Below are 71,085 nucleotides of genomic sequence, written 5' to 3'. Positions count from 1 at the left end.
GCGTCGAATATCTTCGCCTAAGCCCTTCACGTATGGTACAGTGACACAGTTTCTGGCATCAAACTCGCTCCGTGACGCATCATCTTCCTCCACAGTACTCGCGAGTGTCATGAGTCGATCCCTGTGATTTTTTTATCAATCATTTCGGTAGGAAACGAGTTATTTATGAGGATTTCTCTTACTAAACCGATATTTGTTTCGTGGAAACGACTATCTGACAGTAGGATCGCTCGGTCTACTAAGCTGGTTATAGTATTACATTTATATTGCACTGGGTGGTTGGAGAAAAAATTGATGTAACGACCGGAGAACGTGGGTTTTCTGTACCAATTTGTAAGAAGATGACGCCCCTCCCTAATTACGACAATGTCGAGAAACGGTAGTGAATTATTGGATTCAGTTTCATACGTGAATTTTAGGCGCGGGTGGTAACTGTTAAATACGTCGAGAACTTCGTTTAATTTCGATCGGGGAAAACCCGATCGGGGAAAACCCAAAATATATTATACTAATAACACTTTGCCTCAGTTGCAGGATACCGTTGCAAGATCCAGGTCGTTTCAACAAGACACACGTTGCCATCAACGTTATGGTGAAAATGAGAGACGGTGTTCTCAAAAGGAGAGAGATGATGTTCGTTATTCACAGGAAGTTCCGATGCAAGAAAAAAGTACAGACAAAAGGTACTTTTATACTTATTTGTACAAAGATTTATAAGAAAAAGATGAGTTTCTCAAAAGGATGTATATTTGTAAATAATTACATATATAAATTACAGGCAAGAGGAGCGACTCGATCGCATGGAGGCAGAGCTGAAGTATGAAATATATATATTAAGGGGTCATGCTCTCTCTTAGTCAGGAAGCCGAAAATAGGTGATTTTTGAGAATTTTTTTTGCATAAACTATAAGACTTGTTTAAAATTGGGTTGGTCTATGTGAGAGAATATATTTTTATAAATGTAACATAATTTTTTAAATAAAAAATATTAATAATTAAAAAAGATACGGCCATCCTCCTGAAGGCCCTTTTAAAAAACTGATTTTGCGGTGACCACTGCTGCTCGGATCTGGATCATCTGAAATCAAAAAACTAAAAAGATTCTGTTAGTATATGAATATATCTTGTTCGTGAACGAAGGGGGGTTTTTTTTTAATGAAAACTTTTTTTATTGAAGAAAAACAAAAAATTAAGAGCCCGAAAAATTGCGCTTTTCCTTAAAACGGCCGCCATTTTGTCAAAAATTATTTTTTCAAAAAATCCTTTGTTCATGAACAAGATATATTCATATACTAACAGAATCTTTTTGGTTTTTTGATTTCAGATGATCCAGATCCGAGCAGCAGTGGTCACCGCAAAACCAGTTTTTTAAAAGAGCCTTCAGGAGGAGGGCCGTATCTTTTTTCATTATTAATATTTTTTATTAAAAAAATTATGTTACATTCATAAAAATATATTCTCTCACATAGACCTACCCAATTTTAAACAAGTCTTATAGTTTATGCAAAAAAAATTCTCAAAAACCACCTATTTTTCGGCTTCCTGACTAAGCATGACCCCTTAATATAAAACGTCCTTCTTTTTCAAAGTCTAACTTTGTGTAATGTTTTTGTTTTCAGACAAATGAATGATAAAAACTATTAGAAAAAATATTAAAATGCGTACAGGATCGCCATTCCGCGACAGTAAAGCCTGCTGGATTTCCGATATCAACATTACAGCAGATGGACGCATTCGAAAACATTGACCAGAACGGTTATTCCGATGCTGTAAGTTAAAAACACTTTTGCCCTCATTAACTCAAATATGTATTTATTATACATTTTAATTAATCTTAATTTTTCAGGTAAATTATTTCGAATATGTCGGTGGCTTCCATTTAAAGGAAGCCGTAAATCTATGCTTGAAGGAAAGCTTAACCGACTCACTGATGCGGTCATTCACCTGGTGGGGCCGAGAAGAAGGACAGCGACCCTTGTATAAAGCTCGTCTGATTACGGCAATATACGGTACGAATTTTTCCACTTCTACTAACAAAGATTTTTAATATTATGTTTTTGATATATCTCATACTTTTTTCTAGATGCTGTATGCAGGAACCGGCACTTTCCAAAGCCAACGCGATCTGAATTCCAGGCTTAGATGCGGGAGGCTGTTCGCTTTGCGAAGGAGAGAAATCGCAGCAAGATGCGTGGTCCACGCACACGGACAGTCGACTTTTGGAGCGACGAAAGGACAGGAGAGGAAGACACAACCCTGAAGAACAAACGTTAAACGAATAAGAATTACATCATTTGTTTCAGGTAAAAATGTCAAAGCCCGGTCGAGTACCTAAAACTGGACATTCGTGTTGTTTTTGCTTTTAAATAGTAATATTTCAACTTTTACATAAAATTTTACATAAAATATGTATACAACAATGTAATGTATACGTGTATATATTCTATGTAGAAAGTTGAAATATTCTTAATTAAAAACGAAATCAATTAGAATGTCCAGGTTTAACTACGCGTTGAGATATGAAACATTTAGAGTCACTCTACAATACATCGCAAACGCCTCGTCGCCAATCGCGAAGAATGGCAACGGCTAGTTGAAAATTATTAATTCCGGTTGCGCTTATTGACAGTTACGGTTGTTAAGAAAGTTGAACTTTTGAACTTTTTGGCAATAGCAACTGGCAATCGGCAATCAGAAATTACACATTTCAACTAGCGTGTTGCCATCCTTTGCAATCCTGACGACGGGATGTTTGCGACGTATTGCACAATGACTATAATAGTTTTTAATCTTCTATGTATAATTTACTTATACATTGTTTTTATAGTACGTTTCTCCGCAGGAGAATCTGTGAAGAACCAAGGCAAGTGGATCCTAGGAACGAGGAGAGGAAGAAGAAAAAGAAGGAGAGGAGGAGGGTAGAAGGAGTAGGAGAGAAGGGTAGAAGAAGTTGAGGGATGAAGGAGGAGTTGAGGGGAGAAGGAGGAGTTGAGGGGAGGAGGAGGAGAGAGACCAGTGTGGTGTCTGTCTGTGTCAACAGACGAAACGGCACTTTTCAGCGCCCATTTTTTAAATCGATAAGACATGGAAATTTTTCGTGTTCGCAATAAATAATCGGCCCTTTTTAGCGCCATTCCAACTATAATATGCACGTCCTTCCGATTTCTAGTTTTATATTGTAATTTCTGTGTTTATAGGTAAACCTGTGCCAAAGGGACATCTGAAGAGGAGCAGCAGTCTTTATCTTTCCATGCGAAGACGACGTCGGTGTGAGGAGAAAAGACAGCGTGTAACAGATGTGATTGTGATCTGGTGGACTGACACTACATAACAGACCCCTGTCCGGAAGAAGTTAGAGAGAGAAACATACTTTACGCGACATTACATATAACTGGTCTCCCTTACATATAGAGGCCTCAGTGAGCATTGTTGAGAAGAAAAATTCTTTAAGTTATCTTTCTAAAAAAACATCTATCAAAAAAGAACTCTTCACACACAGAACATAACGTCAAAAATGAAAAAAAAAACACATTTTTTTCTTTTATTTTTATTCAAAGTTTATCAAAAATATTAAATAAACGATGTTTATTAAAACGACTATAAAATCGTCAACTACAATGCAGATTGCAGACAGATGTTTTATGAATTTTTCCTGATTTTTTTAAATACTTTAAGGTAGGGAAAATAGCGTCGGACGTGACTGACCTACGTATGCACTAGAAAGGTACCAAAAAAAATTAAATGTTAATGAAACTATTTTATTATTTATATTTGTGCAGTGTTTATTTATACGAGTACTTGGTATATAAAAAAAATATCAAATAATATTTATATAAATAATTTATTTATAAAATTAATATATAAATAATTTATTTATGACGTGATAGAGCAATTTAGTAAACGGGATTATAGTCAACATTCAAGAACTATGGGAAACAATTATTCGTTCTTTCTTGTGCATTTTCTTTTTAAATAATATTAGCAGATATCATGTTGACATCATGTCTCTGATATCCTTAAAAATTCAGAATTATTCTGAACAAAATTATGTTATTGACTGAAAAGTCCAATCCGACAAGCTGCTGCCTCGAGTTCTTATACTATCGTTCGTCGTATTTAAATACGAGAAACGGATGCCAACGGATGCCATCTAGCGGATGATTCGACATTCACATATATAGACCTTATAGATGGACTGACAATACATAATAGACCTAACTCCTGTCCGGGAGAAGTTAGAGAGAGAAACATACTTTTCAGTACTTCTCTTTCTTAAAGTCAGGTCCGTCTCTCCTCGTGTGCAGAGCAGAGTTTGAAATAGAAATTATTCTCCGCGCGCGGACTCGCACTCGAGCTTAGTACTGCTATAACGACAGTGTGCGATTACTTCTGTATTCAAGTGTGCGACTCCGTACTCTTTTCGTCGGTGGGATTTGAAATTTCTAGTCTCTGTATTCGAATTTTCTTTTGCTGCTCGCGATAAGTGCGATCGTCAAGCTGCATTTCACGCGCGCCTTCGTCCGTTATTTCTTTCGTTTGCGAAAAAGAAAAAAAACATTGTAAATATAAACTTTGTAAATAGTCAGTTTTAATTATAGACAATTCGTTATATTAATTTACATTCTAATTCGATTTCCTTCGGACTCAAAAACTCCTTCCCCCATTTGCGCACACAATTGGAGAAAAAAACTGTCCTACACCGATTATTTAGCGAGATATTACAATTTAAAGTAACCCCTGTTTTTTTTATGATTTCAGCACGATACCGCCGGCATTTACGTATATAGTCCAGTCAAAATACGATTAGACCTAGAAAAAATTGCAACACAAGGTTTTATTACGTCATTGTGTTCAGAAAAATATACTGAACAACATATTCAAATTCCGCCATTTTCCGCTATCCCTAAGTATGTTTTTTATTAACAATTTATAAACAAATTCGTTTTTCTCCACAAATACGATGAATTTTGAAATTTTTGTAGAGATCAAAGTTGTAGAACAGACAAATATCTACAAAAATGTTCTTATGAGTTTTTCGAAATATCTCATATTATTTGAGATATTTGCAACGGAAGCTCAAAACATTATAGCGCTGCGCGCTTACGGCCAACATTAGCCAGATAAATTAGCATCTGTTTCCAGGGTGGCCACAAAGAGGCTGTTGGCTCGATTGTCACCCCATTTTTTGTTTTTTTTTTTATTGTTTTTGTTTTTAATATTTTTAAATTTTTGTTTTTAATTTTTAATTTTTTTTTAATTTTTTCGTTTTTGGTTTTTTGTTAAATAATTAATAATTTTGTGTGTGTATACATAGACACATATACTAGTATCGAGAACCAACTCAAGTTCCTTGTAGAACCTAGAGAACTAGCAGCGACCGGTAGAGACTGCCGTGTGCTTGTTAGAACTCTCCGCTCCGCTCCGCGCGTAGCCTAGTAGCTCTTGTTGCAAATATCTCAAATAATATGAGATATTTCAAAAAATTCATAAGAACATTTTTTGTAGATATTTGTCTGCTCTACAACTTTGATCTCTACAAAAATTTCGAAATTCATCGTATTTGTGGAGAAAAACAAATTTGTTTATAAATTGTTAATAAAAAACATACTTAGGGATAGCGGAAAATGGCGAAATTTGGATATGTTGTTCAGTATATTTTTCTGAACACAATGACGTAATAAAACCTTGTGTTGCAATTTTTTCTAGGTACCCCCCCTTTTTCCGTATTTTGACTGGACTAGGGCAGTCGCAAATCATAATCTGAACGAACACGTGCGTCACATTAACCGCTACAATAATATACTATCCCGGTTACGGCACAACAAAATCAACAACCAAATTTACGCATTTGAATATCATTTGCTTGTGTCATAATTCCGAAAAGCAAGCATTTCAGATCATAAGTCTGAAGTGTAAAGAACTGTGTTGTATGCTGTCGTTTTGTGAACATGTAAGTGCATTTTTATTGTTAACTTTTATTGGTTTCTTACGCTTGTTACTTTTTTCTTTGATATTGAATATTTAATATAATTTTTTATTCAGCTCTTACTCAATTTTTTGCCAGTTTTGCCAGTGACTATATAATCTTTTGGGAGAGATGCACTTGGAGACGGTACATTTGGACACGGTCATTTGCACACGATCAATCGGACACCGTTTATTTGGCCACGGTTCATTTGGACACCGTTTATTTGGACACGGTTCATTTGGACACCGTTCATTTAAACACGGTCATTTGGACACGATCAATTGGACACCGTTTATTTGGACACGGTTCATTTGGACACGGTTCATTTGGACACCGTTCATTTGGACACGATGCATTTGGACAATGTTTATTTGGACACGGTGCATTTGGACACCGTTTATTTGGACACGATCATTTGGACACAATCAATTAGACACCGTTTATTTGGATACGGTTCATTAGGACACCGTTCATTTGGACACGGTTCAATTGGACACGGTTTGTTTGAACACCGTGTGTTTGGACACGGTTTATTTGGACACGAATCATCTGGACATCGTAAAAAATACGACCTGTGCAGTTGTACACTTTAAAAAATGCGGCCTGTGCAGTTGGACACCAAATGCGCGATCTGTGTAGATGGACACGAAAATGCGCGACTTGTGCAGTTGGACACCGAAATGCGCGACCTGTTCAGATGGACACGAAAATGATAGACATGTTAATCATAAATTATGTTAATATTGTTGCATCCTTACTTGTCAATATATCCTATATAATATATCAAAGTACATGCGTGAGCGGGGGGGGGCCTCGTTCCCACTGCACCCCCCATGCACGCGCATTTCGGTGTCCAACTGCACAGGCCGCGCATTTTCGTGTCCATCTGCACAGGTCGCGCATTTCGGTGTCCAACTGCACAGGCCGCGCATTCTGGTGTCCAACTGCACAGGTCGCGCATTTCGGTGTCCAACTGCACAGGCCGTATTTTTTACGGTGTCCAGATAATCCGTGTCCAAATAAACCGTGTCCAAATAAACCGTGTCCAAATAAACCGTGTCCAAATACACGGTGTCCAAACGAACCGTGTCCAATTAAACCGTGTCCAAATGAACCGTGTCCAAATGAACCGTGTCCAAATGAACCGTGTCCAAATGAACCGTGTCCAAATGAACCGTTTCTAAATGAACGGTGTCCGAATGCCCCGTGTCCAAATGAACGGTGTCCAAATAAACCGTGTCCAAATAAACGGTGTCCAATTGATCGTGTCCAAATGACCGTGTTTAAATGAACGGTGTCCAAATGAACCGTGTCCAAATGAACGGTGTCCAAATGAACCGTTGCCAAATAAACGATGTCCGATTGATCGTGTTCAAATGACCGTGTCCAAATGTACCGTGTCCAAGTGCATCTCTCCCAAAAGATTATATAGTCACTGGCAAAACTGGCAAAGAATTGAGTAAGAGCTGAATAAAAAATTATATTAAATATTCAATATCAAAGGAAAAAGTAACAAGCGTAAAAAAACAATAAAAGTTAACAATAAAAATACACGGTAATTATTCAGTTTACACCCCTCACCTCCGATTTTGATGTACTTAGGCTTAATCGACGCGTTTTTGCTCAAAACGACCGAATCTGGCAGAAAAAAGTGTCGCTCTGCCACGCGAAGCGAGATATTAACAGTTAAAGTTGACAGGAATCAGGTTATGATTCCCGTCATACCGACGAGATGTAGCAACACTGAACATGCCCTGCGGCCACATACGCATGCTCAGTGGCCGCACGCGCATGCAAAAGTGCGCCAATTTTAAATATGATGACTATTGACTGGTCAATCGTGCGGAATAACCAAGCGTCTTGATTCAAGCAGTTAGGTATCACGCTGGGAGTTTGTTTAGTTTTATTATGCGGGGGAAGGGGTTCCGCCGCAGGCTACTTTTATGTAAAAATCACAACTTCTATAAAACAGGGCATATACTACGTGTGTGTGCCCTGCTTTAACGAAAATCACAACTTCTATAAAGCAGGCATACACACGTGTGTGTGTGCCCTGCTTTAACGAAAATCACAACTTCTATAAAGCAGGGCATACACGCACGTGTGTGTGTGCCCTGCTTTAACGAAAATCACAACTTCTATAAAGCAGGGCATACACGCACGTGTGTGTATGCCCTGCTTTATAGAAGTTGTGATTTTTACATAGAAGTAGCCTGCGGCGGTGCCCCTTCCCCCGCATAATAAAACTAAACAAACTCCCAGCGTGATACCTAACTGCTTGAATTAAGACGCTTGATTATTCCGCATGATTGACCAGTCATCATATTTAAAATTGGCGCAGTTTTGCATGCGCGTGCGGCCACTGAGCATGCGCGTGCGGCCACTGAGCATGCGTATGTGGCCGCAGGGCATGTTCAGTGTTGCGATATCTCGTCGGTATGACGGGAATCATAACCTGATTCCTGTCAACTTTAACGTTTAATATCTCGCGTCGCGAGGCAGAGCGACACTTTTTTCTGCCAGATTCTTTCGTTTCGTACAAAAACGCGTCGATTAAGCCTAAGTTCATCAAAATCGGAGGTGAGGGGTGTAAACTGAATAATTACCAAATACACTTACATGTTCACAAAACGACAGCGTACAACACACAGTTCTTTACACTTCAAACTTACGATCTGAAATGCTTGCTTTCCGGAATTATGACACGAGCAAATGATATTCAAATGCGTGAATTTGGTTGTTGATTTTGTTGTGCCGTAACCGGGATAGTATATTATTGTAGCGGTTAATGTGACGCACGTGTTCGTTCAGATTATGATTTGCGACTGTCCGCCCGATCTTACAATTTGTCGGAGTCGACATTCCGTTGCTAGTTTAGGACTCTCGAAATAGCGTTAACCTCTCGCTGTCAGTGCCTTGCGCTGGCCTTTGCATCAGCGCTTTCGGTCATCCCGGAGTTGAAATGGAATTTTTTAAGCGTACGGCGCAACTAAACAGAAATAACGCAACACCTACCTACAGCGCGACGCCTATACCACATATCATCTCGTCTTGCCAAAAATCTAATAATGGTATCATAATCAAGAGACACGGTAGTGTCTCGTGCCAAGTATACGCGGAGCGAGACCGACCGTGACTCTTTTACGCGACGCGACGGGTTGTGAGTATACGAGATGTTGAGATAAAAATATACATGGATGTATTTGGCATTTGACGCTATTAAATTTGCGTTGGAAAAATTGTTATATTTGGCAAAAATAATAGGTGGGAGTGGAGTTAAATTAAAAAATGTGACAAATTTGAAAAATCTGATTACGCCATTGTAAAGAGCACAAAAAGCCATAAACATTTCGTACAAATTTTTGTCGTTACGCCTTACATGTTCGAAGATATTCGCAAAAAACTATAAAATCCGTTATTTTCGAGGGGTTGTTTCAGCCCCTAAACGTCGAGATACGCCGCAAAAAAAAACACGTTTCTAATGTTTTTTGATGCTCAACAACATATTCAAAGCGCATCCAAATCGGGTAGGTTCCAAATCGGGTTTTTTCAACCAATAAACGTCGAGATAAGCAGCAAAAAAATACGAGTCTAATATTTTTTGATGCTCAACAACATATCCAAAGCGCATCCAAATCGGGTAGGGACACTTCCGACCGTTCCCTTGTAAGTATTATTTCAATATGGCATTTAACAGTTACAGAATCTCGTCGGATTAATTTGCTGGGACATTTATAATGTCTTCGGTCCAGCATGCGTTTGCTCACAAGTTAAGCAGACAGCATGCCGCCGATGTGAGGCGGCAAATTGCCACTTCTACTTCCTATTCTCGTGATTTATCCGAGAGCGGTAGCAGTGTATCAGAATTTTCTTCCACGGTATGCAGTCTTCTTTAGAAAACTGGCATATAAAGAGATTACCAATAATCTTGGAGTAAATTAATATTTAATTCCTTATATGCAGATATCCCTGTGCGAGGTATTAGAACCACTTGATTACGAGGAATTCTTGGGACAGCATCAGTCAGTGCTGGACCGTGATCCTTTAAAACCAATACTAGATGTTCCACCGGGAGACGTCGAATTGAGAGTCGTAAAGAGGAAGATTTGAACAGAGGAGCCAGTAGTACTGCACGAATCAATGTAAAAAAATAGTCGAAACGCTATTAATTACAATACAGTTATTTAAAACTTGCCATCCATTCTTCATTTTGATCATTTGGCTTTCAGTGATACCGTGTCGCCTTATGTGAAAAGATGCATTGAGAGTTTTACTTCAGAATGGGTCGTAATACATCGTAAATACAAAGGTAGAATCTCAACTATCGCCAGAGACAGATTGCTTCAGGATACACCTAGACAAGATTTCGAGATATCTAGTGCTGGAGATAAAATTAATTTATTTGTGATAAGCAGGAAGTGAAAGCGATTTATCTTAATTAGGTAGATCAAGAAGATGCAAATGGCTGTGTATCACCGAACGAGGAGGATGATTTGTCCAATTCCGGAGATACTCCGAGAGGATCTTGGGCAAGTCTGAATTTGCGGCATTCGCAACATGACCCTCGTCTGCCGAGTTTGGTAGATCGTGTTTGCCTCGAAACAATCGATCAGATAAACGAGCAGAAAAGATTGAAAGATCGACAGGTACAGGATTATAAAGCGGCAAGTTTGTCCGTTTTATTTTGATTAAATATTCTTAATATTTGTTATTCAATATTTTATTAAATATTAAATATTTATTAAATATTTGTTATTAAATATTGTTCCGGATTCGGCGTTGCTGATACATTCTATTCCGCGATATTTAGACAACGAGTCCGTAAGTCAACAACAGCGTGTAATCGATCACGCGTACACGCGTCTCCTACAATCGTATCACGCGCTGGTCATGCTCCCGCATACCTGCGCCGCTTCCGAACTCGAAGGTTTTGCATGCTGTGCGACGATCTGGCGAATTTAGTTCCTGTATGACGGGCCTGCGATAAAGACCGATCGGTCATGGGATTGCTCGCGCCGTATATTGTGCCGCCGTTCTCCTGCGTTAATACTAGGATGTGCGGGTGTGATTATCCAAGATTAACAATCAATTGGATACCGGCCTCCCGTGTTATTGGGAGCGAGCTGATTTTGGAGTGGAGCACGCTCTCCTTGCAGGCCGAAGAACTGTTTTCAGCTGACGCAGCGAAAATCTGCGTCATCGCGCGCAGCAAGATCTCCGTTCGCGCGTTTCAAGATCTCCGTTCTACATTCGCGCTCCTCAAGATCTCTTTATTCGCGCTGATCAACGCTCCGTTCTGTCACGCGCCGCCCTCTTTCCCATTCGTTTACGCGCTTTGTAGTTACGCTCGTGCGAGTCGAAATCCGCTGGTGCTCGGAACTATATTCCGTTAACGGGCCTTCGGTCCGTCGGGTCGATCATCTTTGTGTCGGCGTTTATTTTGTATCCTGTGTATGTGACGTAAATATAGATATTGAGATTAGCGATAATTCACTCGCGAGTGAATTGAGAGTGTCCCGTTTAACCGTCGAACCTTCTGAACCCCAGACTATCCTCATACATTCCTCAATTAAATATTTTATTAAATATTTAATAAAATATTAAATAATAAATGTTAAATATTAAATATTGTATTTATTGTTCAATATTTGACTAAATAATTAAATATTTATTTTTCAGGAAACCTTGTTCCCGCTTTACGCTCCTCCGACTTCTCCTGACGACGAGTGGCAAGAAATCAGCGTTGCCCCGGAACCTACAGAACCTTTTGCTCATAAAATTCTCGTAAAATGTCTGCAATTAAAGTTAGAACTAGAAGTGGAGCCAATATTCGCGAGTCTCGCATTATACGATGCCAGAAAAAAAAGAAAAAGGTATGATATTTCTTATCATTGAAATTACAACTTCAAGAATGCATAATGCTAATTACAAATTGTTATATTTCAGATGTCCGAAAATTTCTACGTCGATATGAATTCAGAGGGATTGAAAAGAATGCTTGGAGGACACATCGCTTATAGCGATGCAAGTACCTTAGCTAGAAGTTGCGTTTTGAGCATCAATAAACCCAGTCCCGATTTGTTTCTTGTCGTACGGCTCGAGAAAGTATTGCAGGGCGATATATCGGATTGTGCCGAACCATATTTACGCGAAGATAAAAATAAAGATAAGGTAATAAAATGTTGAAATAAAATACTGATGCATTCAAAATGGCAATTTCTCATATTATTGTCTTATTCATTTCCGTATAGGTCAGAGCTGCCGCCGCTGCTGCGTGCGAACGCCTGGGTCGTTATAGAATGCCTCTCGCGTGGACTGCAATTCATCTGTCTGGTGTAATCGGAGGCGGTGGTGATACGGATAGCACTGGCAGTGCTGGATCTTTAGACAGAAAGTCGGGCGGTCTGGAACAGTGGCGAAAGAAAGTGGAACCGCCGACGCGACGTGGTTCGCTAGAAAGACGGAGTTCGGATAAAAGACGTAGTTGGTCGCCGGACGATTTTGCCAATTGCCTCGATAGCTTTAGGTTTGTATAATGCTCCATTTTCCTATCGAAAGGCTTAACTAACATCTTGATATTCTTATAGACCCATTACTTTAACTCTTATTAAAGTTATATACTTGAATGATTTACGCGATTAAATGGAAACGCGTAAAGTATGCTTTCAGTACACATTTCCAGAAGAAACATATTTTACGAAATCACATTCAGTTGCATATCAATAATAAGCTTGATAGGCGAAACTTTTGGCTAAATTGTTCTCGTTATTTTCGAGATAAATCTTCTTTTTACGCAATGCTTTTTTCGCAATTTTCTGACTTTTCCAAATTTCTCAGTACCACAAAGAGAAGCTGGAAGCGGCCAGGCACCGGACAAACCAGACATCCATTTGAACCCCGTGTTCAACAGGCTTGGACCTCCTAGCATAGATCTCGAGGATATGGAGGCACCGTTCTCAACTCTTATCAGACAGGGACAAAATTCCTTTGGGACGGATTTCGACGGAAATCCGCTCTTCGTTGTGGTCGATCACGAACTGGCGACTCCCGAAGGGGTCGAAGAGCCCGTGGCGGTTTCCGTGAAACCCGACATCACACATTTTGACGACAATCCACTGTTGAATGTGACTAATGAAACGGAAGAGAAGATAGAAGTGGATCTGAGCAATGCGCAAACATTACGTACGTGAATTCAAACTAATAGACGTGAAAATTATTATATAAAGTTGAAATCACGTTTTGGTTCTCCCTTCTTCAGAGAATTTGGATCTTAAAAATAACGTACAGTATAGCCCACGCTTGCTTCAATTCACTTTATACTTATTATTATATTTACTCTTTTCGAAATTGGAAAGATCAATCTTAATTGGCAAGATTAATCTTCTTCGTTATAAATGGCGATACCAAACTAATTAATTTTTTTTATTTTAGCACCTCTTGGTTCGAACGAGTCCTGCCCTGTATGCGCCGACGAACTACCGTCGAACATTAATGATCTTTATTGCTCTGCCAGTACCGTTGTAAAAGCGGCGATTAGACGATTGCGAAAGGCAAGACTCCTATTAGATATACAACCGTCGCACGACGACGTCAAACGCCTGCATTCGACGATCGCATTTGTCTTAAGACCCAACTGTTCTTGCCCGCCTTTAGATAACCGTAAGTATATAATTGAGAATAATCAAGAACAACTACATATATACTATCGTTATTACATATTATATATTTACTATTATTATCTTGTTATTTGTAATTTGAATTATATTACAGCTGGAAGTCTGGCACTGTTGATGCATTTCGAGGACGGCGAGTTTGCTAAGAGTTCGCATAATCGATATGTCTTAGACGAACAGGTTTCTATATACGGATTACCACCGGTTGGTGGGGTTCCACGTGAGATAACGGACGCTCGAGCAACGTGTGCGAATCGAGATAATAGCGCATTTCTTAATCTTCCTACGGTTGACTGATCTTCAACGTTCCGCCGAGAATATACTAAATACGAATAGACATAACAGATAACAGAATACACGTCACGTATCATATTAACAAAACTTAACAATCGAGAGAAGAACTCGATCGCTTTCAGGCATATAAAAATTAAATACACACATTTAAATTTTAAAGTACAATAAGATCTATACGAGGCGATTTGAACCAAGAAATTCTTCATTATAATCTGACTCGTTAATTTTAGCACGCCTTGTATGTAGTTTGAAGAAGTAAATTTTACACAGGATATTGTAATCAATGTCGAATACACTCTGAATTTCCATCGCAAATCTCTTCTGCAGCTCCCTCCGTACAACATATCCTCACAACATCACAAACTCTACGTTAACAGTGCGATAAGAAAACACAATATGTAATAGAATAAAGTGTCATTTTTACAGCGAAAGTTATATGCGTTCAACTCTCATAATTGTGAATAGCAAATAACTAATGAATTAAATGAACTGTAAATAAAGCACAGCGATTTATGATATAATAATTGGGTAATTTAATGCATCCATAAAATGTTAGTCTCTAGTGTCATATTCCCTATTACCAATTTGAACGTGCATTATGCCTTAAAATGGGTATGTACATATAATAACGTCAATTTTTTTACTATTATTAGCTTGCATATAAGTTTTCTTAAACATTTGAGAATTAATTTTTTCAGATACGAGTTTGATTCTAGAGAGCCAAGAAGCGACACTCTTATAGAAAAAAGAAAAGATCCTTTCTAAACGAAGAAAAATTTGAATTCAATTTGAATTACTTTCACACGCGTATGAGAATGATAGAAGCAAGCAAGAAGAGTATGAAAATATTTTGAATTTCAAACGCATGTATTGTATCTTTTATTTGTTGCCTATGTTTGATCGCATTGTAATAGTTATTACAAGTTAACAATCACCCGAATCGAATTCTCGCTACATTAAATAGTGTTTCGTTATAATGTATGTACGATTATTTATTTAATACGTTTTTAATCCGTGATTATATTGTCCATTTGACATTTAACATTGATAAGATCGAATCTGCCACCAGCAAAACGATATTTTAATCGAATCTACTCTCCGTGTGTTACTACATTAAACCCCGTATTTTGCAAAAGACGAGCTATTAAATATCAAATGGATAGAGATTCGGAAGTATTATTATTTATTCACGCTGTATACAGTTAAATGCTTGAAATAAATATACATATACTATTGCTTACTATACACTATCCATCGCGCTTACAGTCAATATCGAAACACAGCCTGTCTACCAATAAAGACTTTCATGCAGACATTAAAACGAAATAATGACCTTTAATTAATTTTTATTAGAATAGAGTTGTTTTCCAAATAATAAAAATTATATCGACACTTTATCCAAATGATTCTGGAGCGATTGGATTAAAAAAAATATTTTTTAGACACTTTCTGCTAATTATACACTTAATTGATTTTAATGAATTGTGATTATTGTATGGTTTTCTCCAAACTCTAAAAAGTTTTTTCCAAATATCTCCAAATAATTTCCAAACGATTGGATAAGATAATTTTCAATAATTTTTAATTTGTTTGCAACTATACGTCGGTGGCCGCAGCAACTGTCACCGGCGACGAAGATGGCCGTGCCGCCGGGGATGCTGCGGCGATGGCGGCCGCGTATGTGGGGGACTCACGTGTTCCTGCGGATGATGTTGTTGCAGGCGGTGATGGTGCTGGTGCTGCGGATGGTGGTGCGGCGGCCGTGGTGTGCGCCCTGGGTGGTCGCGAGTCGCACGCGCGGCGTCGCTGTGCTCCCCCGGAGGACGACTGCGACGATGACGTTGTCGCGGATGACGCACGTGTAGCCCGCGCCCGCGATTGAGATGACGGCCCACCGTTCGCGCTCTGAGTGCCCGCGGCGCGACCCGGCTCCTGCACCCGGAGGACGCCGTGCTCTAGCTCGTAGTGAGCTTTAACGTTCCGAAGTGGCACAGATGTTTTGCCTACATAATTACACACTGAGCACTTATAGGTTCTTTTGATGTTTTGCGAGGTGAGCCCGGTGGCAGTACTCGCCCTGCGGTTTACAGTGGCCACTCTCGCCCACCCAGCACCGGGTACAGGGTACTTTTTCCGGAAGCGGGTAGGCGAGCGTAACCACGAGCGGCTCCTGTTGTTGATGACCGCGCGCCTCTGCCATATTAAGGTGTTAAAATATATATATGAATTAGATGGAATAAATAGGCAGAAATAAATGTGAATAAATAAATAAATAAGTAAAATGAGTTATGCACGGCGCCCCCGGAGGCGCCCGGAGAGCGCGGATGCAACGGGCCGCGTGTCCCGTCCACAGGGCCGCTCGCAGTGTATAACCTAACCCCTTTACAAGTACAACGTGGCACTTGCTCCGAAATCAAGAAACACACCGCGAAAGACACCCGTCGCACCCGCGATCACCGTACGCGCCGGGCGGCACCGCGCGAACTTGGGCGCGCGGTCCCAGGGCGAGCAGTCGCGGCACTCCACTTTCACGCTTCGCGGCACTATAAAATTTATTTCCCCGGGAATAAGGCTTCACAGTATGACTTTTTAATCGGAAATTTCCCGGGGAACACGAAAATAACACTTAGAATAACACGCGGACTTCGCTTCCCGGCCGGCACACGCGCGAACACTCACACTCGAAAATCGATCTTTCTAACCTAAAATCGTGTGCCGGCAAATGCTCTCCGAGCTTTTATCTAATGAACTTAAAATATTAAACGGACTTTTGAGCTTTAATAGATAATTGGGCCGGTCCCGGCGGTACTGCAATACCGGGTCGACCCGCGGCAGGGCCGGAGCAAGCCCCGGGACCACGCCTGGGCTCAAATATCAGTTTAATATTCTGAGTCCTCTATGAGGACTGTATCAGATATTAAGCTGATAAGAACAGATTAAATGTTGTTTATTTTAAAACAAACGAATTCCCCGGGGGCGAAGCCCCCGGGGTACAAAATACATATCAAAGGCACGGCAATTAGGCCGCACGCCGGTCTTAGATTAATATCATGGGCGGGGGACAAGAGGCCCCCCCCGCCAGTGGGCCATCGCAAAGCGCGCTGGGGGACTAATCCCAGACGCGGTCAGTATAAATATATTAAAAATATCACAGCTTTGTGGCCCCTGGGCCTATCACAGAAAAGTGGACGTCAGAAGTTAAAACTGACCCAGGGGCCCGCGTGCGGCATATCTCGAAGGATAAAAAGTATGCGCTAGCGCTTGTCTCGCGGAACACTCACACTCGGGTAAAATACAATATAGAGTACGCGGCATTAACACTCGGAACATACAGGCCCACACAAGTAAATACGAAGATTAAAAATAAAAGTATAGATAAGAAGAGAATACAAAGAAAGAAAAAAGAAAAGTTAAAAAGTACAAAAGTACGGAAATATATAAATAAGAAAGAAAGAGTAGAAGAAGAGAAAAATCGAGCTGTTTACAATAATAAATTGAGTGACCTACGTGGCCACTCAATGCATAAAATAATAAATTACGCGGCATTCATACTCGACACACAAAAAATCACAAAGGACTAGAAAAAAGAAGAACTAGCGCCGCTCCTATTCGTTGGTGGGCCAACGCCGGCGAAACGCGCGAGGCGGAGTGGCCGGTACCCCATCAGCGGAAGGACGCAAAGGAGCGGCGTACTGGCGCACGCCGGACACATGCTCCACGTAAATGTCTCTTGACCAGCGAATGGTATCCGAGACAATGAGACGGCGCATCTAGGTTGCGTACGCGCTGCCCACGCGCAGCAATCTCAACACCCCCTCATTGGTCGGATCCCACGAGCCAAGGGCGCCGACGACGAAGGCCGTCACGACCACACGGTACCCCTTGCGTTGGAGCGCCTCAGCAAGGGGAGAATACTTGGCAAGTTTTCTCTCCCTTGCGTCCTTGAACGCCTGCCAACGGTTCTCAAAGGGCACCGTCACGTCGCATATGACGACACTCTTGGAGGGCTCGTGCCTGATCACGAGATCAGGTCGTAACCCCTCAAGTTCCCCCTCGACGCCCTCGACCCGCTGGTTGACCCGTTTATCTCCTGGAAGCCGACAAGCCTTCCAGAGACGGTGCAGAACGGCGTCGTGCCTCAGCTGTATGGCGGCAGAATGGACGCCGCCATGATTCAAAACATGCGGAAGGGTCTCAGCTGCCCCACCGCAACGCCGACACCTCTTGTCCGGCTCCCCCCAACGGCGTGCACCGTTAAGAGGGAGGACATCCAACTTGGCGCGATGGATAAAGCGCCAGTCGGCGAAGCGGGTGAAGCTGCCATTACGGGCGAAGTGATTGCTCGCCCTCGCCCGCAACGACACCTCGAACACCTTCCCCTGATCAGGCTTGCTTAAAAACCGGTCTGTATAATACTCTATTACAGCTGAGCGCAAGCGATGTACCACCTGGGAGCGAGCTCCTGTTGGCATTTTCACCGTCGCGCCTCTGGCACCCCGGCATACCACCATCATCTCCTCGGTAGCCGCACACCATTCCCACCGAAGCGACAATCGCTCGGATTGTCTCCGCGCGGCATTTCGAGCCCTCGACCACAGGGAGCGCTCCCCGCCGTCACGCATCCTCCCCTCGAGCGAACCCAAGAGAAAAGACGCGAGCACCTCGTTACTCGGAGGATGACCGATACGCCTAGCTACAACCCCCCGCAGCAATGCCCACGCGAGTCCCCTGACCGCCTTGTCGCCAACCGTAAGCATACGGAAGGCGTGCGCGACGGACAGGACGTCCGCGAGGTCGGCGAGCGGAAGCAGTCCACAACCCCCCCGGCTGGGAGGGAGGTAAACTGGTTCCGCGCTTGCACGCTGCGGGAGATTGAGCCAGGCCTTAGCGGCCCTCCGGACCATTTTGTCCGCAGCTACTAGGGGACGCTTCTCCACTGCGGCCCCCCGAAGCAGAAAGTCCATCCGCGGCAACAGGTGTGTTGCAACGACTTCGACTCTCTGCCACGGGGTAAGCAGGAATCGATCTACCGCCCGAAGACCCCCGAGCAGACCATCAATGGTCTGAAATGGTGTAGCGTCTACCGAGAATCCAGTCGGCACACCAAGGTGACGATAAGACTCGCCCTCCGCCAGATGATGAACAGGCTGTCCCTGGATTTCGAACGCTGTGGGCAGGACCCTGCTGCCCACTCCTGCACCGATGTGCAGAGTGGCGCTTTTAGCAGGGTTGAACCGCAACCCCACCGAAAGCGCTGCGGCCTCTACGGCGGCGAGAAGGGATCCATGAGATATGCAGCATCCCCGGCCTGACTCAAGGGGACAGGCTGTTCCACTTCCACATCAGGGCTGGCCAGATCCTCCCCACCGCTGTATAGTCCTTCGAAATACTGCTGAACCCGCTGCTTCGGCACTTGGCAGAAATCAGCGGGCCCCTGCAGCACCTCTCGGACCGCCTTGCGTCGGTTCGCCCTGTACAGAGCCTGAATGCGGGTCGCTTCGCGCACCCAGCCACCACGCCCTTCTCCCGACTGCGAAGGAGGACCGGCCGGTGCCGGTCCTCTATTATTATCGACGCCATCTCGCCCCGGGCGATCCCCCTCGCCCCGACGGGCCCGCGCCTCACGCGACCGATGTGGACGATCGCGAGCGCCGGGCGCACCACCGCGCGCCACACCCGTTGCATCCTCCCCGAAGAATGCCGCGACCGAAGCCGCGAACTCCTCTAGGTCCGCAATCGAGGCAACGGCTTCGGCCCGCCCTACCAGCTCGTCACGGGCAGCCACGCGTTCCTCCTTGGACCGCTTTGCAGCGGCCGCAGAGGGTCGGTTGGCCACCGGACGGCTGGACAGGCGGAGCCTCCACACGCTGCGGACGTCGGCGATGCCCCCCGCGCCCGCGTTGGCTGATGTTGGCCCTCGGCGGTGTCTTCTCGCTGGCGCCGGAGCCGCCGGCTACGTGTGCCCGCGGCCGACGACCCATCACGCCCCGGACACTTACGGGAACATTCGGATGTCCGGACGTACCTTGATCTTCAGCACGCCTTCCCCTCCCGTTGCTCCTCCGGACTCGTCTCTCCGCCTCAGAGGGTCCACTCCGCTCATAATTGAAAAATCTGTAAAATTGGAAAAATTTGTAATATTTGTGCGTTCCAAGCGCACGGAACAATTTCTAATTGAATTTAAACTATTGTTGTTAAAATGAGAATTATTATTAAAATCAATATTATTCGCCGGCGTTATTTGGGGCGGGCTGTCGCCCCCAGAAGAGCCATCGCTCAGCCGGCGCCTCGCATTTCTCCCCGGGCGCACCATCCTCCACGGCGCACCAATCGGCGAGTCCCCCTCCTCTTCGGGTGGTGTTGTTGTTCCTTGCGCCGCGCCCTCCTGCCGCTGTTCCTCCCTGGGTGGTGGTGGGGTCGTCTGGGGCCGCGTCCGCTCCTCCTCGCACGGCGACGCCACCTCCTGGATCGTCGGGAGAGGGGGAGAGCGGAGCGGCGTGCTCCGTCTCCCCGTGGTGACCCCCGTCGTCATGACGGAAGACCCACACTTAGGGTGCGTTCGGGGAGCTCGCTACCGCGCTACCAACGCAAACGCTACCAAGACTGTTCGCGGAGCCAATAGCGCGATAGCTCCCCGAACAGCAAATAGCGTGCGTTGCACAGGCGCCAAAACAAAAACCGCGGTGGAACTTGCCGTTTGCCGAGCTGCATTCCACTATATTCATCTGTATACGTCCGTTAATATTTCTGGTTTCTGTAAGTATAATTGTTAAGTTTGGCATAGAAAAAATATATTATTTGGATAATTGTGAACAAAAGTCATCCAGTTAACCTTAACTACGTTTACGCGAGCGTTACTTCTGTAGTAACTTATGATAATTCCTTCGCGTAAACGAGATTTTCCTTCGCGTAAACGAGATTTTCCTTCGCATAAACGGGATTTTGTAGTAACTTACGATAATTTACTCCGCGTAAACGAGTAAATTACCGTAAGTTACTACAGAAGTAACGCTCGCGTAAACGTAGTACTTGTTGAGTAAGATCCTTTCCTGTTTGCATCTAATCTGTATACGTCCGTTAATATTTCTGGTTTCTGTAAGTATAATTGTTAAATTTGGCATAGAAAAAATATATTATCTGGATAATTGTGAACAGAAAGTCATCCAGTTAACCTTGTTGAGTAAGATCCTTTCCTGTTTGCAGCAAACTCGTTCGGGAAATATTGTTTATCAGCGTCTAATTGCGGGTTCTGTTGGTCATGGATCGTATAAAACTATGTATTTATGATGAAGATACACAAGAAACGTTTACATTATTACTTACTTCACAGGAGTTTAAAAGAGCGCAAAACGGTAAGTTCAAAGTACTGGATAAAGCAGGTCAATATTTACACTTTTATTTTAACTGTTGCAAAGTTTCGACTTATTTTTTCGTTTTATTTTCATTACAACGGACACTGAATGTTACATAATTAAGTAAGAGCATTGATAAATGTTAGAAAAAAGGGTGAATAACAGTTTACTTGAAGATTTATCTTTATAACTAACTTTTTGGCTTATTTTTATAACTATTTTATTTATTATACTTCTACGTGTGCATCTTGAACTATTTTTTACTTTGTGTAGTCTTTGTTTTGTTTGTGATGCATATCAGGGCTATTGTTTTTCTTGTGCTACATTTTTTTTCCATGTATAATACTGTTATAATCATATAATAGTCATATAATCCTATAACTAATGTTTTCATTTTAATTGTTTCTTTCATCCTTTTCTTTTCATTATTACATGTTTACATTTGTCTCTTTTTTCACTATTTGCTTAATACGTTTTAATTTTTACTTGCATTTAGATATGGCTTATAGGACAGATTTACTTAATTATGCACGGAATGAGAGGTATGGTAGTGGTGAGTTATTAATAACAAATCTATATGCTTGGCAACAATTTTTCTTATCCTGGCACATGTGACATAAATAATATTATATATGATACGTACATAGTTTATATAAAAACATAATAAAATATTATACATAATATTATAATATATTATTGTATATAATTATAATAATATTAATACATTGGTACATTTCTTGTCTTAACTTTTTAAAGTTATTTATATATTTTTTTTTAGGAACCGAAAATATACTTACCCCCTGCGTTTCAAATACGGTTTCTTCAATCGAAACATCAGGTTTGTTTAATTTGTTCTTCTTCCTAATTACTTCCTAATTAATGGTTTAATTTATTATATGATTATATTTATATTTATATATTTATATATAATTTATATATAATTTATATATAATTAATGTTTTAAAAAGCGTTTTTTTTTTAAGGAGAAATGCATTCTTTTGCATCAGTAACAACTAATGAAGAGGATGCACGCACAATGGAGGATGAAGAATCGATGGAGGGTAAGTAAATTTCAGATATTGTTTGTAATCTTTTTATACATGCATAATACATAAAATATATATTAAATATCTTTATTTGCCGAACAGGTGGTTTTACGAGATGGAGTCATGAAGCGATTTTGCTTTTATTAGAAGCATACAGACAGCGGGAACGAGCCATGTATTCGGGCAAAATCACTCACAAAAAGGCATGGGAAGAAATTGCTGAAGTATTAAACAACGAAGGATACATTGTAACAGCCAAACAATGTACGACCAGAGTAAATACTATGAAAAGAACATACAAGAATGTGAAGGATCACAACAATAAATCTGGAAATAATAAACGAACGTGGAAATATTATGATGTTAGTATACGATGTATACATGTATAAAATAGTGACACTATCTTTTTTATTTCGACGAAAGTTAATAATATTGTGCATAAACTGTTCAGGTGATGGAGAATCTTCTCGGTGAAAAGCCGTATATGACACCAATGTCAACTATTTCGTCTACTGGCGCAGAAACACACAAAGCAGCAAATACAAGCTTGTCTATTGCTTTAGAAACAGAAGCACTAGAAAATACAAGCTTCTGCAGTTCTTCTGACGATCAATCTTCCAAATTCAATGTTAGAGGGTCTCGTAAGTCAGCATACATTTGCATTATGATTGAAATTAAGAATTACTTGTAGTAATTTGATACAAAACTCGATGCTTACTACTACGGCCATTGTAGACTATGTATAATACTCTAATCCAAGTTATAGTAAAGCTAGTTCTACATTAGTTGCAAACAGTCGGTTGCGACTTGCGATAATTAATGAGCATCGCGTTACATATATAAAGCTCATCAACGCTCATTGGCAATCTCAAATCGCAACTAATTACTTGCGATTAATGTAAAACCAGCTTTAAAGACACGTCTTCTTTAGATGCACAGCTTAAAAAATATTTTTATGTATATTTGCAGGTAAACGAAAGGGTGATGCAACGATGGACCAAAAAACTATGGAAGAAAATAAGGAGAGAAGACATAAGGAAAGGCTACAATCAAATGAAAAAATAATGAACAAGTTGGATCAACTACTCGAAAGACTATCACGTTAAAATGCGACGTTACTCTGCACACGATGGTGACACAACACGATCCTGGAATCGCTGACGTCCTCTGTTAATACATAGCCTACGAAGTTGTCTCCAACGCTTTTGGGCCAAACACATTCGCTGATTAATAATTTTTTTTATCTCCAACGCTTTTGGGCCAAACACATTCGCTGATTAATAATTTTTTTTATTTTGCTACATTACTATTTATATAAAAACAAATTAGATTTATATTTTGTGTTTTGTTTTTTATGTTTGTTTACATATTTCTTGTAATTAATATTTCTTACCATATATGTAGTAGGAAATGTGTATTACAACAAATATGTTACTTTACGTATATAATACGTAAAGATAAAGCTTTATAAGAAAGTTACAATATTTAAGGAAGAGATTTTTAAAGAATATATAATAGTTATTTTGATGACTTAGAAATATGTGATACAGAAAGGAGTCTTTGGCAGATGTGTATGTAACACGTGTCGCGTTCTACGAATATTTCTATAAAATATGCTCACTGAGTTGCTTGTCTTTTATTATAAAAAATTTCTTATACTATTGCGCGTTGTTTATTATGATACATATATATTATTTTTCGCATACCATGCTTGTTTCAGGCAATACTGTATAATGGTATAATTTGCAATTGATATCTAATAAAAAAAAGAATTGTAAATAAAACGAATGATTTTTTTTACTTGTGCGTAAATGTACCGGACAGAAAGCAGATAAGTTAGATATTTTATAAATGTTATATGAAATGAAGTAATAATTATGAAAATAAAATATAGAATCAATTATAATCAGTATTCTCATTATTCTATAAATTTATTTGTGGTTCTAGTGGGTTGTAGAACAGTTGTATTAAATTAAACTTTACATGAGTGCAATAGAAAACAATAAGAAAAAGAAGCAAGATACTAAACTAGTAACAAGTGTAGTGAGGGAGCCAATTGACGTTTTAAAATTAGATGAGAAATGGAAAGGTAAGCTATGTATACTTAGCAGACTAGCTTTGTCCGAATTCTACAAAGTCATATATGTATATACATTGGTATGTACAGTTTAATATTATAAAAGTTGTATTTAAACCATTTATTTTGAAAACAGAGTAACTGAAGTTTACAAATAATATACATATATAAGTACTTATACATGTCTCATTCTTAACGTTTGGCATATACGATCTCTTTTGGCAACAGCTGCTCCAGGAAGAGGAACATTTTCATCCGCTACATTTGCTTCTTCGCCTTCGTCCACATTTATTTCAATATCTAATTCATCACTTCTCATCAGACAAATATTGTGTAATATGCAACATGCAAGAATGTGCATAGGGATTAGATCAACTCGATCCATTGCAAGTGTGGTTAAAAGACATCGGAATCTTCCTTTCAATATCCCAAATGCTCTCTCTATAGCAATTCTTGCTGAAGATTGACAAAAGTTGTAATTTCGTTGTCTTTCGGTTAGGTGACCATTGTCTCGATACGGTACAAGTAAATTTTCATGCAGCTTATATGCTTGATCGCCGACTAAATGGCTATCTTGAGGAAATTTCGTTTCATCTCCCAAGTAATGTTGAACTTCAGACTGGCGAAACACACGCTGATCATGGACAGATCCGACATGTCCAATATAGCAGTGAGTAAATTGACACTTATGGTCACAAATAGCCTACACAGTAAAAAAAAGAAATTCTAGTTTAAATTTTCGCAATTCCTTGATATCGTTAGTATGAAAGGCCACATCATGGAACAGTATTATGCCGACGTTTCGTTAACATTTAGCCATTCACATAAAAAATATATAATTACATAAAATTTGATAACAAACAATTGGAATAAAACACTAAACGTACCTGAATTTGGATGGAGTGACGACCTTTTCGATTTATGTAACAATGAGGATTCTTTTTCGGAGCTGGAATGGTAATATGGCTTCCATCGATGGCACCAATTATTTTTGGAAAACTACTCGTGTTTCGAAATCCCTCCCAAACTTCATGTACTCGTTCTCCCGTAGGCCATTTAATAATGACGGGTGCAAGATCAACAAGTGCCTTAACAACTCTTCTTGTTATGTACAGTGCAGTACTTCTACCAACATTAAAACGTTCACAAATAGACCTAAACATAAAAAAACGCATGTAAAAAATTACATAGCAAACTTAACAAGGGTTACATTTGCGACAAAATAGCTTTCTATGTACCAATGACATTTATACATAAAGAATGAAATCCTTCATACAGTATAAAAATAAAAGTGTTAATATTTATTTTATTGAACACTATCATTGCAATATATGAACACTTACCTAAATGAATCTGGAGTAGAGAGTCGCCATAATGCCAAAAGGAACTGTGTGCGTGGAGAGATCATTGGTGTTCCAAATGTTGTCCTTTGTAGTTTGTGCTCTATACAAGATAGAACAAAAGCACAGGTTTCAGGAACCATCCTGAAATCACACATTATGCATATACATAAATACAATATTTCTATTTTAGTAACATTATTAAAAATTACATAACTACAAATAATTACAAAATATGACTTGTATATATGTTACACACACACACGCACACACGCACGCACGCACGCACGCACGTACAAATACATACACACGCGCATGCACACACAAAATAACTCCGTATAAAAAAAATTAGTAAATTATACCTGAAGTGGGCTTTAAATTGCTCTCTTGTTAATGCTGGTATTATTTGTTCAACATAATTTTCAATTCTAGCAACATTTCTTCTTGGATTCCTTATTACTTGTACTTCTTCTTCATCACTTTCAGATGAATAAATTAAATTACGCAGTACCAGCACTGCTGCTGCGACTATTACTTCTTCTTCTTCCATTTTCTTAGGTTCGGTTATTACTAATTTTAGATAATAAAACGTAATTCAATGACTTACAAACACAACTGCAAATAGACCAAAAATCCATGTTAAGAATAACGAAATTTCGCATTTATATTATGTTTATGATAAAACTATTACTACGTTTACGCGAGCGTTATTTCTGTAGTAACTTACGATAATTCCTTCGCGTAAACGGGATTTTGTAGTAACTTACGATAATTTACTCCGCGTAAACGGGTGAATTATCATAAGTTACTACAAAAGTAGCGCTCGCGTAAACGTAGTAAAAATGTCGCATATACAAAACTTACAAGTATACAGGAAGCAGAAATATTAACGCTCGAACATACAGGAATGTGACTCGGCAAAGAGTAGAACACGAAACGACGCTAGTTAATATTTTGCCGGAAAACTTCGACCAGCAAAACCGCAATTTGAAGATTTCTTCAGTAAACAATATTCTCGAGTTAGCTGCAAACAGTAAAAAATATAAGTCAACGGTTAGCAGGATGGCATTTATGTTCACAATTATTTATATTGTATTAATGTATGATTTCCATGCAAAGTATACGTAACAGAGCAGAAATAAAGTGCGATTCGGTAAAAACTGCACTTCAATCCTAACCTGATTTGTATGTTGTATACATACATGCGGTCACCATGCGTTCGGGGAGACACCACCAACGCTATCAACGCTTAACGCTATTCGTGCACTACCTCTCTGGCAAGAGCGTTGGTAGCACGAATTATGACGTCAAAACGCTACCGACAGTGACGTCACGATGGCGTTGGTTGGATTGGTAGCGTGCTCCCCGAACACCGATAGTGCCGAATAGCGCTAATAGCGAGCTCCCCGAACGCACCCTTAGTGGTCGTCACCGTGCACGTCGTCAGGGTGGCCGGCAGTGAAGTCGCGGTCGTGGCGGATGGACTCGCCATAATGGGGGCCCCCACCGGGCTGCCACTGATGTTGAGTGGCGAGCCGGAGGCCCCTCCGAGGGGCGGTGTCCCGCGTTGCGGGGGTGACGTCCTCGCCACCCCGCCGCCCTTCTCCGCGACTGCCCTGACCTCTGGTGGACTGATCAGGGCTTCCCGCTCTGCGCTCTTCTCGACCGGCACGCTGGACGCCCGAGATCTCGATCTTGTAGTGGGCCCGGCTGTGATTGGCCCGGGCCTCTCGGGCGTCTTTTTCCTCTGCTGAGTGTCCCCCCGCCGCCAAAACTGGATGGTGGAGTAGTAATGACGGCTAGTGTTGTCCGGGGGGACACGCGTGCCGGCCTGGAGACGCAGATCTTCTCGGGAGGCGCGCTGGCCGACCTCCGACTCCTGGTGTCCGTCGTCGAGGACCTCGCCGTCGTGGTGGTGGGTGGCGAGGTCCGGGAGGTCGGCATCTTCCTCATTGTTTCCCCAGAAGTCGACTTCGGGAACATTGCCCGAATTCTGCGGAAATTTACGCGCGCCTCGCTTGCTATTGGCGGGCTACTGCCATTGGTCGAACCACCCGACCGTTGCGGACGCGCCTTTAGGTCGGCGGCAGTAGTTACACGCGGCGCGGCGCTCCCGTTGCCGCGGCTGGTGACATGGGCTGCGGCCGTACTGCGGCGTGTAACCTGGGCCGCAGCAACTGTCACCGGCGACGAAGATGGACGTGCCGCCGGGGATGCTGCGGCGGTTACGGCCGCGTATGTGGGGGACTCACGTGTTCCTGCGGATGATGATGTTGCAGGCGGTGATGGTGCTGGTGCTGCGGATGGTGGTGCGGCGGCCGTGGAGGTTGCCCCGGGTGGTCGCGAGTCGCACGCGCGGCGTCGCTGTACTCCTCCAGAGGACGACTGCGACGATGACACTGTCGCGGATGACGCACGTGTTGCCCGCGCCCGCGATGTTAATAACGGCCCACCGTTCGCGCACTGAGTGCCCGCGGCACGACCCGGCTCCTGCACCCGGGGGACGCCGTGCTCTCGCTCATAATGAGCTTTAACATTTCTGAGTGGCACAGATGTTTTGCCAAGATAGTTACATATCGAGCACTTATAGGTTATGGAGTCCCCCGGATGCACTTTCTTTTGATGTTTCGCGAGGTGAGCCGAGTCGCAGTACTCGCCCTGCGGTCTAGCGTGGCCACTATCGCCTACCCAGCACCGGGGACAGCGAACTTTCTCCGGCAGCGGGTAGGCGAGCGTTTTTTTTTTTTTTGAGGTTATTAACTCCGGGTGGAGCTATAGACGCCTTCAGCCCCACCTTTGGGCTATATATCGTAGTTTAGTATTGGTCTGTGTTTCCTTCTATTTTATATGATTCTATTTAATTTTTTAATAAACTTGAATATCACTGATATCTTTGACCAGTCTTCTCTCTTGATTAGCTCAAATATGTCTTCCGTTCCTCTTAGATTCCTAATTTCAAGTTCCTCGTTCAATTTTTCTCTCAGATCGTCGTACCTTCTACATTCTCATACCACGTGATTAATATCCTCCACGTAGTCTCCACATTCGCAGTCAGGTGTCGCTATGTATTCTTTTCTGGCTAAAGACTCGTTTAAATTATAATAATTTGCTCTTATTCTTGTAACGATGCACCCCCGAAAACTGCATCGTTCCGGCGTAACACCCTGCCGAGGCCGCCCGGCCGACCATCCGCCGGGCGAGGAACGGGCACGGTGTGCCCACCTTATTTTAAACGCTAGCATATAACGATAGGAAGCCCGCGAACGGGCTTGCCGCGGCAACCGCCTCGACGCGCCGAATGGGGCCGACCGCGGCCGAAGACCGCCGAACGCGATCGCGGCGTCGGGACGCCGTATTTTCCGACCGTTCCGCCGCGCCATCCCGGCGCTCGCGGTCGCCGTCGCTACCCCCGCCACTGCGGAACGCCGCCGCGCCGGGTATAAAAGACGAGCGTTTTTAACGCTAAATGCGATTTTCCGATCAACGCTCCGACCGACCGCACCGATCCTGAATTCCCGCATCTCTCTAGCAAGTCAGAACGAGGGTAGAGCGCCTCCGGCATTCTCTGTCTTCGCCGAGCGATTCTCGAAAGACGACAAGCTTTCTTCCACACCGCGCCCGCAAGTCAGAACGAGGGTAGAGCGCCTCCGGCATTCTCTGTCTTCGCCGAGTGATTCTCGATCGACGACCGGCTTTCTTCCACCGCGCGCCCGCAGGTCCGAACGAAGGTAGAGCGCCTCCGGCCCTCTCTGTCTTCGCCGAGTGATTCTCGTTAGACGACCGGCGTCCCTACATCACGCCCCGCTAGTCAGGACGAAGGTAGAGAGCCTTCGGCCTACTCTATCTTCACCGAGCGCTTCTCGATACCCGACCGGCTTCCCTGCACACGGAGTTACCCGAACGGGGGCAGAACGCGTCTCTGCCTCCACCGAGCGCTTCTCACCGGGTACTCCTACCACCTAACGCGCCGAATTGCAGCGATCTCGCCGCCGTATCCGCGCCCGCGCGCCCCGCGCCTTACTTCGCGCCACCCGTCACACCCCGATCGCCCGACTCGATCGCCATCCGCGTGCATTCCCGCGCGCACCGCGTGCGCCCCGGCTCTGCGTCCTGCGCTCGCCGCACCATTGTACGTACCGCGACTGTTACACTGTGTTCTCAATCCATTGTAAACCTCGCGACCGTGCATCATAGAATAAACTCTGCCACGTTATTGTTAACCACGATACACTTCATTTTGCCGAACCTCACCGCGCGTCCGTTCCTCCGCACCTCCTTCGAACCCAGCCCAGCCGCGAGCTAGATCCGCGTTTCGAACACAGGTTGTTTTATGGCGCCCGAACAGGGACCTGACCGTAAGGAGCAGACCCAGGAAACCGGCAAAATGAAGGAGTATTTCTATAGGCTAAGCAAACCCGACTTGATAACCGAACTAAACTCACTCGGACTCGACACCGAGGGCAATCTCGACGATCTACGCCGCCGATTGAATCGATTTATCGACGCCCATCCCGAGCAGTTCCAGGCGAACGCGTCCGACGCTCCCCCGCTAACTCTGACCGTGCCCACCGGAATACCGCCGAACGCATCCGACGCCCCTCCAAGAACGCTGACCGTACCCACCGGAGTACCGGCATCCCCCGTAACGATAATTCCAGCCGACCGCCCGACGGACCCCGCCCCCCCCCACCACCCAGATAATGAACCAAATGCGAAAATGGGGCCTCCACTTCGACGGGAAGGACCCATGGGCATTCTTGGAACGGATCGACGAGCTCCGCGCCGCGTACGGATTCTACGATGACCACTGGCTCCGCGGGCTGCCCGAACTCCTAAAAGGGGACGCCCTCCTGTGGTACCGTAACAACCGCGACGGATGGTTGACCTGGGGGGATTTCATCGCCGATTTTAGAGAGACATTCCTGCCGCGACGATACCGACTGCAACTAGTAAATGAAATCCGCGACCGCGTACAGAAAGACGGGGAGCCATATGTGAAATACGCGACACAAATGCTGACCCTCATGCGTAGGGCAGGGGGCTACTCGACCGAAGAGCAGGTCGAGCAGCTCTACGAGAACATGCACCCCGATTATCAAAACCGTATCTGGCGGAGCGACGTCCGCAGCCCCCGGGAACTGCAGCAACGAGCAGGCGAGTTCGAACGATTGCAGCAGAATCGCAAAAAACGCACCGTCGCGAAAAGCACCGCCACCGACCCCCCGGTCACCGCCGCCGTGTACAGTCGAAGCGAGTGCTGCTGGCGTTGCAAGCAACGCGGCCACACGCGCTTCGACTGCCGACGCCCCGCCCGGAAGTTTTGCTCACAATGCGGCAAGGACGGCGTACTGACAAAAGACTGTCACCCGCCGCCGGGAAACGAAACCGGGACCGCGGAAACGCCGGCCGCCCCCCGGTCCTCCCCGTAAGATTCACGCCCCGGCCGCACCTAAAAACGCGCATCCGCGACCGCCCGTTAGAGGCCCTACTAGACACTGGCTCAGACATATCGTTCGTCAACGAGCACACCGCCCGGCTCGCGCAAACCCTCGGTTTCCCCGTAACGCCGGACGAAGGGCAAGTCCAGTTGGCCAACGGGCACGTAATAACGCTGCCCGGCCGCGTCCGATTGCCGATTCAGACCGCCGGCAAGACCGTCTGGCACTCGTTCACAATTATGCCGAACCTGAAAAACGCGATGTTACTCGGGGTAGATTTTTGGGCCAAACTCGGCCACGCCATTCCCGCGCCGGACAACGCGAGTCACCGCAGCCAGACACCCGCCACCGCGATGACCGAGGGCATCGCCCCGCGAACCCCGACCGAGGAGGAGAGGCTCCGAGCGTTCCTCGCAGAAGAACTTCCCCTCTTCGACCAGATAACCGGGCCGACCGACAAAACGGCCCACCATATCCGCGTCAAAACGAACATCGAACCGATTAAGCAGCGGTACCGACCGCGCAACCCGGCCATGCAGGCCATCATTAACACCGAAGTCGAAAAAATGGAACGGGAGGGGGTGATCGAGCGCTCGAAAAGCGCATGGAGTTCCCCGGTCGTCGTAGTACGAAAAAAGGACGGGAGCCACCGATTTTGCATCGATTTTCGCCGGGTTAACGACGCAACCGAGACCGACGCCTACCCCCTCCCCCAAATCACCGCGACGCTCGACAAATTACGAGGAGCGAAATATCTGACCACGCTCGACCTTAAGAGCGGGTACTGGCAGGTCCCCCTCACCCCGGCAAGCCGACCGATCACCGCATTCACCGTACCCGGGAAGGGGCTCTTCCACTTCAAAGTCATGCCCTTCGGTTTACATTCCGCCCCCGCGACGTTCCAACGGCTACTGGATACCGTGCTCGGGCCGGAACTCGAGCCACACGTGTTCGTGTATCTCGACGATATCATTGTAATCACGAAGACGTTCGAGGAACACCTCCGCATACTGCGCGAAGTTTTCCGCCGCCTCCGCGCCGCGAACTTACGGCTCAACCCGGCCAAATGCAAATTCTGCGTGGACAGCCTACAATATCTCGGGCACATCGTCGACCGCGAAGGGATCCGTACCGACCCAGAGAAGGTCCGGGCAGTCGCCCAGTGGCCTCGGCCGCAGACAGTTAAGCAAGTACGGCAATTCCTGGGAGTAGCGTCGTGGTACAGGCGCTTCATCCAAGACTTCGCGACAGTCGCCGCGCCGCTCACCGCGCTCACGAGAAAACACGCTCGCTGGAACTGGGGGGAAGAGGAAGATACCGCGTTCGAGAAGCTAAAAGACACGCTGACATCCGCGCCGGTCCTCGCCTGCCCCGATTTTTCACGGCGATTTGTCCTGCAAACCGACGCCAGCACAACCGGCCTCGGGGCCGTGCTCACGCAGAATTTCCCAGAGGGAGAAAGAGTAATCGCGTACGCGAGTCGCACGTTAAACCCGGCCGAACGGAACTATAGCGCAACCGAGCTCGAATGCCTAGCGGTAATCTGGGGGATTCGCCGGATGCGCGAATACCTCGAGGGCTACCCCTTTACCGTCCTCACCGATCACCAGTCCCTGCGGTGGCTACAAAAATTAGACACCCCGACCGGCAGGCTGGGCCGATGGGCATTCGAGCTCCAACAGCACGACCTGGAGATTAAATACCGAAAAGGAGCCCTCAACCGGGTCGCGGACGCCTTGTCTCGGCAACCCACCACCGCCGCCGTCACGACACCGCCCCGCTGTTCGTGGTACCGCCGCATGCTACGGGCCGCGCAAGAAAACCCCCGGGACCACCCTGATTACGACATCCGAGACGGGAAACTATACCGACACGTACTGCATGACCTAAACTTTAACGAAACCCCGCCCGAAAATCAGTGGAAGGCATGCGTGGCCAAAGAACAGCGCCCCGAAATCCTCCGCCAGAACCACGACGCTCCCACCGCCGGACATCTCGGGATCGCAAAGACAATAGCGCGCATCGCCCGAATATACTACTGGCCCGGCATGTTCCGGGAAATCGCGAACTACGTCCGAAATTGCCCCCGGTGCCTAGGACACAAAGTCGCGCAAACCCGACCGGCGGGAACGCTGCACGCCACCGCCGTCACTCGCCCATGGCAACAAGTCACGCTCGACTTAATCGGACCGCTGCCCCGATCGAAACAGGGCCACACGTGGCTCCTGACGATGCAGGACCGCTTCTCTAAATGGCTAGAGATGCGGCCCCTGCGCCGCGCCACCGCTTCTGCCGTAACCACGCACATCGCCGAAGCGATTTTATTCCGCCACGGTTGCCCCGACACGATATTGTCGGATAACGGCACGCAACTCCGGTCCGGAAAACTCGAAAAAATGCTCGCCGCCCATAACGTTCGACATGTATACACGCCGGTCCACGCGCCGCATTGCAATCCGGTTGAGAGAACAAACCGGGTTGTAAAAACGATGATATCGCAGTATGTCGACCGAAATCACCGTAATTGGGATGAGCGCATCCCCGAATTGCAATTCGCCTATAATACGGCCCATCACGAAGCCACGGGCTATACCCCCGCATACCTCGTCTTCGGCCGCGAACCGACCTCCCCACTCAATCGGGAGGCCGCCCCGAACACCGCAGCCGCCCCGCCAGACGAGACGCGACGTCACCTCGAGGAAGCCTACGAGCTTGTACGAATACATTTGGCGCGCGCTTTCCAGCGGCAGGAAAAGTATTACAACCTGCGACGCCGTCAATGGGCACCGAAAGTCGGGGAGTGGGTGTGGAAACGCGAATACCCACTCTCCAACAAAGCCGCCGCGTTTAACGCGAAGCTCGCGCCAAAGTTCCGCGGGCCCCTCGAGGTGCGCCGGATAATATCGCCGGTAATCGTCGATCTACGCGACCGAAGCGGCAAGTGGAGCCGCCACATACACGTGCAGGATTTAAAACCCGCGCCCGCCGCCCCCCCGCCCGCAGACAACGAAGAAAACAGCGACATCGACCACCAGGAGAATAGCGATACCGAGGACGACGATAACAACAATAACGAAACAAACCCGGAGGACGACGACGACACCGAAACATAAGAAACATTGCCCCACTCCCGAAATAGGCAACAATTACCGGCAATGAATACCGATACCGAAAAAGAGAGCCCACAGACGAGCCATGGAGACCGATCCGAGCAAGTCGAGCATCGAGAGCGATATTCTCGCCGAGATAGACAAGATCCTGGCAGAGCCGGTGGAATACGACCCGGCCTGCCCAGGATTCGGCACCACCTGGACGAAACTCTTCGCCCCGGGCACTGCCGCCGCCGCCGCCGCCATCGCCGCCGTCGCCAAGCCCGCAACCGCACCGCCGTCACGCAAAAACGTGCCGACGGTCGGCTGCGCGGTACAACGCTCGGACGAGCAGCAACGACGGAAGCTGGAGTGGCTCACCACCCCGCCACCACCACTGATCCGGAAGAAGCCACGGGCCGCGACGCCCAAAATTACCAGCGTCGAGCAAACCAACATCCGGCTTACCATCTTGCCGGGGCGGCCAACGATCTCGCCGAGCGTTCCACCGGCACCGCTACCGAAACCAGCCACGGCACGGATTCCCGCACCGCCTCCGCCGCAACCAGCTCCGGCCAACGTCCAGCCCTTGCGGGCAGAAGGGCCCAAGCCACCACCTCCGATCCCGGTGGAAGTGGAACCCGGACATACCATCTGGGTACCCCACTTCCACGCACACGTATCGCGCCAGCACAAGATGCGATCCAGGGGAAAACGCTGGCACATACGGTTTAATGCGACCGGCTCCGTCCGCAGCATCCGCGTAATAATGCCGAAGCCGTAGAGCGCCGAATTCGCGCTTTTCCAACGAGGGGGGTGATGTAACGATGCACCCCCGAAAACTGCATCGTTCCGGCGTAACACCCTGCCGAGGCCGCCCGGCCGACCATCCGCCGGGCGAGGAACGGGCACGGTGTGCCCACCTTATTTTAAACGCTAGCATATAACGATAGGAAGCCCGCGAACGGGCTTGCCGCGGCAACCGCCTCGACGCGCCGAATGGGGCCGACCGCGGCCGAAGACCGCCGAACGCGATCGCGGCGTCGGGACGCCGTATTTTCCGACCGTTCCGCCGCGCCATCCCGGCGCTCGCGGTCGCCGTCGCTACCCCCGCCACTGCGGAACGCCGCCGCGCCGGGTATAAAAGACGAGCGTTTTTAACGCTAAATGCGATTTTCCGATCAACGCTCCGACCGACCGCACCGATCCTGAATTCCCGCATCTCTCTAGCAAGTCAGAACGAGGGTAGAGCGCCTCCGGCATTCTCTGTCTTCGCCGAGCGATTCTCGAAAGACGACAAGCTTTCTTCCACACCGCGCCCGCAAGTCAGAACGAGGGTAGAGCGCCTCCGGCATTCTCTGTCTTCGCCGAGTGATTCTCGATCGACGACCGGCTTTCTTCCACCGCGCGCCCGCAGGTCCGAACGAAGGTAGAGCGCCTCCGGCCCTCTCTGTCTTCGCCGAGTGATTCTCGTTAGACGACCGGCGTCCCTACATCACGCCCCGCTAGTCAGGACGAAGGTAGAGAGCCTTCGGCCTACTCTATCTTCACCGAGCGCTTCTCGATACCCGACCGGCTTCCCTGCACACGGAGTTACCCGAACGGGGGCAGAACGCGTCTCTGCCTCCACCGAGCGCTTCTCACCGGGTACTCCTACCACCTAACGCGCCGAATTGCAGCGATCTTGCCGCCGTATCCGCGCCCGCGCGCCCCGCGCCTTATTTCGCGCCACCCGTCACACCCCGATCGCCCGACTCGATCGCCATCCGCGTGCATTCCCGCGCGCACCGCGTGCGCCCCGGCTCTGCGTCCTGCGCTCGCCGCACCATTGTACGTACCGCGACTGTTACACTGTGTTCTCAATCCATTGTAAACCTCGCGATCGTGCATCATAGAATAAACTCTGCCACGTTATTGTTAACCACGATACACTTCATTTTGCCGAACCTCACCGCGCGTCCGTTCCTCCGCACCTCCTTCGAACCCAGCCCAGCCGCGAGCTAGATCCGCGTTTCGAACACAGGTTGTTTTATTCTGTTTATCCATGTATAGAAGTATCTTTCCGCTCTTATTTTATTAAACCATTGTTTCCTTTTTTTTTCATCATAGTATCTTCCAAAGTAGTCTCTTCCTTTATATCTTGCTTCACTTTTTATTTTCTCTTGCGTTCTTCCTTTTGCTTCCTCCTTGAATATCATCATATAGTCTTGTATAGGCACTTCAATTTTCTCATTATTATTTTCTTCTGTTCCCATTTTAGCTATTTTATCCGCCATTTCGTTTCCTGTAAATCCTTTGTGTGACGGTATCCATGCATAAATTATTCTCTTATTAAATCTTGTTTTTATTTTGTGATGTCTCCTTCTAATATCTAGTATATATTTATTTTTGTACACGTCTAATCTATTGTTTCTGATTGCTTTTATTTCCCCTTGGTTGTCTGATAATATTATAATCGTTTCATCTTCTTTTTTATTTTCTTTTTCCAAATTGTCTTCTATTTTCCTTAGGGCTGCATCTATTGCGAATGCCTCTGCCGTAAATATTGATGAATTTTTTGGTAAACTTGCACAGTATGCTTCTTCTTCTTCCTCCATCACTATTCCTGCTCCAACACTTGGATTTCCCTCAATTCTTGATCCGTCCGTGTATATTAATTTAATGTTCCTCTGGTTATACTTGTCCTTGAAATCATCTAGTAGCTCATAATCTTCTTTTTTATATTTCATCTCTTCGATTTTTCTTTTTTCTTTTATTTCCGTTTTATTCTTGTAAAGTTCTCCTACTTCTAGATCCGTTTCAATTTCTTCCGTTAGTATGTCGTAGTCTGTTTCCCATAGTTCGTAGGATTCTTTTTCTTCTCCTATTTCATTTCTGTATTTACTAATTGCTTCCCAAGCCGTTGTTAGCGTGCTTTTTTTCTTTTGAGGAAATCTCAATCTTTCTTTCGTTTCTGCTCTAGATAAGTTCTCTAGACTGTTTTTAATTTCTTCGCTTCCATATTTTTTAACCTTCAGACAAAAATTTTTTGCCAACATCAGGGCTCTTTCGCTTAACAATTCTACTTTAGATTCCGCGATTATTACATTTGTCGGAGTACTATTTCTATAGCCAAGGGCTGTCCTCAATCCTAAAAATTGTCCTCTTTCTAGTTTTATTTTTAATCTTTCTAAATTAGGTGCATATATGAAGCAGCCATAATCTGCTACTGAACGGACTAAACTCTTGTACAAATTCAAAGCTGTGTTGCAATCAGACCCTCTCGTTATGTTATTCAAGTAGGGGAGACCGGGGCCTAACCGTCGCCGGGGTTGAACCGTCAAATCAAATATCTCGGAATCTGTATATTGTGCGAACTCGCTATTAACATTGTAAACGCTGCTTATGGTACCCATGTGACCAACGGAGTTTCGGCAGGTTACCTGCCGTGTTATGATTTTTACGAGGGCAAACGTGTTTTCGGAAGGTGAAAGTTACATTTTCTGCGCGTGGAAATTTTGTAATATCTGCAATAATATTTGCTCTCCAAATCTCGAGGTACGTGATTATAAAAAGTAATGCATGCTGAACACGAATCCAGTGTAGTTTTTTTATTATCGTTGATGTCTAATATTTCGTGGGCGATCAAACCTGAAACTTGTGTTTGGGGTTAATCCGTCAGTAAGCAGTCCGAGTGCATTTCCAAGGCATTTCCGGGCATTTCCAGGCTCACTGCATATGGAATATGGATGAGACGGGAATTACAACCGTTCAGACACCGAATAGAGTCATCGGACGTCGAGGAGTGAAACAAGTCGGGCGAGTAACTTCTGCGGAAAGAGGAACCCTTGTAACTATTTTTTAATAACGTTTCGCATAAAAATTTTAAATAAATTTTTATATTTTTCTCTTAAAAAACAGTTATTAAGATGTATCCTATCATTTTTCAGGATTAGATGTATGTATATGTATTGAAAATGCAGTGTGACGGTTAAACCCCGGCATTTTTGAGATTTCAATTTTTCCACCGTTGTCGTTTTTGCTCTATACCGGTTAAACAAAGCGACGTAGATAAAAATTTCCTATATAAATTTTGTAGCTAAAGGTTCATTCTTTACAGTGGTATACCACATTTAACTAAAATTATTTATTTTCTTGTTAAAAATCGGCACCGAAAAAAAACTGACGGTTAGGCCCCGGTCTCCCCTATTTAAGAATATAGTTTGCTTTTTCTATTTTCGCCCTAATTTCTGCAATGTGATTTTCAAACTTTAGTTGGTTATCTATCCTAATACCTAAAAATCTAGCTTCTTTTTTATATTTAATTTTTGTTCCCTGAAGTTCTATAAACATTTCATCATCTATAATCCCGTGTCTATTAAATTCTATTAAATTGGTTTTTTGAGGTTTCAGTTCCAATCCTATTGCCCCAAGATTTTCTGCCATCGTTTTAACTGCCTTTTCTAGTTTTCTTCTATTTTCTTTTTTATTCTTTCCTATTACATACATTCCTATGTCATCAGCAAATTCCATATCTATTACATCTATATCTAATCCTTTATCTATTTCATACGTATTTACTTTATAAAGCGCCGGACTTAAAACCGAACCTTGAGGTAATCCTTTTTTCACTATTCTAGTTACTGTTCTTTCTTCATCGATTACAAATTCCACTTCTCTATCGCTTAGCCATATATCTATAAAGTTTATTATTCTTTTCGGACAATCCATTCCTATCATTTTATTTTTCAATATATGGAATTGTACATTGTCATATGCTGAAGATACGTCTAAGAAGGCCGCCAAACAGTATTCTCCTTTTAATATTGCCGTTTTTGCATCTGCTGTAATTTTCGTTAAATTTTCTATACAAGATTTTCCTCTTCTAAATCCGTTTTGTAGCGCATTAAATTTTTTTTCCTTTTCCATCCACCATATCAATCTTTCATTTACTAGTCTTTCCATCAGTTTGCCCATACATGAAGATAGCGAAATTGGTCTTACTTTATTCTTATTTATCTTATCGATAAAGAATACTTGGTATTTTCTCCATTCTTCCGGGAATCCTTTTCCTTTCCATATTTCATTGAATATTTCCAACAAAATCTTTAAAATTTCTTTTGGTAGTTTTTTTTATCATTTTGTAGTCTATACCGTTTTTTCCTGGAAAAGAATCCTTTTTTATCATTTTAATTGCTCTCATCAGTTCTTCCCCTGAGAAATCCTTGTCTAGTACATTATCTTCTTCTTTATCAGGTATTTTTATTTTTAATGTCACGTTTGGAGCAGCCAACTTTTCTATATCCTGAAGAATTAAATCCTCTCTTTCACCAAATTTCCATTTGTTCCATTCTATTTTGTTTCTTCCTTTTTTAAAAATCTTCATCATTTTCCATACATAAGACATATTGCTATATTTTGTTAGTCCATTACAAAATTTTCTAAAGCTCTCTCTCTTTTTTTGTTTTATCGTTTTTCTCATTACAGCTCTACTTTTTTTATATTCCACGTATGTATGGATGTTTCCTTTTTTTCGGTATTTTTCCATTTTTTTCCTCCTATCCTTCTTTGCTTCTATGCATTCTCTATCCCACCATATAGCATGTTGTTTTCTTCTTTTTTTCTTTATATTTCTTTTATTAATACTTAGATTTCCCCTTTTCTTTCTTCTAGGTGTCTTGTTTTCTTCCTCCTTTTTACCTGAAGCTTCTTTTACCGCTTTTATAATGTATGTCATCATTATACTATATTTAGTTTGTAGGTCTTTTTCTAATATTTCTTCCCTAATTTGCTTTGTCTTTTTTTCCAGTATGTTCTTATACTCTTTCCAACACGTTTTTTTATTCGCTATTCTGTTCGTCTTCTTTATATATGTAATTTCATCCTTTTCTATACTTATTTTTATTGGGAAATGGTCTGATCCCCAAGTATCTTTTGCTTGTGTATACTCTATTTTATCGATAACATTTGCTTCTGCAAATATTAAATCTAAGTTTGAAGGGTTCTGATTTATTTCATTTAGTCTTGACATTGTATCCGTGTTCACACATAAATATCCTGCATTGAAAAATTTTTCCTGTAGTCCTTCTCCATTCGGGTCAGTGATATAACAATTCCATAATGTGTTTCGTGCATTAAAATCACCCATTATTAGTGTATCCATTCCTTTTTTGTTGAAGTTTGTTATTTTTGTCCATTCTCTTGGGTTTATGCTTTTATTCGGTCTTCTGTATATCCCGATTATATTCATTTTTGTGCTTTCATATTTGATCCTAATTCCACATATATCAAAATCTTCGTCTAAGTCTTTCCATTCATCTATTATCTCTATTTTTATATCTTTCTTACAAAATATTAAAATACCTCCACTGTTACCTCTGCTGTCTACTCCAACTATGTTGTATCCTTTTACATTTATTTCTTTATAATCTTTTACTTTAGATTCTGTAATTATTGTTATGTCTGTATTTTTAATATATCCATCTACTTCATCTCTTTTTCCTATATATCCTCTAGCATTCCATAGTACTATCTCAAGCTTATCTTTCTTGTCCATAAATTATTATTATTGAGATCTTTGTCTTTTCTGTAAGTTATAATTAATAAAGTTTTCTCCTTCTGCATTGCTTTCCTCCGTATCAATTTCCGTAGAGGTGCTTTTAAATCCTATTGTCCTTTCAACTTCTTCTTGTACTGCTCTTTTAATTTGGTCTCTAATGAATCTCCTCCAATCCTCTTCCTCTAGTACCTCTTTTATGTTTTGATAGTGTTGTTTATTTTCTTTTCTTTTTTCCTTTGCTTCCCCTTTTTTTTCCTCCTCACTGTTTTTCTTTGTAGTATCTTCTCTCGTTTTTTCTTTCCAGATTGGTAATCTACTTACTTTTGTTACTTTTGCTTTTGTTGTCATTTTTCTATCGTACTCGTTCTCTTTAATTTTGTTTGTTGTTCTACTATAATATTCATCCTTCTTAGTTGGTTTAATTAATCCTGTACTTGTTGTCGCTTTAGCATATGTCCTTCTTTCATTGTTCTCATAATTGTCTCTTCTGTAACCTGTTTCTTCATTATTTTCTCTATTTATTGTATTCTTATTTCTTGCTTTCTCGTCTATTGTCGGCCATGCCTTTCTGTCGTACCTATCGTATTCTTTTTCCTCTGTGTTTTCTCCATTTATAATTTTCATTGCTTCTGTGTAGGTCGCATTTTGGTATGCCATTACTATTTTTATTTCTTTATTCTTGATGTATATAGGGCATTTTCTATCCGTTGCTCTGTGTCGACCACCACAATTTACGCATTTATATTCAAAGCCGCACGGACCATGGGCCGTGCTGCCACATCTTCCACATAAGTCATTGGATTTGCATTTACTCTTGAAATGACCATATTTAAAGCATCTGAAACATTGGCTAACAAGTTCTACATAGGGTCTTATTTTTAAGCTAGCAAAGCCCTCGAAAATCGCAAATCTTTCCGGCAATTTGTTTCCCTTTATTGTGACTATTATATTATTTGTTTCTTTTGTCTCTAATTTTTTCTCCTCTCTATTATATACCCTTTTTTTCATGACTTCTAATTGTAAAATATTTTCTTTTTTAACTAAGTTTTCCCAGAGTTCTTCTATGCTATAAGGCCAATCTGCGATTACCCCTTTACAAAACCTCGACCTATTATCTATATATACTTCTATTTTATCTTTGTGTCTCTTGTTTAGCCTTTCTATACACCTATTCGCATCTTCGTCCCTTTTAAATTTAAGCCTGGCTAGATTAAATTTATCCATCTCTAAGTAATCTGGAATGCACTCTATGTTGTGCAACAAGCTTTGAATTTTTACTTTATTTAGTCCTTTTTTGTACACATATTTTCTCTAGTTAGTTTACAACATACTATTTTATATCCTTTTAACCCTGGTTCGAAATATTTACTCAACATTTCCTTATCAATTTCCTCCTTTCTTAGACTACGATCTTTTTTAATAAGCTTACCCTTGATGTTGACATATATTATTTCCCTGAAGTTATTGTCTCTGTTATTTTCCCTCTCATCATTCTCTCTTACGTCTGGTAGTTTGCCGTTTTCTAGTTGTATCTCGTTCTTGTTGCTCGACATTTCTTGATCCGTTTCCATGTGCATCTCCGGGTTTTCGGTGTTGATTTCCGTCTTGTTCTTTTCCATCTCACTTTTTCCCGTCTTCTTGTCTTCTTTTTTGAGCATTTTCATCTTTAGGTCTATTTTTTCACAGTTTTTTACCCTAATTGCATTTCTGTCTATTTAATTCTTGATTTCTTCCGTTACTAGTTCGTTCTTGTTATTACTAACATAACCTCGCACTTGTTTCCCGCCTAGAATACCCCCCTTCCGAAAGGGGGCGACGTTTCTTTTCTTAATTAATTTAATTATTTCTTTTATAGCTTCTAGAGTACCCTCCTGCCACTCTTCTATCACGCCCGACTACTAAATCGCTATAATTTTCGCTTTTCAACTTTAACTTTCGCTCGACACGTCTACTCTCTACCACGTCCGCCATGCGAATTCCCGGTAGGCGAGCGTAACCACGAGCGGCTCTTGTTGTTGATGACCGCGCGCCTCTGCCATATCAAGATGTTAAAATATATGTGAGATAAATATATAGTAATAGGCAGAAATAAATATGAATAAATAAATAAGTAAATAAATAGAATAGTTATATGCACGGCGCCCCCGGAGGCGCCCGGGGAGCGCGGATGCAACGGGCCGCGTGTCCCGCTCGTGTGCCGCTCGCAGTGTATAACCTAACTCCGTTACAAGTACAACGTGGCACTTGCTCCGAAATCAGGAAACACACCGCGAAAGACACCCGTCGCACCCGCGATCACCGTACGCACCGGGTAACGCCGCGCGAACTTGGGCGCGCGGTCCCAGGGCGAGCAGTCGCGGCACTCCACTTTCGCGGTTCGCGGCACCATAAAATTTATTTCCCCAGGAATAAAGCTTCAAAGTATGTGTTTTTAATCGGAAATTTCCCGGGGAACACGAAAATAACAGTTAAAATAACACGCGGACGTCGCTTCCCGGCCGGCACACGCGCGAACACTCACACTCGAAAATCGATCAATCTAACCTAAAATCGTGTGCAGGCAAATGCTCTCCGAGCTTTTATCTGATGGACTCTTTATATTAAACAGATTTTTGAGCTTTAATAGATAATTGGGCCGGTTCCGGCGGTACTGCAATACCGGGTCGACCCGCGGCAGGGCCGGAGCAAGCCCCGGGACCCCGCCTGGGCTCAAAAATCAGTTTAATATTCTGAGTCCTCTATGAGGACTGTATCAGATATTAAGCTGATAAGAACAGATTAATTGCCGTTTATTTTCAAACGAATTCCCCGGGGGCGAAGCCCCCGGGGTACAAGGTACATATCAAAGGCACGGCAATTAGGCCGCACGCCGGTCTTAAATTAATATCATGGGCGGGGGACAAGAGGCCCCCCCCGCCAGTGGACCATCGCAAAGCGCGCTGGGGGACTAATCCCAGACACGGTCATAATATAGGTGTATAAAAATATCACAGCTTTATGGCCCCTGGGCCTATCACAGAAGAGTGGACGTCAGAAGTTAAAACTGACCCAGGGGCCCGCGTGCGGCATATCTCTCAGGATAAAATGATGCGCTAACGCTTGTCTCGCGGAACGCTCAGGGTGCAGTCCCATGGAGCGTATTGCGCGTATCGCGGATTGCGCGTATCGAGAATCTGACCAATCACAGACGTTCCGCTATTTTCGATACGCAGGAGTTTCATTCCTATGGTCCCATGGCGCGGAATTCGCGTAAGCGGATCAAGCGGATAATCAATCACGAAACGCTTTTCATTATTTCCTTTATCTAAACAATCTCATGATTGGTAAACCGCCGATCCGCTTACGCTAATTCCGCTTCATGGGACCATAGGAACGAAACTGACTTCTGCACAGTCACTTCTCTACAATTGACAGAATCGCTTGTAAAGAGAATCGCATAAGCATCAATTAATTAAAATTAATTAATTATATTTGTAAAATCTGTGCAAACTAAATACATACTGTGAGATCATAGAAAGAAAGAGAACAGGCGAAAAAATATCCATAGTGTGTAAGTAAATTTTATTAAATGTTAATTTGTTTAACATAATTAAATTAAAAAATTTGCAATTGGTTTTACAGGTGTAGAATGAAATCAAAAACAATATTGCTTTCGCTTTTGTTATTAACAAAGCGTCTAAAACACTGCAATTATAATATTTTCATTAGGCAGGAAATATATCGTAAAATTATTAAAATGTATGCGCTTTATTCTATACTAAAAAAAAGTGAGAAAAAAACTATTAATAAAGGAAAACGAAAATATTGGGTCAGTCCAATATTTACTATTGAACGACGGTTAGCACAAGGAGCAAGTAATAATCTTGTTAATGAACTAGAGCAACAAGATCGTGAAAAATTTGTTAATTATTTCCGAATGAAACCGGCACTTTTTGAGAAATTATTACAATTTATCAGACCTTCGATTACTAAACAATCTGTGGTTCGAGAAGCTATTCCACCTGAAACAAGATTGCATATAACTATCAGGTACTTGGCAACAGGAGATAGTACGCGATCATTATCGTATGCCTTTCGTATTGGACATAATACTGTCTCTAAAATAGTGTCAGAGACTTGCGAAGTCATTTGGAATAATTTGAAAGATACCGTTTTTATAAAAAATGATGAAAGCAGCTGGCAAAATGTTGCCGATGATTTTGAACGGCTTTGGAATTATCCCAACTGCATAGGAGCCATCGATGGAAAACATGTAACCTTCCAGGTGACGTATGAATAACTCATGTAATTAAAATTAAAATTAAAACTAATTATAACTAATTAAAACTTACACTGCAAACTTATATATTTTACATTAATATTGCACATAAATGTTTTTTATTGCAGGCTCCATCGAATTCCGGTTCGACATATTATAACTACAAAGGAAATCACAGTATCAATCTCCTAGCAATTAGCGATGCCAAATATCGTTTTATTATTGTCGATATCGGAGGCGAAAGCAGACAGAGTGATGGAGGAATTTTTCGTAACAGCCTTATTAGAAATTATTTTGAAAACGCTTTATTAAAGCTACCAAATCCTAAGTCAGTTCAGATTGATGGACCAGTTCTCCCTTATGTGCTGCTAGCAGATGAGGCCTTCCCCTTAACAAACTTCATGATGAGACCATATCCACGGAGTGGAAGGCTAAATCTACCACAAAAAGTATTTAACTACAGACTCAGTCGAGCAAGAAGAGTAGTAGAAAATGCTTTTGGGATATTAGCACAAAGATGGAGAATTTATAGAAAGCCAATAATATCAAGCGTTGCTAACGTAAAGAAAATTGTGCAAGCAACAATAGTATTGCATAATTTTATTATTAATAATGGAGAACAAATGCAGTTACAAGATAGATATATGCATATTAGTAATGACGAGGATCATTCAACAATTTCCGGAGGGCTTTGCTCATTACCAATTCATCGAGGAAGGGCATCTCAAAGTGGAATCGAAGTTCGAAACGCATATACTGCATTCTTTAATGGAAATGGTGCATTACCTTATCAATGGGAAAGAGCTATAGAGAATAATTTTTAACTTTATAAAACTTTATTATTTTAAAAATATATAACTTTATATAATATGTATTAAAAATATATAACTTTATATATATCGTACTTTTATATATCGTATGTTTAGCATATATTTAAAGCTTATATAATTAATATAACATGAAAAGCACAAGTTAGTGAAGTGATAAAGAACTTTCTAAATTAAAAATGTCGGTTAATATTTTTATCTCTAATTGTGCCCTATCCCGTGGTGGCAATGCTCGTAGTCGACTTCCTATTTGGAGGAGAAAACCGTCAACAGCATCAGGCGTCTTTTTCGACTCTTCAATGTTTGATAAGATTACTCTTTTCATTTCAATATCTGAGCTATCATCATGTTCTTTTATTTCTGAAATGTAAAAACAATGTCTTTTTTACAAATTAAAGATTGGAATTATATTAAAGAAATACTGGAAAAATAATGAAAATTTACTTCTTTTCTTTGATGACTGCGACTTAAATGAAGAAGAATTATTAGTTGCTGGATCAGATGTGTTGGCCCAGCTATCTGACGAGATAGAATCTGATGAACTTTGAGGTAATGGAACCTTTTCAGCAGTATTGGTTATCGATTGTATTGGACATTCATCGATGTCTGCCGGTAGTGCCGGTAAACTAGTGACTGTGCTGTAGTATTAAATAAATCAATTTATAATTGTAATAAATTTTCTTTAATTTTACAAAAAATACTTACGGTGATTTTCCTATTATGTCATCTAGGAATTTCATCTGGTTGTACAAAGCAAAAGTCATCTTATCATTTTTTATACTTGCAGAAGATCCACTCGGTATGTATGCGTTTTCTTTTTTCTTCGCTTTAACATAGCTGTCGCGAAGTTGTTTCCAGCGTTTTTGAACAAATTCTAGATTTTCGTTTTCTTTAATATTAAAAAAATCAAAATTTGGAATTAGTTTTTAAAAGAGAAAACATATAATACTTATTGCAGTATTAGTTGAAATATTTTATTATATACATTTTATTATATTATGTAACTTGTAAAAACGTACCTCCCATTAAATTTCCAACTTCTTTCCATAATGCCCTCTTTTTTAAACTTGTTCTGTCTTTAAGAGGTATACGGTGGTCATATAATGCAGGTCTAGAGTATACAGCATTAACAAGCGCCTCATTATATTCACTTGTATTAGTTGTTTGAATGCTTGTCGATTGATCTTTCTCAACTGTAAACATAAAATACGTATGAATATATATATATATATATATATATATATATATATATATATATATGTATATAAACCAGTGTGCATTTATCATAAAATTTGATTGTTATAATTATTATTTTTAGATAATTACTAATAGTTGCAACATTGTTGTCATCAATGTGTAAAAGATGTTTTTCCTCATTATAATGTTTCAAACATTTATGTTGTAGCAAGCTAGCATCTACAAACCCATCAAGTAGCCCGTCAAGTAGCCACCCACAGTATCCACATTTTATTGGCTGTAAAAAGTAAAAAGAATAATAAACATAAATAATTTGTTATTCATAATGAAATATATTCCAATTTATATTAAACTGAAATAATCAATGCAAACTAGAGAAATGTTTCATCAAATTTTAAATTAACCTCAAAATATTATTAAAAAGCACAATGTAAATACAAGCGATTACAAATATTACAATAATATTAAAAACTGCTAATTAGATACTTACAGGACTTTTATCTCCTTCGTTGTTCATCATCATTTGCAACAAGAACTTCCGAAATCAGTGTCTTCTGTTTTGTCTCTCTTTCAAGCTGTTTATATTCGACGCATATTACGCTACAATAATGGATTCGGCGGAACGGCAGCGTATCGAAAATAGCGGAACGTCTGTGATTGGTCAGATTCTCGATACGCGCAATCCGCGATACGCGCAATACGCTCCATGGGACTGCACCCTCACACTCGGGTAAACTACAATATAGAGTACGCGGCATTCACACTCGGAACATACAGGCCCACACAAATAAATACGAAAATTAAAAATAAAAGTAGAAGTAGGAAAAGAATACAAAGAAAGAAAAAAGAAAAGTTAAAAAGTACAAAAGTACGGAAGTATATAAATAAGAAAGAAAAAGTAGAAAAAGAGAAAAAGACACACAGTATAAAATATCGTGGGCAGGACATCGAGCTGTTTTACAATAATAAATTAAGTGACCTACGTGGCCACTCAATGCATAAAATAATAAATAAATTACGCGGCATTCATACTCGACACACAAAAAATCACAAAGACTAGAAACAAGAAAAATTAGTGCCGCTCCTATTCGTTGGTGGGCCAACGCAGGCGAATCGCGCGAGGCGGAGTGGCCGGTACCCCATCAGCGGAAGGACGCGAAGGAGCGGCGTACTGGCGCACGCCGGACACATGCTCCACGTAAATGTCTCTTGACCAGCGAATGGTATCCGAGACAATGAGACGGCGCATCATTGTTGCATACGCGCTGCCCACGCGCAGCAATCTCAACACCCCCTCATTGGTCGGATCCCACGAGCCAAGGGCGCCGACGACGAAGGCCGTCACGACCACACGGTACCCTTTGCGTTGGAGCGCCTCAGCAAGGGGAGAATACTTGGCAAGTTTTCTCTCCCTTGCGTCCTTGAACGCCTGCCAACGGTTCTCAAAGGGCACCGTCACGTCGCATATGACGACACTCTTGGAGGGCTCGTGCCTGATCACGAGATCAGGTCGTAACCCCTCAAGTTCCCCCTCGACGCCCTCGACCCGCTGGTTGACCCGTTTATCTCCTGGAAGCCGACAAGCCTTCCAGAGACGGTGCAGGACGGCGTCGTGCCTCAGCTGTATGGCGGCAGAATGGACGCCGCAATGATTTAGAACGTGGGGAAGGGTCTCGGCTGCCCCACCGCAACGCCGACACCTCTTGTCCGGCTCCCCCCAACGGCGTGCACCGTTAAGAGGGAGGACATCCAACTTGGCGCAATGGATAAAACGCCAGTCGGTGAAGCGGGTGAAGCTGCCATTACGGGCGAAGTGATTGCTCGCCCTCGCCTGCAACGACACCTCGAACACCTTCCCCTGATCAGGCTTGCTTAAAAGCCGGTCTGTATAGTATTCTATTACAGCTGAGCGCAAGCGATGTACCACCTGGGAGCGAGCTCCTGGTGGCATTTTCACCGTCGCGCCTCTGGCACCCCGGCATACTACCATCATCTCCTCGGTGGCCGCACACCATTCCCACCGAAGCGACAATCGCTCGGATTGTCTCCGCGCGGCATTCCGAGCCCTCGACCACAGGGAGCGCTCCCCTCCGTCTCGCATCCTCCCCTCGAGCGAACCCGAGAGAAATGACGCGAGCTCCTCGTTACTCGGAGGATGACCGATACGCCTAGCTACAACCCCCCGCAGCGACGCCCACGCGAGGCCCCTGACCGCCTCGTCGCCAACCGTAAGCATACGGAAGGCGTGCGCGACGGACAGGACGTCCGCGAGGTCGGCGAGCGGAAGCAGTTCACAACCCCCCCGGCTGGGAGGGAGGTAAACTGGTTCCGCGCTTGCACGCTGCGGGAGATTGAGCCAGGCCTTAGCGGCCCTCCGGACCATTTTGTCCGCAGCTACTAATGGGCGCTTCTCCACTGCGGCCCCCCGAAGCAGAAAGTCCATCCGCGGCAGGTGCGTTGCAACGACTTCGACTCTCTGCCACGGGGTAAGCAGGGATCGATCTACCGCCCGAAGATCCCCGAGCAGACCATCAATGGTCTGAAATGGTGTAGCGTCCACCGAGAATCCAGTCGGCACACCAAGGTGACGATAAGACTCGCCCTCTGCCAGATGATGAACAGGCTGTCCCTGGATTTCGAACGCTGTGGGTAGGACCCTGCTGCCCGCTCCTGCACCGATGTGCAGAGTGGCGCATTTAGCAGGGTTGAACCGCAACCCCACCGACAGCGCTGCGGCCTCTACGGCGGCGAGAAGCCGCCGCATTCCCTCGGGCGTGTCGGCAACGAGTGCAATGTCGTCCGCGTACGCAAAGATGTTAAAGCGGGAGCCCAGTAGTTCCAACCCCGCATCGACAGCGGCGGCTGCACGCAGCACCACGTCAATACCGAAGTCGAAACCAATCGGGCTCCACGGACAACCTTGCCGAACCCCCGAGCGAACAGGGATGGGCGCAGTGAGCCCGTCGACCGTTTGCACCCGCGTGGAGCATCCATCATACATGGACTTCCATATATTGATGTAGCCCCCCGGCACCCCGGCGCCAACGAAAGCGCGGCAAATCGTCGAATGGGGGATCGAGCCAAACGCATTGGCAAGATCCAACCACGCAACGACCACCTGCCGCCGAGTCCTCCGGCAGTGCGTCAGGATCTCCTGAAGGACGAAGTTGTGCTCGTAGCACCCCTCGTCCCGCAGGAAACCCTTCTGCGCCGGATTTAGTTTCCGGTACTTGATCGCCCAATCGGTCATACGATCGGCGATGAGCGCCGCGAAAAGCTTGGGGGTCGTGTCTCCCAGCGCGAGAGGGCGCCAATTATTCAAATCCTCCCGGTCGCCTTTCTTATAAACCAATACGGTTTTGGAGGTCTTCCAGGACGCGGGGACTGCCTCGAGTCTGAGGCACGCATTGTAACATGCGGTGAGGAGCCGCATACCAGGATCCGCTCCACGCAGGTTACGGTAAGTGATACCGTCGGGACCCGGCGCAGAGTTCGTCATACGCCGGACCCGACGATCCACCTCCTGCGGCGTGAAGGGATCCATAAGATACGCAGCATCCCCGGCCTGACTCGAGGGGTTAGGTTGCTCCACTTCCACATCAGGGCTGGCCAGATCCTCCCCTCCGCTATACAGTCCTTCGAAATACTGCTGAACCCGCTGCTTCGGCACTTGGCAGAAATCAGCGGGCCCCTGCAGCACCTCTCGGACCGCTTTGCGTCGGTTCGCCCTGTACAGAGCCTGAATGCGGGTCGCTTCGCGCACCCAGCCACCACGCCCTTCTCCCGACTGCGAAGGAGGACCGGCCGGTGCCGGTCCTCTATTATTATCGACGCCATCTCGCCCCGGGCGATCCCCCTCGCCCCGACGGGCTCGCGCCTCACGCGACCGATGTGGGCGATCGCGAGCGCCGGGCGCACCACCGCGCGCCACACCCGTTGCATCCTCCCCGAAGAAAGCCGCGACCGAAGCCGCGAACTCCTCCAAGTCCGCAATCGAGGCAACGGCTTCGGCCCGCCCTACCAGCTCGTCACGGGCAGCCACGCGTTCCTCCTTGGACCGCTTTGCAGCGGCCGCAGAGGCCGGTCGGCCACCGGACGGCTGGACAGGCGGAGCCTCCACACGCTGCGGACGTCGGCGATGCCCCCCGCGCCCGCGTTGGCTGATGTTGGCCCTCGGCGGTGTCTTCTCGCTGGCGCCGGAGCCGCCGGCTACGTGTGCCTGCGGCCGACGACCCATCACGCCCCGGACACTTACGGGAACATTCGGATGTCCGGACGTACCTTGATCTTCAGTACGCCTTCCTCCCGCTGCTCCTCCGAACTCGTCTCCCCGCCTCATGGGGTCCACTCCGCTCAAAATTGAGAGATCTGAAAAATTAGAAAAATTGGAAAAGTTTGTCACTAAAGTGCGTTCCAATCGCACAGAACAGTCTCTAATTAAATTATTATCATTATTGTTAAGATGAAAATTATTATTATTAATATCAAAATTATTCGCCGGCGTTATTTGGGGCGGGCTGTCGCCCCCAGAAGAGCCATCGCTCAGCCGGCGCCTCGCACTTCCCCCCGGGCGCACCATCCTCCACGGCGCACCAATCGGCGAGTCCCCCTCCTCTTCGGGTGGAGATGGTAAACGCGCCGCGCCCTCCTGCCGCTGTTCCTCCCTGGGTGGTGGTGGGGTCGTCTGGGGCCGCGTCCGCTCCTCCTCGCACGGCGACGCCACCTCCTGGATCGTCGGGAGAGGGGGAGAGCGGAGCGGTGTGCTCCTTCTCCCCGTGGTGACCCCCGTCGCCATGACGGGGGACCCACACATGGTGGTCGTCACCGTGCACGTCGTCAGGGTGGCCGGCAGTGAAGTCGCGGTCAGTGGCGGATGGACTCGCCATAATGGGGGCCCCCACCGGGCTGCCACTGATGTTGAGTGGCGAGCCGGAGGCCCCTCCGAGGGGCGGTGTCCCGCGTTGCGGGGGTGACGTCCTCGCCACCCCGCCGCCCCTCTCCGCGACTGCCCTGACCTCTGGTGGACTGATCAGGGCTGCCCGCTCTGCGCTCTTCTCGACCGGCACGCTGGACGCCCGAGATCTCGATCTTGTAGTGGGCCCGGGTGTGATTGGCCCGGGCCTCTCGGGCGTCTTTTTCCTCTGCTGAGTGTCCCCCCCGCCGCCAAAACTGGAGGGTGGAGTTGTAATGGCGGCCGGTGTTGTCCGGGGGGACACGCGTGCCGGCCTGGAGACGCTGATCTTCTCGGGAGGCGCGCTGGCCGACCTCCGACTCCTGGTGTCCGTCGTCGAGGACCTCGCCGTCGTGGTGGTGGGTGGCGAGGTCCGGGAGGTCGGCATCCTCCTCGCTGTTTCCCCAGAAACCGACTTCGGGAACATTGCCCGAATTCTGGGGAAATTTGCGCGCGCCTCGCTTGTGATTGGCGGGCCACTGCCATTGGTCGAACCACCCGACCGTTGCGGACGCGCCTTAAGGCTGGCGGCAGTTGTCGCACGTGGCGCGGCGCTCCCGATGCCGCGGCTGGTAACATTGGCCGCGGCCGTACTGCGGCGTGTAACCTGGGCCGCGGCAACTGTCACCGGCGACGAAGATGGACGTGCCGCCGGGGTTGCCGCGGCGGTTACGGCCGCAAATGTGGGGGACTCACGTGCACCTGGCGATGATGTTGTTGCAGGTGGTGATGGTGCTGGTGCTGCGGATGGTGGTGCGGCGGCCGTGGAGGTTGCCCCGGGTGGTCGCGAGTCGCACGCGCGGCGTCGCTGTACTCCTCCGGAGGACGACTGCGACGAAGACACTGTCGCGGCTGACGCACGTGTTGCCCGCGCCCGCGATGTTAAAAACGGCCCACCGTTCGCGCACTGAGTGCCCGCGGCACGACCCGGCTCCTGCACCCGGGGGACGCCGTGCTCTCGCTCATAGTGAGCTTTTACGTTTCGAAGTGGCACAGTGGTCTTGCCAAGATAATTGCAGATCGAGCACTTATAGGTTATGAAGTCCCCCGGATGCACTTTCTTCTGATGTTTCGCGAGATGAGCCGGGTCGCAGTACTCGCCCTGCGGTTTAGCGTGGCCACTCTCGCCCACCCAGCACCGGGGACAGCGAACTTTCTCCGGCAGCGGGTACGCGAGCGTAACCACGAGCGGCTCTTGTCGTTGATGACCGCGCGCCTCTGCCATATCAAGATGTTAAAATATATGTGAATAAATAAGATAGGTAGGCAGAAATAAATATGAATAAATAGATAAATAAATAAATAGATAAAAGTTATGTGCACGGCGCGCCCGGCGGCGCCCGGAGAGCGCGGATGCAACGGGCCGCGTGTCCCCAGAGTTGCCGTTCGGAAGACCGGGCAGCACGGCAGCATCGGTGGTGGGGATGGCTGGCGCCTGGTAGGGGACACGCACACAGCTGACAGAGCCGTGTACGTGTGCCCTCGGCCTCGGCTGTGCGCTCGGCCAGCTTCGGCCGGGTAGAAGAGCGCAGACATACTCGGATGTCTCGTTCTTCCCCGAGTTGTAGCATAGCCATAGCCGGTTCGTTGGTATATGCGTTCGCGCGTCAGCTGATTTGGCTCGTTTATTATGTTTCGCGTATTCTTTCTGATGTTGATTAATGAATAAAATATACATTATATATGACATTACAGATGACAATAAAATATCCCTTCCCACACTAGGCGCGAGACACTATCGTGTCTCTTAATTATTTAAAAGTAATAAAACCAATAACAAAAAATGTTAGTAAAATTTATTAATTACATAAATGATGTCTAATAAAATTATATTACGCTTATTCTGAAAATAAAATATATAATTCAATGCAATTGTAATTCGCCAGTATGAAATAATAAAACTAAGACGTATGAATCCGCCTGACTGGCAATAATTTTATAATCGTGACGATTCGACCATTGCTTTTGGCCCGATTAATCGTCAAGACGTTTATAATCTTTGATACTTATATGTAAACATCTCATTTTAAAGTAATTTAAATTAAATTAAATTATTAAATGTATTGCGAAAAATATTACCTCAGCCAGGGTTCGAACCTGGAACCTCCGACAACAGCTATATAATGTTCTCTCTCTGTATGTCGCACTACTGTTCGGCAAGCTAGTAAAACGCCGCTGGCGGACTTTTTGCGCTGAGCCGAAAATTATTCAATTTAATAAAATGTAATATAAATATAATATAATTTAATTAAATTATGTTAAAATATAATAAATTATAATACATAATTTAATAAAAATATTATAATAAAAATATATAATTTAATAAAAAAATAATTAAATATAATATATAAAAATCCACTCTTGGCCAATATGTATGCTTTTGTAGTAAGAAAATTTCTTCTATTGAAAACATTAAGCAAAATAATGATTAACTTTAAATTGAAAAAATAACAGTTGAGAGACTTCTTTTTGCAACTAATTAATGTTTGCATACATACATATTGTTGCTCAACGGAAACCGCGAGAAGGTGGTGGTCTCTTCCGTCAGGAAGAAAATGTAAAAAATTGTCAATTTACTATTTATTATTAATAAATTGTTATTCACTAAGAAAATAAATATTACAATAGTTAGTATTAAAATAAAACAGTACAGAGAATAATATCAATATTACAATTATTAAACTGTAATATTTAGTTATACTTTTAACTAAAATAATTAAAAAACAATTTTTTACATTTTCTTGTGTATGTGTGTGTGTGTGTGTGTGTGTGTGTGTGTGTGTGTGTGTGTTATTACAATATTTTTTCATTATTTTTCAAACTTTTTACACGATTAATTTTTTTCAAGCGTGATGTCTTTTGCAGACAAGATTTTTTACACGCTTAACTTTATAAGCGTGATGTCATTTACAGACAAGATTTTTTACACGCTTAATTTTTTGAAGCGTGATGTCTTTTGCAGACAAGATTTTTTACACGCTTAATTTTTTTCCAGCGTGATGTCTTTTGCAGACAAGATTTGTTACACGCTTAACTTTGTAAGCGTGATGTCATTTATAGACAAGATTTTTTACACGCTTAACTTTGTAAGCGTGATGTCATTTATAGACAAGATTTTTTACACGCTTAATTTTTTCGAGCGTGATGTCTTTTATAGACAACATTTTTTTATACGCTTAATTTTTAAAAATATATGATTTACACATATTTTGAAAATCAATTATTTTACATTTTTATTATGCAAACGAGGGTTCAGCAATATCATCCGCAGCATATAGTCTTAAAGTACTACGAGGTTTCTTAATAGCGTGTGCTTTCTTTGTTGCTAGAAGAGACAAATGTTTTTCCTCTATTTTCATATTTATGGCTGTTTCTCCTCTCGCTTTAAATGCTGATTTAACAACACAAATAGCATTAACCGTAGCTGTCGAGAGTTTATTTCTTTTTTTTGTTTTTATATCACTTAAGAGGGAAAACACTCTCTCTGGATCGGCATTGGAATTTGGTAGTGCTCGAACAGCATTCAGAACTTTTGTTAGATTTGGATATCTAACAGTATTATTGGGGTACCGATATTGCAAAATTTCTTTCCACAAGTTGTCGAAATTTAACTTAGAGAGGCTTTGTTTCTCCTCCACTGTAAAATCTGATGGTAATGCAAACCATTCTTTTCTTAAGGCATCTTCATCAATATCTCCAATAGTTTCTGCTATTAAAGAAACATCATTGAATAACGTTTCTCTATCAGTATTAAACAAAGTTGTGTCAGGTGTAAAAACTTGTAACTTTGATAAAAATGTATTATTTACTGGTAATCTTTTACGAATTTCCTCTGCAGCAGTTACATAAAATGTTACACAGTTCTCTCGAACTGTTGTAACAATGTCTGTATGCCCTTGCATCATTAATTCGTTAAGATATTCATCACATTCTGATCCTAAGGTAATTTCATTAAGATTTTTTTGATTTTCTTTTAGAGAGAATATTATATTTATGGAAAAAGGTTTCAAATGCTCTTGTTTTAAAAAATTTTGACAGATGTCCAAAAGAAAGTTTAGAGATTTTGGCTGCAATAAATGAATTCGTGTTTCTACCGCTTGAAAAAATGCATTAAATGCGTTAAATAAATTTAAAACATATTTTAAAAAAAGAAAATATGCTTTCAGTTCTACATTGCCCATCAAAGACAATAGATATTCTCCAGTTTTCGTTTTCTCACTTACAACTATTTCAGTAAGAAAATGTTTAATTGTATCCCAAGATTCTAGAATTCTTTCTACACACAAGTAGTGAGAAAGCCAGCGTGTATCACATAATTTTAATATTTTTCGGTTTGTTTTTTGGAAACATTCAGAGAATTCTGTAAAAATAGCAGAACGTTTGGGACTGCTATTAATAAACTTAGAAATTTTTTTTAAAAAATCTTCGCAACTTGTAGGTATTTTATTACATGCAGCATGAGCTGCTAACGCTGCCGAATGGCAAGGGCATCCAAATGTTTCTAAACGTGGACATTCTTGTTCTAATTTTCTTTTAAATGATACATGTTTCCCTGTCATGACAGACGCATTGTCGCATGACAAGGCAACAATATTTGAAAATGGAATCTGTAATTTACACATTTCACATTTAAAAGCATGAAATAACTTTTCTGCACTAGAATCTTTGGCGTCAATATTTATGAGCTTTACTAATTGAGAACGAATATCTAATGTCTCTGGATCAACATAACGAACAACAAAAGTCATCCATTTTTCGTTGCAAATATCGGATGTTTCATCAATAAGTACTGTAAACTTTGTGTTCTGAATCTTGTTAACGACACGTTCTGTTTCTACTGGGCACAAAACATGCGTTATCATATTTGTACATTTTGTTCGTGCCATTTTTATGCTTCTCAAAACCTCACCATCATTCGATGCATGTTGAAAAAATTTAAGAAACTTTTCTGCCATTTGAATAGAAATATTTGCTTCTGTGATTAACGCAGTATATCTAATCTCCATTGACTTTTTACGATCATCAAATGACAGAAATTCATTAGTTTCTTTATTCAATTCTTCATTTGATTTGTTTGCGTCAATAAAAATTTTATATTTCGTTATATGGCTCGTAGATTCCGCGTGACGATAGATTTGCGATAAACCACCAACAATAGATTTATCGCAAATTGAGCAAGAAAATGAATTTGGAACATGTGGCACTTCGCGTAACCAACATTTAAATTGCTCATTATCTAACCATTGCTGTTGAAATGTCGGTTCTTTCTTTCTTTTCTTTGATAAATTATTATCATTATTATCATTATTACATAATAATGATTTTTCTTTACTTTTGTGATTCGCAGATTTCGCATGTTTTGAGACATGTACTGTATTACATGAAAATTTTTTATCGCATGCACTACAATAATAAAGACTACTATCGGATGACACTTTATGTATCCAAGATTTATATCGACTATCATTAAGCCAAGCTTCTGAAAAGCTTCGCTTGTTAGATTTTTTAGTCAATTCATTACTCGTTTGCATATTGAATATATAATAAACGAAAATATTTGAAAAATAATAATATTAGAGAAAATAAGACAGAAAATATTATTTATAAAATGTATGTGATGTGATATGTGTATGTGTATGTGACAGTTCACCTGAATTTCTATAATCTTGATCGGAATAACCTGAAATGATGTTGCATCCAACGGCGTTCGCGACCAAAATGTTGGTAGCGTGGTAGCGCGTCTCGACGTAAAGAAATGAAAAACGCCGGCACGCCGCGCGCGCGATATAGTATGCATTTGTTTTGATACAGTCTTCGCCGTACTCGCCGTGAACGTGCACGTCCGTGGACAAGATAGAAGGTTAGTTACAAATATTATCGTTATTTATTGATAATTTATATCAAAAAAGGATGATCTAAGTTATACTATTTTTTTATAAATTCTTTACAATGAGCATTACGATCATCATCCGGAGATACGGTCGTGTCTCACGCCAAGTTCATGCGCAGCGACACCGACCGTGCATTCCGGTGCGAATAAAAATGAAATTTCACGTGCTGCTAAAAGAAGCGATTAAAGTGACAAATTTGTAATTCACCGGTTACAATTTTGTAGTTAGAACTGGTTCAACTACAAGGTATTACTGCTCAAACGCTATGTGAAATACGGATGCACGGTGCACGGGTGACAATGCTACCGTGTTAATCGTGGATGCGGATAGCTTGACGCTACAAATGCTTCGAATTATTTTTCTTCTTTTTCTTATAATTAAGAAAAAAGCATTTGTAGCATCAAGTGGAAAACAGGTCGTGTGTATTGAGAAAAACACATGACCTAGCAAAACAATTACAACTTAATATTTATTTATATTTTCTTTTTTTGAAAATCATCCCAGCAAACACAATGTTACATGTAATATACATGTTGTAATTTCCTACTTAAGAATTTAACTGTTAGATAACATGTATGTTAGACAGGGTATATAAAAAGTATGGAACTTCTTGTATAACTCAGAAAATATAAGTTTTATAGGAAAATGTTTAAGACAAAACTTGTAGAGTGTAAAGAAATCCATTTACTAATATTATCAGTTTGACTTTGGGTGGTGTCGTCAAAACCTTGAATTTTTTAAATAAAACCCACTATTTTTTTATTGCATACTCTTGTAGCTTATCTCGAGAGCTTTCCAGAACACTAAAATTAATTATATTTTCGTTAAGTACTTTTCAAGATATTTTAAATTTTATTATGACATTTTTAAATATAAAATGTAAAATACTTAATAAAATATTCACTTTTCGATGACTTTACCTTAATATTTTTAGGCGTAGAATAATGAAAGGAATCGATTAATATAAAAATACAAAGAATGAGGTTTAAAAATTTTATTGCATTGGTGGATGTTGCATAATTTCATATCTAAAAAATAACACTATTAATCGATTCTTTTATTATTCTACATCTAAAAGTATTAAGGTTAAATCATCGAAAAGTGAATACTTTATAAAGTATTTTACACTGTATATTTAAAAGTGCCATAATACAATTTAAAATATCTCGAAAAGTACTTAACAAAAATATAATTAATTGTAGTGTTCTGCAAAGCTTTCGAGATAAGCTACAAGACTATGCAATAATAAATAGTGGGTTTATTTAAAAAATTGAAGGTGACCTTGCCCTGATTTTAGGGACGCCAAGGCCAAACTGATAATATCAATAAATGGATCCCTTTACACCCTACAATTTTTGTCTGAAATATTTTTAGATTAAACTTATATTTTCTGAGTTATTCAGGGAGTCCCATACTTTTTATACACCCTGTATAACAGTTACATTGTTCAGTATAAAATTACAACTAACATGTACGTTACATGTAACATTGTATTTGCTGGGATAACATATATAACTGTTTAGTACAATATATTGATAATATTAAAAGTGCTAATTTAAAAAAAATACGAAATTTATCTCTCAATATTCTATTTTGGCGCTTCTGTTCCTTTTCTATGTACAAAGGTTACTGCTATAATGATCAGCGACAAAAGTAGTCGTGATCCTTTTTGTCGCTGAAATGATGGGCTTCAGCAATACGTGAAAAAGCACCTTTAAGGATTTACGATAGACTTTATTTTATATGTCATATATATATATTTTACAGAATGGATAATGAAAAAAAGCTGCAAGAAATGTTGCAGTTGCGCAACAAAAAAATTCTGGAACTGCAACAACTGATTAGGGAGGTAAAAAAGTTGCAACAGCTACAGCCGCCGCCGCAGCCGCAGCAACAGCAACAGGAGCAGCAGCAACTGGAGCAGCAGCAACAGGAGCAGCGGCAACAGGAGCAGCGGCAACAGGAGCAGCGGCAACAGGAGCAGCGGCAACAGGAGCAGCAGCAGGTGCAGCGGCAACAGATAGGTATCTCTCTCTCTCTTTCTCTCTCACTTTCACACACACACACACACACACACACACACACACACACACACACACACACACACACACACACACACACATGCGCGCGCGCGTTATTGAGTATTTATTTGTAAATTTTATTTTCAGCTGATCGTCGAGGACGAATCGGTGGAGGACGATCGCGTGCCCGCTTTTTCAATCAGCGGGCGGGACTTACCCGTTTCAATTATAGAAATGGGAAAAGAGGGGGAGGAAGAAGGGGAGGAGGAAGAAGAGGAGGAGGAAGAAGAGGCATAGAAAGGGGAGGATTTAATGTGAATCATTATTATCATTATCATTATTAAACGTATATGATAAAAAAATATGCATTTTCCTTTTTTATTACCTTTATGTTGTTTCCTTGGATTTCTTTCAGTATTAAGTAAATAAATATCTTGTTAATATCTTAAATATCTTGTTAACTATTGATTTTTTGACTTTTATATGTAGAATAATCAGAGGAATTATATTATGTAAAAAAGTCATATAGTAATTATATTTTTTAAGGTCATAAAGAGTAGATCACCATTTTTTTTAGAGAACTATATGATTTTTTTTACATAATATGATTCCTCTGATTATTCTGTTTATAAAAGTGGTGAGGTAGAATTGTCGATAAATCAATAGTTTTGCGAGATATTTTACACTTAATTCTGGCATATGTTGACATAAAGCATGAAGTATCTTATAAACTATGAATGGAACAGTTTCAACTAGCTTATAATAATCCTACTCATGTCCTAATCATCGACAGAAGTTTTGTCAAAAAGTGGGTTACTAAATCTAAGAGACTCCCTTGTCAGCATTAAGTCCGCTAGCGGCGTGTTGCTTTCAGCCCAGCGCAAAAAGTCCGCCAGCGGCGTTTTACTAGCTTGCCGAACAGTAGTGCGACATACAGAGAGAGAACATTATATAGCTGTTGTCGGAGGTTCCAGGTTCGAACCCTGGCTGAGGTAATATTTTTCGCAATACATTTAATAATTTAATTTAATTTAAATTACTTTAAAATGAGATGTTTACATATAAGTATCAAAGATTATAAACGTCTTGACGATTAATCGGGCCAAAAGCAATGGTCGAATCGTCACGATTATAAAATTATTGCCAGTCAGGCGGATTCATACGTCTTAGTTTTATTATTTCATACTGGCGAATTACAATTGCATTGAATTATATATTTTATTTTCAGAATAAGCGTAATATAATTTTATTAGACATCATTTATGTAATTAATAAATTTTACTAACATTTTTTGTTATTGGTTTTATTACTTTTAAATAATTAAGAGACACGATAGTGTCTCGCGCCTAGTGTGGGAAGGGATATTTTATTGTCATCTGTAATGTCATATATAATGTATATTTTATTCATTAATCAACATCAGAAAGAATACGCGAAACATAATAAACGAGCCAAATCAGCTGACGCGCGAACGCATATACCAACGAACCGGCTATGGCTATGCTACAACTCGGGGAAGAACGAGACATCCGAGTATGTCTGCGCTCTTCTACCCGGCCGAAGCTGGCCGAGCGCACAGCCGAGGCCGAGGGCACACGTACACGGCTCTGTCAGCTGTGTGCGTGTCCCCTACCAGGCGCCAGCCATCCCCACCACCGATCCCTTGCGTCCTTGAACGCCTGCCAACGGTTCTCAAAGGGCACCGTCACGTCGCATATGACGACACTCTGGAGGGCTCGTGCCTGATCACGAGATCAGGTCGTAACCCCTCAAGTTCCCCCTCGACGCCCTCGACCCGCTGGTTGACCCGTTTATCTCCTGGAAGCCGACAAGCCTTCCAGAGACGGTGCAGGACGGCGTCGTGCCTCAGCTGTATGGCGGCAGAATGGACGCCGCAATGATTTAGAACGTGGGGAAGGGTCTCGGCTGCCCCACCGCAACGCCGACACCTCTTGTCCGGCTCCCCCCAACGGCGTGCACCGTTAAGGGGGAGGACATCCAACTTGGCGCGATGGATAAAACGCCAGTCGGCGAAGCGGGTGAAGCTGCCATTACGGGCGAAGTGATTGCTCGCCCTCGCCCGCAACGACACCTCGAACACCTTCCCCTGATCAGGCTTGCTCAGAAGCCGGTCTGTATAGTATTCTATTACAGCTGAGCGCAAGCGATGTACCACCTGGGAGCGAGCTCCTGGTGGTATTTTCACCGTCGCGCCTCTGGCACCCCGGCATACCACCATCATCTCCTCGGTGGCCGCACACCATTCCCACCGAAGCGACAATCGCTCGGATTGTCTCCGCGCGGCATTCCGAGCCCTCGACCACAGGGAGCGCTCCCCGCCGTCTCGCATCCTCCCCTCGAGCGAACCCGAGAGAAAGGACGCGAGCTCCTCGTTACTGGGAGGATGACCGATACGCCTAGCTACAACCCCCCGCAGCGACGCCCACGCGAGGCCCCTGACCGCCTCGTCGCCAACCGTAAGCATACGGAAGGCGTGCGCGACGGACAGGACGTCCGCGAGGTCGGCGAGCGGAAGCAGTCCACAACCCCCCCGGCTGGGAGGGAGGTAAACTGGTTCCGCGCTTGCACGCTGCGGGAGATTGAGCCAGGCCTTAGCGGCCCTCCGGACCATTTTGTCCGCAGCTACTAGGGGACGCTTCTCCACTGCGGCCCCCCGAAGCAGAAAGTCCATCCGCGGCAACAGGTGTGTTGCAACGACTTCGACTCTCTGCCACGGGGTAAGCAGGGATCGATCTACCGCCCGAAGACCCCCGAGCAGACCATCAATGGTCTGAAATGGTGTAGCGTCCACCGAGAATCCAGTCGGCACACCAAGGTGACGATAAGACTCGCCCTCTGCCAGATGATGAACAGGCTGTCCCTGGATTTCGAACGCTGTGGGTAGGACCCTGCTGCCCGCTCCTGCACCGATGTGCAGAGTGGCGCATTTAGCAGGGTTGAACCGCAACCCCACCGACAGCGCTGCGGCCTCTACGGCGGCGAGAAGCCGCCGCATTCCCTCGGGCGTGTCGGCAACGAGTGCAATGTCGTCCGCGTACGCAAAGATGTTAAAGCGGGAGCCCAGTAGTTCCAACCCCGCATCGACAGCGGCGGCTGCACGCAGCACCACGTCGATACCGAAGTCGAAACCAATCGGGCTCCACGGACAACCCTTGCCGAACCCCCGAGCGAACAGGGATGGGCGCAGTGAGCCCGTCGACCGTTTGCACCCGCGTGGAGCATCCATCATACATGGACTTCCATATATTGATGTAGCCCCCCGGCACCCCGGCGCCAACGAAAGCGCGGCAAATCGTCGAATGGGGGATCGAGCCAAACGCATTGGCAAGATCCAACCACGCAACGACCACCTGCCGCCGAGTCCTCCGGCAGTGCGTCAGGATCTCCTGAAGGACGAAGTTGTGCTCGTAGCACCCCTCGTCCCGCAGGAAACCCTTCTGCGCCGGATTTAGTTTGCGATACTTGATCGCCCAATCGGTCATACGATCGGCGATGAGCGCCGCGAAAAGCTTGGGGGTCGTGTCTCCCAGCGCGAGAGGGCGCCAATTGTTTAAGTCATCCCGGTCGCCTTTCTTGTAAACCAATACGGTTTTGGAGGTCTTCCAGGACGCGGGGACTGCCTCGAGTCTGAGGCACGCATTGTAACATGCGGTGAGGAGCCGCATACCAGGATCCGCTCCACGCAGGTTACGGTAAGTGATACCGTCGGGACCCGGCGCAGAGTTCGTCATACGCCGGACCCGACGATCCACCTCCTGCGGCGTGAAGGGATCCATGAGATATGCAGCATCCTCGGCCTGACTCGAGGGGGCAGGTTGCTCCACTTCCACATCAGGGCTGGCCAGATCCTCCCCTCCGCTATACAGTCCTTCGAAATACTGCTGGACCCGCTGCTTCGGCACTTGGCAGAAATCAGCGGGCCCCTGCAGCACTTCTCGGACCGCCTTGCGTCGGTTCGCCCTGTACAGAGCCTGAATGCGGGTCGCTTCGCGCACCCAGCCACCACGCCCTTCTCCCGACTGCGAAGGAGGACCGGCCGGTGCCGGTCCTCTATTATTATCGACGCCATCTCGCCCCGGGCGATCCCCCTCGCCCCGACGGGCTCGCGCCTCACGCGACCGATGTGGGCGATCGCGAGCGCCGGGCGCACCACCGCGCGCCACACCCGTTGCATCCTCCCCGAAGAAAGCCGCGACCGAAGCCGCGAACTCCTCCAAGTCCGCAATCGAGGCAACGGCTTCGGCCCGCCCTACCAGCTCGTCACGGGCAGCCACGCGTTCCTCCTTGGACCGCTTTGCAGCGGCCGCAGAGGCCGGTTGGCCACCGGACGGCTGGACAGGCGGAGCCTCCACACGCTGCGGACGTCGGCGATGCCCCCCGCGCCCGCGTTGGCTGATGTTGGCCCTCGGCGGTGTCTTCTCGCTGGCGCCGGAGCCGCCGGCTACGTGCGCCTGCGGCCGACGACCCATCACGCCCCGGACACTTACGGGAACATTCGGATGTCCGGACGTACCTTGATCTTCAGTACGCCTTCCTCCCGTTGCTCCTCCGGACTCGTCCCCCCGCCTCATAGGGTCCACTCCGCTCATTATTTGAAAATCTGAAATATTTGAAAAATCTAGAGTATTTGAAAAATTTACCATATTAGCAATATTAGTGCGCTCTAGCCGCACGGAACAATCTTTAACTAAATTTTTGTTAATATTGTAATTATTGTTAAAATCATTCGCCGGCGTTATTTGGGGCGGGCTGTCGCCCCCAGAAGAGCCATCGCTCAGCCGGCGCCTCGCATTTCTCCCCGGGCGCACCATCCTCCACGGCGCACCAATCGGCGAGTCCCCCTCCTCTTCGGGTGGTGGTGTTCCTTGCGCCGCGCCCTCCTGCCGCTGTTCCTCCCTGGGTGGTGGTGGGGTCGTCTGGGGCCGCGTCCGCTCCTCCTCGCACGGCGACGCCACCTCCTGGATCGTCGGGAGAGGGGGAGAGCGGAGCGGTGTGCTCCGTCTCCCCGTGGTGACCCCCGTCGCCATGACGGGGGACCCACACATGGTGGTCGTCACCGTGCACGTCGTCAGGGTGGCCGGCAGTGAAGTCGCGGTCATGGCGGATGGACTCGCCATAATGGGGGCCCCCACCGGGCTGCCACTGATGTTGAGTGGCGAGCCGGAGGCCCCTCCGAGGGGCGGTGTCCCGCGTTGCGGGGGTGACGTCCTCGCCACCCCGCCGCCCCTCTCCGCGACTGCCCTGACCTCTGGTGGACTGATCAGGGCTGCCCGCTCTGCGCTCTTCTCGACCGGCACGCTGGACGCCCGAGATCTCGATCTTGTAGTGGGCCCGGGTGTGATTGGCCCGGGCCTCTCGGGCGTCTTTTTCCTCCTGCTGAGTGTCCCCCCCGCCGCCAAAACTGGAAGGTGGAGTAGTAATGGCGGCCGGTGTTGTCCGGGGGGACACGCGTGCCGGCCTGGAGACGCCGATCTTCTCGGGAGGCGCGCTGGCCGACCTCCGACTCCTGGTGTCCGTCGTCGAGGACCTCGCCGTCGTGGTGGTGGGTGGCGAGGTCCGGGAGGTCGGCATCCTCCTCGCTGTTTCCCCAGAAACCGACTTCGGGAACATTGCCCGAATTCTGGGGAAATTTGCGCGCGCCTCGCTTGTGATTGGCGGGCCACTGCCATTGGTCGAACCACCCGACCGTTGCGGACGCGCCTTAAGGCTGGCGGCAGTTGTCGCACGTGGCGCGGCGCTCCCGATGCCGCGGCTGGTGACATGGGCCGCGGCCGTACTGCGGCGTGTAACCTGGGCCGCGGCAACTGTCACCGGCGACGAAGATGGACGTGCCGCCGGGGCTGCCGCGGCGGTTACGGCCGCAAATGTGGGGGACTCACGTGTGCCTGCGGATGATGTTGTTGCAGGTGGTGATGGTGCTGGTGCTGCGGATGGTGGTGCGGCGGCCGTGGAGGTTGCCCCGGGTGGTCGCGAGTCGCACGCGCGGCGTCGCTGTACTCCTCCGGAGGACGACTGCGACGATGAAGTTGTCGCGGATGACGCACGCGTAGCCCGCGCCCGCGATGATATTATCGGCCCACCGTTCGCGCACTGAGTGCCCGCGGCACGACCCGGCTCCTGCACCCGGGGGACTCCGTGCTCTCGCTCATAGTGAGCCTTAACGTTTCTGAGTGGCACAGTTGTTTTGCCAAGATAATTGCAAATCGAGCACTTATAGGTTATGGAGTCCCCCGGATGCACTTTCTTCTGATGTTTCGCGAGGTGAGCCGGGTCGCAGTACTCGCCCTGCGGTTTAGCGTGGCCACTCTCGCCCACCCAGCACCGGGGACAGCGAACTTTCTCCGGCAGCGGGTACGCGAGCGTAACCACGAGCGGCTCTTGTCGTTGATGACCGCGCGCCTCTGCCATATCGAGATGTTAAAATTTATGATAGATAAATAGGCAGAAATAAATATGAATAAATATATAAATAAATAAATAATTAAAAGTTATGTGCACGGCGCGCCCGGAGGCGCCCGGAGAGCGCGGATGCAACGGGCCGCGTGTCCCGTCCACAGGGCCGCTCGCAGTGTATAACCTAACTCCGTCACGAGTACAACGTGGCACTCGCTCCGAAATCAAGAAACACACCGCGAAAGACACCCGTCGCACCCGCGATCACCGTACGCACCGGGTAACGCCGCGCGAACTTGGGCGCGCGGTCCCAGGGCGAGCAGTCGCGGCACTCCACTTTCGCGGTTCGCGGCACTATAAAATTTATTTCCCCGGGAATAAAGCTTCAAAGTATGAGTTTTTAATCGGAAATTTCCCGGGGAACACGAAAAGAACACTTAGAATAACACGCGGACGTCGCTTCCCGGCCGGCACACGCGCGAACACTCACACTCGAAAATCGATCTTTCTAACCTAAAATCGTGTGCCGGCAAATGCTCTCCGAGCTTTTTCTGAATGAACTTAGAATATTAAACAGATTTTTGAGCTTTACTAGATAATTGGGCCGGTCCCGGCGGTACTGCAATACCGGGTCGACCCGCGGCAGGGCCGGAGCAAGCCCCGGGACCCCGCCTGGGCTCAAAAATCAGTTTAATATTCTGAGTCCTCTATGAGGACTGTATCAGATATTAAGCTGATAAGAACAGATTAATTGCCGTTTATTTTCAAACGAATTCCCCGGGGGCGAAGCCCCCGGGGTACAGGTACATATACAAGGCGCGGCAATTAGGCCGCACGCCGGTCTTAGTTAATATCATGGGCGGGGGACAAGAGGCCCCCCCCGCCAGTGGGCCATCGTAAAGCGCGCTGGGGGACTAATCCCAGTCGCGGTCAAAAAATATAAATATATTAAAAATATCACAGCTTGATGGCCCCTGGGCCTATCACAGGAGAGTGGACGTCAGAAGTTAAAACTGACCCAGGGGCCCGCGTGCGGCATATCTCGAAGGATAAAAAATATGCGCTAGCGCTTGTCTCGCGGAACACTCACACTCGGGTAAAATACAATATAAGGTACGCGGCATTCACACTCGGAACATACAGGCCCACACAAATAAGTACGAAAAATTAAAAATAAAAATGGAAGTAAGAAGAAAATACAAAGAAAGAAAAAGAAAGATAAAAAGTACAAAGTACTAAATAAATAAGAAAAAGAGTAGAAACAGAGAGAAAAAGACACACAGTATAAAATATCGTGGGCAGGACATCGAGCTGTATACAATAGTAAATTGAGTGACCTACGTGGCCACTCAATGCATAAAATAATAAGTTACGCGACATTCATACTCGACACACAGAAATTCACAAGAGACTAGAAAAAGAGGTAGTGCCGCTCCTATTCGTTGGTGGGCCAACGCCGGCGAATCGCGCGAGGCGGAGTGGCCGGTACCCCATCAGCGGAGGGACGCGAAGGAGCGGCGTACTGGCGCACGCCGGACACATGCTCCACGTAGATGTCTCTTGACCAGCGAATGGTATCCGAGACAATGAGACGGCGCATCATAGTTGCGTACGCGCTGCCCACGCGCAGCAATCTCAGCACCCCCTCATTGGTCGGATCCCACGAGCCAAGGGCGCCGACGACGAAGGCCGTCACGACCACACGGTACCCCTTGCGTTGGAGCGCCTCAGCAAGGGGAGAATACTTGGCAAGTTTTCTCTCCCTTGCGTCCTTGAACGCCTGCCAACGGTTCTCAAAGGGCACCGTCACGTCGCATATGACGACACTCTTGGAGGGCTCGTGCCTGATCACGAGATCAGGTCGTAACCCCTCAAGTTCCCCCTCGACGCCCTCGACCCGCTGGTTGACCCGTTTATCTCCCGGAAGCCGACAGGCCTTCCAGAGACGGTGCAGGACGGCGTCGTGCCTCAGCTGTATGGCGGCAGAATGTACGCCGCAATGGTTTAAAACATGGGGAAGGGTCTCGGCTGCCCCACCGCAACGCCGACACCTTTTGTCCGGCTCCCCCCAACGGCGTGCACCGTTAAGGGGGAGGACATCCAATTTGGCGCGATGGATAAAACGCCAGTCGGCGAAGCGGGTGAAGCTGCCATTACGGGCGAAGTGATTGCTCGCCCTCGCCCGCAACGACACCTCGAACACCTTCCCCTGATCAGGCTTGCTTAAGAGCCGGTCTGTGTAATATTCTACTACAGCTGAGCGCAAGCGATGTACCACCTGGGAGCGAGCTCCTGGTGGCATTTTCACCGTCGCGCCTCTGGCACCCCGGCATACCACCATCATCTCCTCGGTGGCCGCACACCATTCCCACCGAAGCGACAATCGCTCGGATTGTCTCCGCGCGGCATTCCGAGCCCTCGACCACAGGGAGCGCTCCCCGCCGTCTCGCATCCTCCCCTCGAGCGAACCCGAGAGAAAAGACGCGAGCTCCTCGTTACTAGGAGGATGACCGATACGCCTAGCTACAACCCCCCGCAGCGACGCCCACGCGAGGCCCCTGACCGCCTCGTCGCCAACCGTAAGCATACGGAAGGCGTGCGCGACGGACAGGACGTCCGCGAGGTCGGCGAGCGGAAGCAGTCCACAACCCCCCCGGCTGGGAGGGAGGTAGACTGGTTCCGCGCTTGCACGCTGCGGGAGATTGAGCCAGGCTTTAGCGGCCCTCCGGACCATTTTGTCCGCAGCTACAAGGGGACGCTTCTCCACTGCGGCCCCCCGAAGCAGAAAGTCCATCCGCGGCAACAAGTGTGTTGCAACGACTTCGACTCTCTGCCACGGGGTAAGCAGGGATCGATCTACCGCCCGAAGACCCCCGAGCAAACCATCGATGGTCTGAAATGGTGTAGCGTCCACCGAGAATCCAGTCGGCACACCAAGGTGTCGATAAGACTCGCCCTCTGCCAGATGATGAACAGGCTGTCCCTGGATTTCGAACGCTGTGGGTAGGACCCTGCTGCCCGCTCCTGCACCGATGTGCAGAGTGGCGCATTTAGCAGGGTTGAACCGCAACCCCACCGACAGCGCTGCGGCCTCTACGGCGGCGAGAAGCCGCCGCATTCCCTCGGGCGTGTCGGCAACGAGTGCAATGTCGTCCGCGTACGCAAAGATGTTAAAGCGGGAGCCCAACAGTTCCAACCCCGCACCGACGGCGGCAGCTGCACGCAGCACCACGTCGATACCGAAGTCGAAACCAATCGGGCTCCACGGACAACCTTGCCGAACCCCCGAGCGAACAGGGATGGGCGCAGTGAGCCCGTCGACCGTTTGCACCCGCGTGGAGCATCCATCATACATGGACTTCCATATATTGATGTAGCCCCCCGGCACCCCGGCGCCAACGAAAGCGCGGCAAATCGTCGAATGGGGGATCGAGCCAAACGCATTGGCAAGATCCAACCACGCAACGACCACCTGCCGCCGAGTCCTCCGGCAGTGCGTCAGGATCTCCTGAAGGACGAAGTTGTGCTCGTAGCACCCCTCGTCCCGCAGGAAACCCTTCTGCGCCGGATTTAGTTTTCGGTACTTGATCGCCCAATCGGTCATACGATCGGCGATGAGCGCCGCGAAAAGCTTGGGGGTCGTGTCTCCCAGCGCGAGAGGGCGCCAATTATTTAAGTCATCCCGGTCGCCTTTCTTATAAACCAATACGGTTTTGGAGGTCTTCCAGGACGCGGGGACTGCCTCGAGTCTGAGGCACGCATTGTAACATGCGGTGAGGAGCCGCATACCAGGATCCGCTCCACGCAGGTTACGGTAAGTGATACCGTCGGGACCCGGCGCAGAGTTCGTCATACGCCGGACCCGACGATCCACCTCCTGCGGCGTGAAGGGATCCATAAGATATGCAGCATCCTCGGCCTGACTCGAGGGGGCAGGTTGCTCCACTTCCACATCAGGGCTGGCCAGATCCTCCCCTCCGCTATACAGTCCTTCGAAATACTGCTGAACCCGCTGCTTCGGCACTTGGCAGAAATCAGCGGGCCCCTGCAGCACCTCTCGGACCGCCTTGCGTCGGTTCGCCCTGTACAGAGCCTGAATGCGGGTCGCTTCGCGCACCCAGCCACCACGCCCTTCTCCCGACTGCGAAGGAGGACCGGCCGGTGCCGGTCCTCTATTATTATCGACGCCATCTCGCCCCGGGCGATCCCCCTCGCCCCGACGGGCTCGCGCCTCACGCGACCGATGTGGGCGATCGCGAGCGCCGGGCGCACCACCGCGCGCCACACCCGTTGCATCCTCCCCGAAGAAAGCCGCGACCGAAGCCGCGAACTCCTCCAAGTCCGCAATCGAGGCAACGGCTTCGGCCCGCCCAACCAGCTCGTCACGGGCAGCCACGCGTTCCTCCTTGGACCGCTTTGCAGCGGCCGCAGAGGCCGGTTGGCCACCGGACGGCTGGACAGGCGGAGCCTCCACACGCTGCGGACGTCGGCGATGCCCCCCGCGCCCGCGTTGGCTGATGTTGGCCCTCGGCGGTGTCTTCTCGCCGGCGCCGGAGCCGCCGGCTACGCGTGCCCGCGGCCGACGACCCATCACGCCCCGGACACTTACGGGAACATTCGGATGCCCGGACGTACCTCGGTCTTCAGTACGCCTTCCTCCCGCTGCTCCTCCGGACTCGTCTCTCCGCCTCAGAGGGTCCACTCCGCTCAT

The 71,085-nt window shown here is 45.6% G+C and overlaps 5 protein-coding genes, 1 non-coding gene and 3 pseudogenes across 11 annotated transcripts; 4 read left to right on the top strand and 5 right to left on the bottom strand.

Moving 5' to 3' along the window:
* The first annotated feature begins 12,610 nt into the window (after positions 1-12,610).
* On the top strand, positions 12,611-14,243 carry LOC139780965 (uncharacterized). Its single transcript, XM_071719709.1, has 4 exons — positions 12,611-12,620; positions 12,806-13,150; positions 13,400-13,627; positions 13,739-14,243. Exons 1-4 carry the CDS (start codon positions 12,611-12,613, stop codon positions 13,936-13,938), a joined length of 783 nt encoding a protein of 260 aa, XP_071575810.1. The 3' UTR covers positions 13,939-14,243.
* A 2,475-nt stretch (positions 14,244-16,718) lies between these two features.
* LOC139780984 (U2 spliceosomal RNA) lies at positions 16,719-16,902 on the bottom strand. The gene has a single exon (XR_011720392.1). It is a non-coding gene; the product is annotated as a U2 spliceosomal RNA (small nuclear RNA).
* A 3,588-nt stretch (positions 16,903-20,490) lies between these two features.
* LOC139780969 (uncharacterized) lies at positions 20,491-24,117 on the top strand. 3 transcript variants are annotated; one of them, XM_071719714.1, is made up of 8 exons: positions 20,491-20,691; positions 21,139-21,287; positions 21,784-21,840; positions 22,066-22,125; positions 22,271-22,348; positions 22,436-22,695; positions 22,785-22,974; positions 23,303-24,117. In XM_071719714.1, exons 2-8 carry the CDS (start codon positions 21,194-21,196, stop codon positions 23,437-23,439), a joined length of 876 nt encoding a protein of 291 aa, XP_071575815.1. In that variant the 5' UTR covers positions 20,491-20,691; positions 21,139-21,193; the 3' UTR covers positions 23,440-24,117. The 3 variants fall into 3 exon arrangements, with proteins under 3 accessions (XP_071575815.1, XP_071575814.1, XP_071575816.1); XM_071719713.1 differs by lacking the exon at positions 20,491-20,691 and adding an exon at positions 20,953-21,030; XM_071719715.1 differs by lacking the exons at positions 20,491-20,691; positions 21,784-21,840 and adding an exon at positions 20,954-21,030.
* Positions 24,118-24,516: 399 nt separating this feature from the next.
* On the bottom strand, positions 24,517-28,855 carry LOC139780970 (putative nuclease HARBI1). 4 transcript variants are annotated; one of them, XM_071719719.1, is made up of 6 exons: positions 28,003-28,855; positions 26,615-26,774; positions 26,113-26,365; positions 25,754-25,894; positions 25,298-25,565; positions 24,517-25,113 (listed from the first exon to the last, which is right to left on the bottom strand). In XM_071719719.1, the coding sequence occupies exons 3-6, from the start codon at positions 26,298-26,300 to the stop codon at positions 24,586-24,588; spliced, it is 1,125 nt and encodes a 374-aa protein (XP_071575820.1). In that variant the 5' UTR covers positions 26,301-26,365; positions 26,615-26,774; positions 28,003-28,855; the 3' UTR covers positions 24,517-24,585. The 4 variants fall into 4 exon arrangements, with proteins under 4 accessions (XP_071575820.1, XP_071575819.1, XP_071575817.1 ...); XM_071719718.1 differs by lacking the exon at positions 28,003-28,855 and adding an exon at positions 27,167-27,983; XM_071719716.1 differs by lacking the exon at positions 28,003-28,855 and adding an exon at positions 26,929-27,152.
* Positions 28,856-43,440: 14,585 nt separating this feature from the next.
* LOC139780982 (U2 spliceosomal RNA) lies at positions 43,441-43,620 on the bottom strand (annotated as a pseudogene).
* Positions 43,621-44,551: 931 nt separating this feature from the next.
* Positions 44,552-45,632, top strand: LOC139780964 (putative nuclease HARBI1; annotated as a pseudogene).
* A 14,075-nt stretch (positions 45,633-59,707) lies between these two features.
* On the top strand, positions 59,708-60,304 carry LOC139780963 (uncharacterized). The gene is made up of 2 exons (XM_071719708.1): positions 59,708-59,963; positions 60,108-60,304. Exons 1-2 carry the CDS (start codon positions 59,708-59,710, stop codon positions 60,302-60,304), a joined length of 453 nt encoding a protein of 150 aa, XP_071575809.1.
* A 1,361-nt stretch (positions 60,305-61,665) lies between these two features.
* Positions 61,666-62,976, bottom strand: LOC139780962 (uncharacterized protein T26G10.4-like). Its single transcript, XM_071719707.1, has one exon. It carries the CDS (start codon positions 62,974-62,976, stop codon positions 61,666-61,668), a length of 1,311 nt encoding a protein of 436 aa, XP_071575808.1.
* Positions 62,977-66,968: 3,992 nt separating this feature from the next.
* LOC139780986 (U2 spliceosomal RNA) lies at positions 66,969-67,148 on the bottom strand (annotated as a pseudogene).
* Between the last annotated feature and the right edge of the window lie 3,937 nt (positions 67,149-71,085).

Source organism: Temnothorax nylanderi, unplaced genomic scaffold (genome assembly GCF_030848795.1).
Source record: "Temnothorax nylanderi isolate EJ_2023f unplaced genomic scaffold, tnyl_v1.0 TNYL_tig0308_pilon, whole genome shotgun sequence".
NCBI lineage: Eukaryota > Metazoa > Arthropoda > Insecta > Hymenoptera > Formicidae > Temnothorax > Temnothorax nylanderi.
This window is presented reverse-complemented; position numbering and strand designations above follow the sequence as displayed.

Coding starts and splice junctions, on each gene's coding strand:
- LOC139780965 (XM_071719709.1), top strand. Junction 13,151..13,399: donor GAGCAATGCGCAAACATTAC/GTACGTGAATTC, acceptor TTTTTATTTTAG/CACCTCTTGGTTCGAACGAG. Junction 13,628..13,738: donor TTGCCCGCCTTTAGATAACC/GTAAGTATATAA, acceptor ATTATATTACAG/CTGGAAGTCTGGCACTGTTG.
- LOC139780969 (XM_071719714.1), top strand. CDS start 21,194: ATGGATCGTATAAAACTATGTATTTATGATGAAGATACACAAGAAACG. Junction 21,841..22,065: donor GAATGAGAGGTATGGTAGTG/GTGAGTTATTAA, acceptor ATTTTTTTTTAG/GAACCGAAAATATACTTACC. Junction 22,696..22,784: donor GAACGTGGAAATATTATGAT/GTTAGTATACGA, acceptor TAAACTGTTCAG/GTGATGGAGAATCTTCTCGG.
- LOC139780970 (XM_071719719.1), bottom strand. CDS start 26,300: ATGGAAGAAGAAGAAGTAATAGTCGCAGCAGCAGTGCTGGTACTGCGT. Junction 25,895..26,112: donor CAATTTAAAGCCCACTTCAG/GTATAATTTACT, acceptor GTGTGATTTCAG/GATGGTTCCTGAAACCTGTG. Junction 25,566..25,753: donor TCTACTCCAGATTCATTTAG/GTAAGTGTTCAT, acceptor TTTTATGTTTAG/GTCTATTTGTGAACGTTTTA.
- LOC139780963 (XM_071719708.1), top strand. CDS start 59,708: ATGGATAATGAAAAAAAGCTGCAAGAAATGTTGCAGTTGCGCAACAAA. Junction 59,964..60,107: donor GGTGCAGCGGCAACAGATAG/GTATCTCTCTCT, acceptor TTTTATTTTCAG/CTGATCGTCGAGGACGAATC.
- LOC139780962 (XM_071719707.1), bottom strand. CDS start 62,976: ATGCGGCGGCTTCTCGCCGCCGTAGAGGCCGCAGCGCTGTCGGTGGGG.